The sequence below is a fragment of the Mya arenaria genome, chromosome 16, assembly GCF_026914265.1.
Source record: "Mya arenaria isolate MELC-2E11 chromosome 16, ASM2691426v1".
Taxonomy (NCBI): Eukaryota; Metazoa; Mollusca; class Bivalvia; order Myida; family Myidae; genus Mya; species Mya arenaria.
In genome coordinates, this window is record NC_069137.1 from 16,284,908 (window position 1) to 16,356,996 (window position 72,089).

Sequence of the window (72,089 nt, forward strand, 5' to 3'; positions counted from 1 at the left end):
CAAAATAAATAAATACAAAATGTATCAACATTAAAGTTACGGAAGCCAGAACAGGTTCTCTGGAAACATTATTGGTGGAACTTTTTCAACATCATCATCCATGCAATACAGAGTAAGGCTTCGCCGTAATCATCTGTACGTTGTGACTCAATGTTCGCTAAGATTGTACGAAAACGCTGCAAAATCATCGTAGAAAGCGACAGCGAAAAACTTGAAAACAGTAAAACTTGACAGACCGATGTAGGTCACATAAACCGCGTAAATGCATGTACTCTAGAGTGTGACGTCATCAAATTGGGTACTAATTGTTGTTGTTTTTGTCAAAATTGTTCGTTATTTATGTTGTTGGATATTTTACTATAAATTCTTATATTCGTGACTAGTTAAGCGCTTTTTCAGAATTAAAAATTGATAACTGCTAGTTACTTTTATCATTTTAATTTGGAACTATTTATATGGCGCATCGTTGGCATTCTCCTTCTGAGTACTTCAGCTGTCAAGCAATCGGTTCAGAAAGTGGAACTAAACTGGTAATAAAAACACCATTTAAAGCATGTGATAAATAGATCTGACCCTCGTTGTCATTTTATACAATAATTTTATTATACTCGTCCATGAAAGTTGTAAGTAAGCTCGCCAGAGGCTCGCTTACTAACGAATTTCATAAACTCGTTTAATAAAATCTCATAATAAATTACATTTCGTGTCAGATCCTATATGTATTGCATTTAACAAACTGCCGTCAATAAGGAAAACCCGTCCAAGAGCAACCTACCATATGAGTTATGATGTTTATAAAATAGCTATGAACAATATAACATAATGAAATGGGAATATTAATACTTGTGTTTCAAAGAATTGACTTATATGATACAAACATGTATTGTTTCGTTTAGATCCACATGGATATGCACAAAGAGAAGACCATACACATGTACGGTTTGTGGGGCTAAGTTGTTTTTGAAGGAAATTTTAAAACGTCAAATGAAAATACACACTTGAGATATGTCATACACGTGTTAGATATGTAGTGTTGCTTTCTCTCTGAAAGGTAATTTACAGAGGCATATACGAATACACACAGGAGAGAAGCCATACAAGTGTGAGATATGTGATTCTGCGTTCTCTCAGACTTATACTTTACAGCGACATATACGAATACACACAGGAGAGAAGCCCTACAAGTGTGAGCTGTGTGATGCTGCTTTTTCTCAGAAAGGTAATTTACAGAGTCATAAACGAATACACACAGGAGAAATGCCATACAAATGTGACATGTGTAGTGCTGCTTTCACTCATACACGTAATTTACAGACACACATAAGAATACATACAGGAGAGATATACAAGTGTGAGATATGTCATGCTGCTTTCTCTCAGAAAGGCGTATTTCAGCAACATATACGAATACACACAGGAGAGAAGCTATACAAGTGCGAGATATGTGATGCTGCTTTCTCTCAGAAAGGTGTATTACAGCAAAAGAGACGTGTTTGTATATATCTTTAACGTTGTTTGAGGAAAAATAAATTACAGCAAATTATTGCAGCTTTCTCTCGGAAAGGCGTACTACAGCAACATATTCGAATGCACACAGGAGAGACGCCATAGTTGTGGGAGATATGTGTTGCTGCTTTCTCTCAGAAATGTGTATTACAGCAACATTTAATAATACACACATGAGAGAAGCCATACAAGTGTGAGATATGTGATGTTGTTTTCGCTCGGAAAGGTGAATTAAAGAGACATATCAGAAAACACACATGAGAGAAGCCATACAAGTGTGAGATATGTGATGCTGCGTTCTCTATGAAAGGTGAATTACAGCAACATATACGGATACACACAGGAGAGAAGCCATACAAGTGCGAGACATGTGATACTGCTTTCTCTCAGAAAGGTATATTACAGACAGCAAAAGAGATATGTCCGAGACATGTTTGTATATATCTTTAACGTTGTTTGCGTTTCAAAGAAAAACAATGTAATTGTGGAATATAGCATTGAATATATTTCACTAAAGGACAATATTGTTGATCATAGTAACTTAAATCGCAGATTTACATGCATGTTTGCTTAAATGTCTTTATTAAATGTCTTCTTAAAGCAGAAAAGCATAGGGAACCGTTTATAGCTAGTTTAATGTTCAATGTTTAGATACATTCAAAAAGACGCTGTTTCAAAAGTTTCCTGCCATCACGTGTTAATGAATAGTTAAATTTTAAAGTTGGAAAATTAACGATACAGTGATTTAAGTGTGTGTTCTGAAGTGTTGATTGGCCAAATATCGAGTATATTCCATTTAAATACCACATACAATACTTGACGTTTTATTTACGGACCATTGTAACGAAAGCATACGAAGCTACAACAGCGGTACAAACGAGAATGTACTGATTAGACGGTGGCTGTGCAGCTAGATGGGTTTCTGAGAGAAGAAATATCATTTCCATAGATTTCCTGGCTGAGAAATTGATAACTGTTTCGAATATGGATTAAAAGTTATTTAAAAATTACTGAGTGGTAATTATTTTGATTTGTGTCTTTTTTTAGCAACTCAGTTTCTCCATGCGTTGCAGTTTTTACACTTTGTCTCATTTAAAAAAAGTAGATTTGACTGTCCTTGAATCCTCTAATTGTTTGACGACCATTATAAAATAAATTTAAATTTCTATGGAGAAAGCCATACTGTCATATGTCTAAAGAAATTTAAACAACATCAACTATGTTTATCACACAACCATGTTGAATAACCTCAACAACAATTTAAAACAATGATCGATGGTTTCCGCAATTTTGGGTAAAAATATGTTGATGAAGTTGGTTTTTAAAAGAAATACAAATTATAGTTATACTATTGATTTGGAAAAGCCAGGTTCTCATATTTTGATCAAACGCAATTTCTTTTTATCTTACCAAGATAAAATGTTGAAACACTTTGCAAAACAGTTATCGCGTGGTCTTGCATTTGAATTGTGCATGCTAAATTTGTTAACTTTGTAATTAAATTAGGTTTTTGAATAGAACAATGAGCAAAAGTTGTGAGGTCCAGATTTGGCTTGCCTAGATTTTTTACTTATATTAATTTCCGTTTGTTCTCAAAATTGTACTGATAATTACCATTTATAACTGTATACATTTGAATAATGTTAAAAGAAAATTATTATTATGTTAGTTGTGTTGTTAATTCCGATTTCGTCAAAATGGTTGTTCCCGAAAAGGTTTGTAACTAAAATGTCGTAATGGTACGCCCGTATTAAACTATGTATTTGCACCAAGGTAATGAAATACGAGCAAATGTCTAATATTTTACCCTAAATGGCGGATTATAGCGAATTTACGCCGAAAACATCTGTTCCTCTGCCTACATCATGCATGTGATTACAAAAAGTGCCAATGTAAATTCATGATGTCATGCCAATAACATTATAGTTTCACTGCTCCTCTCACAGATGTGTGTACAGCATTAAAGGTGGTATCATAGTTTCACCGATCAACACACAGATGTGTGTAGCATTAAAGGTGGTATCATAGTTTCACCGCTCCTCTCACAGTTGTGTGTGCAGCATTAAAGGTGGTATCATAGCTTCACCGCTCCTCTCACAGTTGTGTGTGCAGCATTAAAGGTGGTATCATAGTTTCACCGATCCTCTCACAGTTGTGTGTGCAGCATTAAAAGTGGTATCATAGTTTCACCGCTCCTCTCACAGTTGTGTGTGCAGCATTAAAGGTGGTATCATAGTTACACCGATCCTCACACATATGTGTGTGCACCATTATAGGTGGTATCAGAGTTACACCGATCCTCAAACAGTTGTGTGTGCAGCATTAAAGGTGGTATCATAGTCACCGATCCTCACTCAGTTGTGTGTGCTGCATTAAAGGTGGTATCATAGTCACCGATCCTCACTCAGTTGTGTGTGTGCAGCATTTAAGGTGGTATCATATTTACACCGATCCTCACACAGTTGCGTGTGTGCAGCATTAAAGGTGGTTACACCGATCCTCACACAGTTGTGTGCGCAGCATTAAAGGTGGTATCATAGTCATCGATCCTCACACAGTTGTGTGTGCAGCATTAAAGGTGGTATCATAGTCACCGATCCTCACACAGTTGTGTGTGTGCAGCATTTAAGGTGGTATCATAGTAACACTGATCTTCACACAGTTGTGTGTGTGTGTGCAGCATTTAAGGTGGTATCATATTTACACCGATCCTCACACAGTTGCGTGTGTGCAGCATTAAAGGTGGTTACACCGATCCTCACACAGTTGTGTGTGCAGCATTAAAGGTGGTATCATAATCACCGATCCTCACACAGTTGTGTGCGCAGCATTAAAGGTGGTATCATAGTCAACGATCCTCACATAGTTTTTTGTGCTGAATTAAAGGTAGTATCATAGTTTCACCGCTCCTCACAGTTGTGTGTGCAGCATTCAAGTTGGTATCATGTTGTTTTTTTATATATAAATTAGTGATTGTGTATGTATATCTGATAACCAGAGCTTCGTTAACATATAACGATGATTTAAATAAGTTCAACAAAGATTTTGAGGCTTCTAGTTTTCATATGTTTTTGAATTTCTTCCATATGTTCAATATGATTTAGCCAGAACTGTTTTTGGTGAACATTCGCAAACAATAACACTCACCGTCCGACGTCTTTCGGATTAAAAGCTGTTTCGACAGTAATTCCTGTCCTTTACCCAAAATTGAGCGATTGAGAGAAATAAAATATTGTTAAAAATATACGGATGGTTTATGATAAAATGGTCCAATTGCAAATAAGGAATGGATACCAGACAACTGCGTTTATGATTGTAATAGTTGTTGTCGAATTGAGACCTTTTTTGTTGAGACGTTAAGTGTAGGAACGTTATATGACCAGCTATTTGAGATATATAATTTCTAAATTGATAAGTTTTTTAATTGCTTAATTCTGGTTCATACAAATACATAATTGCCCTATACGAAATATATCAATTAAAATCTTAATAATAATTAGGTAATAATACAAGTATATGGCCATGCTTAATGCATAGTTGGGTAACGTAGTTCCGACAATATATCATTAAAACTGTTATGTGAAATGAAATGTCATTATGCTTTCAAGTTTATCCATTTGTTAGAAATCAGTTTATTAGAAGCTAAACATCCTCCGAAACGTTTCTGAGCTTGGGTGAATTTGATTCTTTGTTTCGTTAACCTAGCTATAAAACGTAGCATACTAGGTTGGGCACATATTATTTAATGCCATAACACATTTCAAAAAGTTTGTTATAACGGTATAAGGCATACGTTGTTTTTGTATATTGGTACTTTATTTTTATCAAACATATTTTTAAAATTTATTTTACATTTATCATGTTGGCTGGTCAATTTTGATCACCATTTATCTATTGTCTGCTACATGTTTATGGTGACCTACGTCAACTTCTATTTTCAACTTAAAGTTGTTCTCCTCTTGTTTGAATCGTTTCCTAAATATAAAATAATTACTTTCTTGTTATGTGAGGAGACTAGTTTGTATCTTGTAATGTGTGCAGATCATTGAGTACTAGTACGTACCATTTAAAGGTTACAATGTAACATACTCAGACCACAGGGTTTTTTCTTGATTTTTGGTTGTCCTATAAAATTAATGGTGCCTGCAGCCAGGATATTTCGGACCATGGACATTACGAACCAGACATAACGGACCATATTTTGGGACTTTACGGACCACCTATAGGAAAATACCAAACCATGATTTATATTTTCCATAACGTCAACGTTAAAAACAGTGTATTTTCGGGATGGTACAAAATGTGATAATTTGGCATATGATTGTAATACGTACTTTATTTAATAATAAATCATAAAAATTAAATTAGGTCATAGTGCAATTCCATGTACATGTATTGACGAAACTAGTTCGCACATTTGTTTAAATGCATGAATAGGATCAAAGACAAATATAATCGACAGCAACAGTCATGTCTATTTTAACACGAGAATTATTCTAACACAAAATACATCAGTAAAAACAAGAATGCATAATGAAACAAAGTTTGACTAATTATCTGTGAATCTTGAAAAGCATAGAAAGGTCAAGCGATTGTGACAATGTTATCCAAAGGCAGTAATATGCCAACATATTTGTCTCAGGTGTACCTTGTAGAAATAAAGTAGCAACTCATTAGTCACACTTTTACGGCTTCTTTTATGTATGACTTCTTTTATGTGTTTGTAATTTTCGAGAAAACGCAGCAAAACATAAGTCACACATACATGTATGTCTTCTCTTCTGTATGTCTTCTAATATGTTCATGTAAATCACTTGTCAGACGACAAGTAGTGCCACATTTCGTAAACCTTTATCATGTATGGCTTCTCTCCTGTGTGTCTTCTAATACGTTCATGAAAATCACTTCTTCGACGGCAGACAAAGCCACATTCCTTAAACCTTTATCATGTATCGCTTCTCTCTTGTGTGTCTTTTAAAACGTTCATGTAAATCACTTCTTCGACGGCACATTTCTTAAACCGTTATGTATGGCTTCTTTCTCGTATGTTAAATGTTGTCGTAAATAGCTTTTCCGGGAGAACGCAGCCGCACATACCTTTAATGTGTATGGCTTCACTCCAGTGTGTCTTCTAAAACGTTGTTGTAAATGACTTTTCAGAGAGAAGGCAGCAGCGTGTATCCCATGCGTGTATAGATGTACGTATGTCTCTGTAACTGACCTTTCTGAGAGAAAGCTGCAGTCAATACCTCACATTTGTATGGCTTCTCTGTTGTGTGTGTTTTTATGTTAATTTAAATCTTTACTCGACAAAAAGCATCATCATACACCTTACATAAGATATGGTTTCATTCCCGTGTGTAATCGAAAATGTCTACATTCCCCACACTTTTATGGCTTCTCCCCAGTATGTATTTTAATATGTCTGTGTAAATCACTTTTTTTGATAAAAAGCAGCATCACACAACTCACATGAGTATGGCTTCACCCCCGAGTGTATTCTAAAATGTCTGTGAAAATCATTTTTCTGACATAAAGCAGCAGCACATATGTCACACATGAATGGCTTCTCCCCTGTGTGTCTTCTTACATGTTGTTGTAAATTACTTTTCCGAGAGAAAGTAGCCGCGCATACTTCACATTTGTATGGCTTCTCTCCTGTGTGTATTCTAATGTGTTGTTGTAAATTACTTTTCCGAGAAAAGGTAGCATCGCATACATCACACTTTAATGTACTCTCACCTGTGTGTATTGTTTTATGTTGATGTAAATCACTTTTCTGTGGGAAGGCAGCATCACATACCACACACCTGTATGGCTTATCTTCTGTGTGTATTCGGACATGTATTTTGAATTGATCTTTTCGAGAAAAGGCAGCAGCACATACCTCACACTTGTTAGGCTTCTCTTGGAGTGTATTGTAATTATGTCTATGTAAATCACTTTTTTGACAAAAAGCAGCATCCCACACCGTACATTGGTATGGTTTCTTTAATAATAATATAATTAAATGTTTACTGTCAAGAAGTAGATATGACTTGGCAAGTATTACCTTGAACACCTTGAAAACCTGCTTTTGGAAAGTCATTTTCTCCTTTTCCCCTTCACGTTTAAGCCAGGCATTACATCATCCGTCATAAATCTGTCAAAAAGGAGTACAGAATAATATGAATTTAATAACAATATATACAATTTTGCTGGATGACAGCGAATTCAACAATAACAATTGTAAGTTACAAACTAGTTAAATAACATTGCATTAAACATACAACACAAAATTGCGCATGGGCCTTCCTGATCCTATTTACAGATTTTATTTAATAGAACAAATAACATTTCTCGCTCAAAAAAGTACAAATCGGGGCGATGGCAATTGAGGGCGAATCGGGTTGAATTACATTTATACTAAATTTTCATTGAAACAGCCTTGTAAAACAACAGAAAATTATTGCTATAAACCGTTAAACATGCATTTTATCAACTTACCTTCTTGTATAATTTAAAATATGAACAGTCGAGACACTAGAGGAGTAATTGACATACAAGGGAAGCAACTTGAAAAATAAAATGATCGAGTTTTAGTATTAATTTGCAGCAGTATCACGATTGTTCGAGAAACTTCTTGTTACATCATGTGTATATCATGTATCAACTTGATAAATTACAAACAATAACCAAATCACAACGTCGGTTCGATGTCTAATTGCGACCTCGGACTGACAGCGTGATTTTGACGTTGATACAACGTTGTATTTAAGTCGCCGACGTCGCGACCTAAATCCAACCTATATCCGACGTTGATCCAAAGTCATGTGTTTGCTGGGAAGGTACACACTTTGGGCACATTTTGTTAAAACAAATGATGAATGTACAGCCCACAAACCTGACATGGGTTTTTCACTTGGAACATATAAGTTAATGATATATATTGATCGTAATAGTCTGATTGCAGCTATTCCATAAATTTGCCTATTTTGTTTTAAAGACTTTTTCATTTCATGTATAACGCACTAACACTAACCTACTTCATTAAAACTGAAAATGAATGAAACGAAAGAATAGAGTGAAAACTTGACGGTGGTGTTGTGGTTGTGGAGAATTGATATATATATATATATATATATATATATATATATATATATATATATATATATATATATATATATATATATATATATATATTACCTGTAAGTCGACCTTTCTGTTATATTGCCTATCTTAACCTGTCTATCCGTAAAACTAATGACAGTATCGTACAGTTTATATATTTGATATATACAGTTATTTACGTTGCAGCCGTCTTATGATGATGATGATGATGATGATGATGATGATGATGATGATGATGATGATGATGATGATGATGATGATGATAATGATGATAATGATAATATAAGATGATGATAATATATGATGATGATCATAATGCCCGATAATGATGATGCTGATAATGCCCGATGATGATGATGATGATGATGATGATGATGGTGATGATGATGATAATGCCCGATGATGATGATGATGATGATGATGATGATGATGATGATGATAATGCCCGATGATGATGATGATGATGATGATGATGATGATGCATTGAATGACATTAAGCCGACTGCAATATAAATAACTGTATATATTAAATATATAAACTGTACGATACTGTAATGATGATGATGATGATGATGATGATGATGATATAAGATGATGATGGTAATATAAGATGATGATGATAATGCCCGATGATGGTGATGACAATGATGATAATGCCCGATGATGATGATAATGATGATGATATAAATATATAACTGTAACTATTTTTGGTAATTCCGCATTTCATTTTTTGTTTGCATTTCTTCGACATTTTCATTTTAATTTAGCCAAAACTGTTTTTGGTGAACATTCGCAAAAAATAAATCGCTGTCTTGACAGAATTTGAATTATGAGCAGTTTTAAATTAAATGCTTGTCCTTGCCCAAGATTGAGCGATTTTGTACATCGTAGAAATGCAACATTGTTAGAAGTGTACGGATGGATCATGATAAAATGGCCAAAGTACAAAAAGTCAACTGCATTGAAGATTGTACTGGTTGTTGTCGGACTGAGACGTTTTGTGTTGGATCATTAAGCGAATGGAAGTTATCTGCCCCTGTATTTAAGATATATACTTTCAAAATTGATAAGCTTTTACGTTTACGTACATAAAAATTGCCTTACATGATGTGCTATGGTTGGTGTGTCAAATGGAAAACTTCAGTTTGAAATGATTATTGAACACATGCAACATGTTAAAAAATAGTTAGAAAATAGAAATTTATGTATTTACGAATATAAACATAAGTCATTAACAACAATTACACACGTATTAATATACATTTTTGATAGAGTAAACACCGACATGTTATAGAACAGAACAAAATATATTTAATTACAAGTAAACTTTACATTTTTTTGTGTTAAATTTACATATAATTCTATCAACATTAAAACTATACCATATTTTTTTAACAAAACGAAATAAAATTTATTTCGTATTAAATATTCTTAACAAATACAATCAATGAAATGGATTAAATACCCCATTGACCATTTGTAAACGTAATTCTATGCATAATACAAAGCGATCGGTCATATACACCTATAATTCACAAAAGCTTTAGTTAGATGGAGTATTGATCCCTGGATTAATTTGATTTATACACAAGTGTGTCCACCAGGTTGTGTCTTTTTAAATGATTGTGGTACGGTTAGCAGACATACATTTCTTTTTATGTATATGTGATAATTAAGTAAAATATATATGGAAATGTGTTAATTGTTTTACTCTTTTTTGAGTAAGAGCAAAATGGTCATGTAAATGTATGAACTGATTAATGTACGTACGAATATATTGTATGTAATTATCCTTTTCCCAATTGGCTTAATACTTTCAAAACATTAATGCATTAAAAAGCTATAATGAATTTGGTCACTCTATCAAGAACTAAAACTCTGAAGCACATAAATATCCCAACGACATTAGCAATCCTTTCACCCTAATAAAACCTAGACATCATTTTTTTTAAATACGGAAATCCCGGAATCAGTCTAGCCCGATTAATAAAACAGTCATCATGGACATTATTTTCCAAATACGCAAACTTGTAATCATGTAACTTTCCTAAAAATACAAGCAGTTGTACGATACAAACAGTTTGAAATAAAATATTGCTTATGTGTTTCAGTGATATTTGGTCGATATAATAAGTAAATATAATACCTCCACTTGCTCCAAATACTTTAAGTTTGCTTTCATTTGAAATATTAAAAAAGTGTGAGTATTATTATTATTGTGCTTACTTACTTGTTCATTTTTTTAAAAGTATACTGGTATATAAAATCATGGTATATACACATATGTTTAGTCATTAACTGAAGGCTTTTGTTTAACATAATACGTTGTGACTACGTTGTAGAAACGTTACCGTTTAAGTTGTCTCAATGTTGTGCCATATGAAATAATCACGTCGTTATAACACCTCATAAGTAAAATGAAATGAACAACAATTGCGAATACTTTCCGCGATTCATTGCGTTTCAGTTTAAAATGAAAATTGCTTATCGTTTTCGTTTGTGTCAACAGGCCACGAACAAGTTTAATGAACATGTTGAAGAATGACAATTTATAATTCGTGAAATGTAGTCTAACCTTAAACGTTTTGTATTGTTTGATTTTTTCCATCGTTATCGCGACGTCATTTTATTACCGGCTCGTTCATTGAATTGATTGGTAAGCAATTGTTTTCATAAATAAAATCAAGTTTTTAATATATACGGTAGAATAAGTAGTCATATTTTTATTGTTGAGCCGCATCATTTATGTTATTATCGGGGACATTACCGCAGTTTGGCTGGTGAAACAAAGCATGGAGTCATTCGGCCACAACACACAGCCAGTCCATTTGCGTTTATTTTCCAAAAATGACATAATTCACAAATGCTTGACCCCGCTATGATGCTAACATGTCTAAAAATGTGTTTGAAATGGTATTAGTGACTTGAGATAGAAGAGACAGCAATTTGCAGTCAATTTCAGAAATTGAAAGATTTGAAGAAACAGAGTGGGATACAAGAGATCAGGGTGCGATACCATAACTCTATTCGAAAGGACCCCTTGGTTCTTTAACCAACTAGATGAAAAGTACCGATACAACTTTCCTAGGTTGAAACAGTACTGAGTACACCATTTTCTCAGAACTACCCTTTGAACGCCGATCGCCAGGCAAGGGAGCTTCTGGTACCATACACAGGGGCATGGTGTGTTGTTTTGACCCCCCCCTCACTTGACCACGTCCCTCCCACCATTTAAAAACAATTTTATTTATTGGTGTGTTCCCACTTTGCCAACCGATATTTTTTATATAAATTGTAGGCGGGGTTGGGGATGTATTGTTACAATAGAGTTGATAAGTGATAATTGGTGGAAATGCTGCTAAACTGGCCCAATTTTTTATCTAAAAAGTTTAAAAACAGTTTAGCCGTAATAGCATTTTTGCTAATAGTATCAGAATGCATAATAAATGAGTTAAAATCACAATGTCACAACGAGTGTTCATTCTTTATTCAATAATGACAGTTTACATTAGTATATTACTTTATTGGTATCAATATATAAGCGCATAGCTAAATTGAATATATTATTCATTAAACATTTTAATTTTTATTCTATTTTAAACATTCTGAAGAAACATCACAACATAATAAAACAACAGTATATACATATGTACATGTCAGTAACCCAGCAGGCACACAACGTTGTTTCAACGTTGAAATATAGTTGAATATTGGTCACAACGTCGATCAACAATATTTCAACGTTGAAACAACGTCGAAGCTTCAACGTTGAAAAATTGTCGACATTTCGACGTTGAAACGACGTTGAAATACGGTCGATACCTAAACATTGAGGATGGTTGAAAAATGGTCGTCATATTGATGTTGTCATGACATTCGAATATAGATCGATATTCTGTTCTGATTATATTTCCACATTCAATTTTTTATAGAGAGCCATTCATGCATGACGAGTAGACTTCTTTTTTAAGGCTGAATGGCCATCTACCGCAATACAGAGTTGCCCCGATTGGAAAGTTCGAAACGAGTTGCGCCCCTAGCGTATTGCGTAGTTCCGGTCAGTTTTCAAAAAATATCGATTGTGCAGATCATCAGTAACAGCAGAGCTTTAAAATTATCGTAAATTCCATTAGTTCAAACTAACTACGTGTGGGAAGTGACAGTCGGCTCCATTCGAGTAAGTACGTTTGGTATTTATTTACAAAATGTCAAAAAATTATGTTTTTGAACGAATTATTTGTTGATAATCATGCATTTCGGATACAACGGGATTTCGGATACGATTTCCATTGTTCAAATTATGGTGAAAAATGTTCATATCAAGCGGTGATCTTGCATTGTTATTAACAATACTCTCCTTTGCTCCATTATGTTTATAAAGGATGGTTTATTTACATTTATTGTTTTAATCTTTTACATTTCAGCATGGATGAAGAAGAGGTGGCGCATAGCATTGTTGATGGGGCAGTTTTTACCATTAACATGTACATTCTGTATAAATGTAATCAAAACAAAACTGTGTTCTTTATAGTTTTCACCTTACCTTAACCCTTCTGCGGTTTAACTGCAACGTTTATTCAATGTTGAAACTGCAACTCTGGTTCAACCTCATTTCAACGTTGTTTCAACCTCATATCAACGTTGTTTCAACGTTTAAACCGCAAAGTTGTTTCAACGTTGAAATCACAACGTCAATACAACTTTCAAATACAACCATATTTCAACCTTTTCTCAACGTTGAAGGATGACTGTTGTTTCAACGTTGCTTCAACGTTGTTGTGCCTGCTGGGAAGGAACATAGTGTCCTAGGCATTATTACTAATTAATATTTATACAGTTTTATACATAAAACACATTCAACGTAATTAAACTAAGTGTGAGACAGCATCAACATAGGACATAGTGTCCCTCTCACCCATACCCATACCACCACTTAAGGCGAACGAGCCTGTCTTCACGTTGGCAGTATACTCGCCTTCGTGGGCGCTGTTAACCACCGTAAGCATGCTGAAATATTTAGGCCTCATTTGCTGCCTGTTCCTTATTGATGATGAACTAGGAGGGTGTAGATGTCGGGATGAATGTGTTTCAGTTGATTGTTAATTTTGTGGTGCCACCCTCCACATGGTTTGTCGTCCTAGGGCCGACGTTGTTGAAATGGTTCCAGGCTTGCCTTCACAATCCTCGATTGCCTCGAACCACACATCTTCTACGGACGCCAATGGCATCAGAGGCAGTGCCGAAACACGCATCACTAACTTCTTGACTTTATAATTGTCCCTAAACTCACAAACAAAGCCTAGTGATTGAAGTGGAAGAAACACCCACAAACACTTACATCAAATATACCACTGACCGCACGCCATGCTGCTGTTTCGAAATCTATTATGACAGTGTCTGGCGACAGGGGCATGTTATTCTCAGTAGCGAAGTCTTTATGAAATCATCCCACTCCATGGATCGTGTGTCGGCCAACATATCAGTGACGATAAAGGGAAATGTTGCGCTGACACCCTGACATGCTTTCGGACACCACTCATGATGTCCGCAGTAACAATGACACTGTCATCTCTGGGATGATTGTGTTCTCCAGATACTTTTGTAGGAATGTCATTCCTGGTGTTTATCTTAGCGTTACAGACTACTGCCTACACAGCGCCACAAGCTACACTAATTTTTTTCTGGTTTTCAGGCTGTACATGAAACCATTTCAAACCAGTTTTCGACCTCCTCTGCTTTTCTCAATGAACTTAACATTTACTAATCCGTTTGCCATTTTTGGTTTGACATGACTGCTTAGGTGAAACTCCTTCTTATATACCATGTTAAAGAATGACTTACAGCTAGCCAGCTGTTGACTAGCTGTTTGTCTTAGTTTTCATGTAACAGCATCCGGTATAAGATTGCAAATCCGGTTTACTTGCAAACTTTTTTTATTATCTTAGATAGATCAAAAGAAACACATAAAAAGGTTGCCCATTTAAAGGTGAACTGAACTGTAATTTCTACTTCTCAATTTTATTCATTCTTTCTACTAAACGCGCTCAAGTTTAATATACAAAGCGTAAATTTTGCTTTTACGGTCTACCGTTACCACGGAATCCGGCCGCTGTTCTGTCCATTCGATGGTTGCTAGATGAATTAATGCCCTTGAAATGAGCGGAGACTGTGTTGCATCCCTTTGTTTTAAGTGCGCATGCCCAGCGATTACCACAATGCACTGCACCATTTACCACAATGCATTGCTTTAATTTCCCGGAAAATGTTAGATATTTCTGGGTGTCTGATATCGCCAACATATTGGTATAAGAATTATATCTATAAAATCTACGAAGTCGGTTTGAATAGCGATACAAAGTGTTTTATATGAAGTCAATCTGTATCCTTGCGATAAATATAAACGTGTTACTTCCCTTGGATAAAAATAAACCATTTAAAATGGAGGCCATGACAACACGTATAGCAACGCCAAGGGAGGCAAGTCAGTCGAGTTTTTCGGAAAACGCCGAACAGGGGGTAGTTTGTAACAAAACTGCCAGCTTATGAAAATGATTTGAACTGAATAACATATCGTATCAAACTTGACAATTATCAATCTTTTATATCGTTATGTAATAATTAAAAGTCAAGAATCAGTTCAGTTCTACTTTAATAAGAAATATTGTAAGTAAAATTCAAAAAAACGTTTTAAGAAGTATGAACATTTTAATTCCAAAATTAATTTCTCCCGTTGGCCACCAATTGGATTTTAGATACCCCGCGGGGTTTTGGCAAACACCAATTGGAGAATTTTCCATATCAACCGAAACGAGGGAAAAAATCAGCAATTTGAAAAAAGACAAATATTACAATTTGGAACAGAAAATTACATTTACATTATATTCTATTAATGGTTTGAGTACTAGATTTATTAAAGTTCTTTAATAAAATCGAAATTATTATTTTGTAAAAACGGCTCTCCAATTTGGGGAAATTCCAATAGGAGAATTTCACAGCCAATTTCTATTGATAAAATTCACCAATAGCAGAATATTGAAGTTGGGAAACACAGAAGTTGGAGGAATCACCAGTTGGAGATTTCCACAGTATAACAGCTGCTGGGGAGAAATAAAGTTGGGATATATACATGTCATGATATTATTGCTTATTGATTTAATATTGTAGATTATTCAAGAAAATGACAATGCAAGATGTTACCTGATTTCGAGTATTCCATCGTCATTTTCAACTTGTGTGCAATATAAAGCAGTTTTACTATATACAACTGCGTCAGATGTGTTGTTTTATTATTCCTTTTCAGGAAACTGTTTTAACAAAATGCATATTTCACTAATAAATCTAAACAATCAAACTGATTGCTTAATTTTGCATTTCCAAAGATACTTCCTGGTGGTACTTGGTGTTGAATTTTTAATCGACTTAAAGGTTAGAGGACACTGAATGTATTCCTTTAGACCACTCGTTCAAGGATTATCCGTGAAAGCGCAAGCACTTGTTTCAAACAGGGTCCTTTAATTGTTTTTCAAAGCACCGATGAACGGGTACAACTTTCATTGGTTAAATCAATACTGAATACATCACTTTTCCAAAAACTATATACATAAGCTTTAACTAAAATAAACAAGCTCGATTTTGCTAAAGGTGAATAGCTGATAAAATCACTCTTTAGTCCTTTTCCTCGCCACAAACTGTTACTGTGTCATTTTTGAGAGGCCATCAATGAGATAGAATCCCTGGTGGGGATCGAACCCACATCGTCTTGACTTAGAAGCAGAAGCCTACACCACTAAACCACTCTCATCCTTAAAGTACTGAGAGCTAGGCATCACGCGACAAAGGGATCGAGCTACATGTACCATGGAATGAACCCACGACTATGACTTCCGTAGGCAAACCCCTTAACCAATAGGCTACGGAGACGGTATTAATGCATGAACTCAATTGCAGATTAAGGGGGGGGGGGGCGCCACCCTCCACCCTTTGAATCGTCCGTTTATGATATACATTCTCAGTCAATATCGGAAAAAATACAATATTAAGATAAAAATGCACTATTTCGGACTATAAATTAGAGGAGTACCCCCACCCCGGCCCAACATTTTAAGCCATTTATTTTCTGTTCTGAAGGTAGGGGCGGATGTGGAAAGATTGAGCCCATGAGTTTCTGTAATCAGATTGTTGTTTCATAATGTTATAGTTCCTTTAAACAGTTTAAACGTTTTATGGCATCGAAATAAACAGACGCATGTCAGTTGAAACATACTCTGTATACAACGTTCTCGTACTCCAGAACGATGATGCTATGCATTATATTTATCATCCGACCTCTGGTGAACAGGAATGACAACGTTTAAAAGCTATTATTTATACAAGTATGATCATCTGACTGACTGAGTACCTGCCAAAACTTTTCCGTTTAAAGAGACTCTCTCATATTTTGGCACCAAACATATTTTTTTCTCGTTATTCATCTGAAAACACTTATATTTATTTTACTCCTGATAACACAAACTCGTAGATTATGTCAATCAACTGGTTGTGCAACAGCCTTTTGTTGAATCGTGTTAGTAACGCATTTCAAAATTTTGGACTTCAAAGACTATATTTTAGCACATATCAACATTTATTGAAGGGTTTCAGCCATCAATAGCTTAGCTTTAACACTTTGTTTGATTCACACTACTTAATTTAGTAATAACAATCTATGAAATCCAAGTAAAAGATGCTTTTTCAAAACCCTGAACGCTTCGCTTATATTCACTCAAAAACTCAAGTCCGAAAGATTTAAAAAAAAAAGTATGTCATAAACATATCCTCTTTAGCGACTGAGGAAGCCGGTCCAAACCATTCACATACTTTCAGAGTTTCTTAATATATAAATCTCTAATAAATTTGCCAAATAAAATTCAACATGGGTAAATATAAAAAATAACGTATTTTATGTATTGCAACATATTTATAAAAAGATAAAGTCAATTGAATCAAATGAACATTTTCAATGTACTTTCTTTCCCGCGGAAAGTGGACTTTTCATCTTACTCCATCAAGTGTGGGGTATGGTTGATTCTCTTCGTGACAGAAATAAACTTTTTTAAACACTTGGTGTATTTCAAATTTAGTCCATATAAACTTCCCCTTTAGATTCTTTGACGATTGCAATTCCATGGGTGATCACTGCATAGGATACACATACAAGTGTTGTTTAGCCACACTGTGGTTTCAATAATGTCAGGGGCGTAGCTACCCCTCTATTCATGTGGATTCATAAATGTGCTGGGGGTTCGGGGGCATGCCCCCTCAGAAAATGGTGAAAACCATGGTGCAATCTGGTGCATTCTGGGCGTTCCGATGTGCATTATTTAGTACTGAAAAATAACCAGTTTTTGGATCATGTAGTCAAGTTCGCATATTGCAACTTTGGTTGATTTTTTTTTCAGAACCATGTTTAATCAGCCGCGTATTCACGTATAGGCATGTATGTTGTGCATATGTATGTATAATTTGGTTTAAATGATGCATCCTTAATGTAACACCTCCTTGCTGTTACACCAATAGAAACTTCATTGGATGTTAAAAGTAAAAGAACTAGCACTGACGTTCCCATTTTTGTCTGGGTCATTTACATACTAGAAAACAAATTACAAGACTAGAATGGGCTTTTGAGAAAAGCGCATGTCTCCCCCGAAGGCTTAGTAAACAGACACTTACCATAAAAATGCAAAGGCCTTCAAGTGCTGCTGTTTCTCAGGGAAAAAACGGCAGGTCTTTATGGACAAAAAACAAAATAAACAAAATGCACGAAAGTTGAAATGAGACGCCAGTTATTGATCGGAAACGGTTTTCATCTTCAAGCCCTTGTGGACTTGACCTTTGACCCAGTGACCCCAACTACTGCATGACCCTAACAAGCATGCAAAGTTTGGAGACTCCAGGTAAAGCAGAACTTAAGTTATTGATTGGAAACCGTTTTTCATCATCACTCTCTTTTTGGACCCAGTGACCCCAAAATCAATACGGATCATCTGCCCAAGAAGACCTACCAGCATGCAAAAGTTCAAGACTCAAAGGCAATAGGAACTCCACTTATTGATCGGAAACCTTTTCTTATGTTCAGGTGTCTGTGACCTTCACCTCTGACATAGTGACCTCAAAAACAATGCGGGTCTTGTACACCCGAGTAACATCTCTACAATTTTTGGTAAACATATGTGAAAGATATTACACGCAAATGATTTTTACATGGAAGGTCACCACGACCTTGACTATTGACCTTGTTACCCCCAAAACAATTGGGATCATCTAGACATCATGACCAACCTCACTTCAAAGTTTGGTGAACCTAGATCAAAGCATTCTCCTGATATTGCACGGAAATATTTTTTTACATTAGAGGTCACAGCGACGTTGACCTTTGACATTGTGACCCCCCAAAATATAGGAGTTTTCTAAACCTCATGATCAACCTCCCTACCAAGTTTGGTGAACCTAGGTCAAACCATTCTCAAGATATTGAGCGGAAATGTTTTTTACATTGGGGGTCGCCGCGACCTTGACCTTTGACCTAGTGACCCCAAAAACAATAGGGATCTTCTACACCTCATGACCAACCTCCCTACCAAGTTTGGTGAACCTAGGTCAAACCGTTCTCAAGATTTTGAGCAGAAATGTTTTTTATATTGGGGGTCGCCGCGACCTTGACCTTTGACCTAGTGACCCCAAAAACAATAGGGATCCTCTACACCTCACGACCAACCTCCCTACCAAGTTTGGTGATCCTAGGTCATGCGGTTGTCCAGTTATCGATCGGAAACGAAGTGTGACGTACGGACGGACTGACGGACTGACGGACTACCGGACTGACGGACAGGGCAAAAACAATATGTCTCCCCCAGAGAGGGGGAGACATAATAAACAAATTTGTTTTGACTTCTTTAATGAATTATATTAAAGCATTGTACAAACATATCATGACACTTTTAAACCAAAAGTATGGTTGTCAATTAAACAGTATGCTAGCTTTAAAGATTGAGGCAAACCATTGGAATTTTACAGCGGTCTTAAAAAGGTGTATTTAAAGCTGCAATCTCACCAATTGATCGTATTGACTACAGGTACTCTTTCATTGTTAGTCTATAAATAGACATTTTTTGCAGAAATGTGTAAGTAATATAAAACTGCTGAAAAAAAGATCAGATTGCATTTTGTCATATGTATGGCTAAAATGATGTTTTATGGGTAAAAGCATTACGAACAATTTAATGTATATGAACTTTTCGACAGTTTTACCAAATATTTTTGATTGGTTGTATTGTGAATAATCTAATATGACTGAATTAAGGGAATGATAACCAAATCAGCTGATATTGAGACAATTTTTAAGGGTTTTAAATGACAATCTGTGAAAGTGCAGCTTTGAGTGTTGATCAAAAGCTTCATATACACATTGTTATATTAAGAATAACTGTTTAAAAGTTCTCATGTACAAAATAAGATAATATTTTTGATACAATATCTAAAATTAACATATTTCTTATTAGTGTTGTTTCTCATCTGACAATACCATTCAAAGCCATCATTTCAACTATGAAGTTATTTTTCACGTTCTACCTTTTTATAGCATAGGCAACAAAATATACAAAAAAATACAAGCCATGAACAATATGATTGTTCAACTTGCATTGCCCTGACCTTTTAAATGACCATTTTCCTGCTCTGTCTATTTGTAAGTTGTGCCCTGAGGGATGAAGTATGACTTTTTGAATCACAAAAAGCAATAAAAGCACTACAAAATTCCCCAACCCCTGTAATTTCTAATTTAAATTAAATTTTTAAATTACAGCAGTAAAATCAAGCATTTTTTAAGATTCAGCGATTAACCTACATAAATACGGTATTACTGATATTTGTCTGACAAGATTAATACATACATTCAACCCCTATAATGTTCCGGGTGAAATAAAGAGTTAAAACCCCAACTTGAATAACACCAGATGGATATATATATCAAAAATATTTTATTACATAAAGTGACAAATGCATGAATCTACATGTACATTTAGTCCGCGCAATTTACAACGAAAGGTTTAAAATGCATTTTACCAGAAAAAAACTCAACTACATAATACGATTGGAAACGATAAAACATAAAAAAGAACCGTAGTAACAGTTTGGATTTCATTTGAAATACAACATTGTTTATAACACAAGTAAAACCAGCAAACACGTATATTTAAATATACATGTAGATACATTGTATCACTAGATGTAAAATTGTTTGGGCAAATTCAATCATCAGCGCATTGTTTAGCAATGGTAAAGTATGTAATGCTTGGGTCAATTAAAACTGCTTAAACATTGTAATATATCTAAGTATTTTAAGACACATATATATGTAAGTAAGAAAGGATAAAACATATAAAATAACCACAGTTACAGTTAGGAATAAACCTGAATAACAATATTATGAATCACACAAATATATCCGATCTGCACATATGCGCTGGGTAGGATTCAGTGAATTGCCGCTTCACATGTGTCTCTTATATAATATATCAGAGAGACCTTTGATGGGACGTGGTAGTTTACATAGGAGAAATCATCACAACATCTTTTACACTGAAATATAATATCTACTGTGTGTATTTTTAATGATTCCGTAATCAAATTTTCTCTGAGGAAGCAACATCACATTGGTCACACATGTATGAGGCATCTTAAATGTATATGTTTCTGTAAAATACCTTATTAAGAGGAACAAGCATCACAGATTCAAACATGCATGGCTTCCATTCTGTATGCATTATCGTGTGTAATTTTCATCAGTTGCATAAGTATCAGCAAGACATGTATATCCAAATTTTCTTCGTTCCTGTATGCATTAGCATTTCAGAGACAATTTAGTCCCACATACCTCACATAATTGGCATGAAATAATCTGTATCGGATTCGTTCTTACTTGCATGGCTTCTTGTGTGTAATATCATATGTGTTTGTAACTGATTTTTCCGAGAAAAGTCAGCATCACATATCCCACACTTATATGGCTTCTCTGTTGTGTGTGTAACCATGTGTTTTTGTAAATCACCTTTCTGTGTGAAAGCAGCATCACATGATTCACACTGGTATGGCTTTGCGCCCGTGTGTTTTCTTATATGTACCTGTAACCCACCGTTCTGTGTGAAAGCAGCATCACATAACTCACACTTGTATGGCTTCTCGCCTGTGTGTTTTCTTATATGTACCTGTAACCCACCTTTTTGTGAGAAAGCAGCATCACAAAACTCACATTTGAATGGCTTATCTCCAGTGTGTATTCTTAAATGTGACTGTAACCCATTTCTCTGGGTGAAAGCAGCATCACATATCTCACACTTGTATGGCTTCTCCCCTTTGTGTATTCTTATATGTTCAAGTAAAGTACTTCGATGAGAGAAAGCAGTTTCACATATTCCACATTCGTATGGTTTCTCTCCTGTGTGTTTTCTTATATGTGTTTGTAATTCCCCTTTCTGACAGAAAGCAGCATCACATAACTCACACTTATATGGCTTCTCTCCTGTGTGTTTTCTTAAATGTATCTGTAACCCACTCGACTGGGTGAAAGCAGCATCACATACCTCACACTTGTATGGCTTCTCTCCTTTATGCATTCTTATATGTTGTAGTAAAGTACTTCGATGAGAGAAAGCTGCTTCACATAACCCACATTGGTAAGGCTTCTCTCCTGTGTGTTTTCTTATATGTCTTTGTAATTCCCCTTTCTGACAAAAAGCAGCATCACAAAACACACACTTGTATGGCTTTTCTCCTGTGTGGATTCTAATATGTGCTTTTAAATCCCACTTCCGTGCAAAAGTAGCATCACATATCTTGCACTTGTAGGGCTTCTGTTTTGTGTGCGTTACCATATGGGTATGTAAATTACTTTTTTGTGAAAAAACGGCATCACAAATCTCACACGTGTAAGTCTCCTCTTCTGTATGTCTTATCAGGGGATGCTTTATTTCTGATTTCGGAGACAAATCAACACCACAGTCTTCCCATGTCACATGGGATGTGAATGTTTTTTCTGTTGAGTCCATGTGTATCTGAAAGTATAAGAAAGACATGTATGTAGTAGTAGTACACTAAAAATAGTATTGATAACAAATTGAAATGATAATGTGTTGGAAGAGAATGCTTGTATCTTAAGTAGCATGCATACGACAGGGGTTGTCACTAACATTTTTGGACCCTTGTCCACAATTTGGTGTTGCCTTATAGCTTGTTAGTCAGACACCTTAGTTAACATCAAATGTTTATATCAATTCAATTTGTTATTGAACTCGTTTAAACATTAATGGACATGCCCCGCCTCTTTTTCCATTCTAAGGGGAATTATTCAATACTCAGATTTTTTTATAAATTCTGATGAACACAAATACGTATACAATGCACTCAATATGATGGAAATGCTAGAAATATAACACAATGCTCATAATATGTTGGATTATAAATTAAAGCAATGTGCAAACAAGCAAGATTTCTAGGAATAATTGGATTTAACGCTGTTTTGGGTACTGGATAGAACCCACACATTATGGTGGCATATTACTGTCATTTATAAGTAAAATGTGTAGTATTAAAGGGCGACCAATCCCAAAACATACGACTGGTCATCAAACTCAACCACGATATTATTCCCATACAAATTATGCCCACATTTGGTGATAATTTGAAAGTGGATTCTGAATAATAGAGCGGACAAGACAAATTTCAGGTAAATTCTATAGTTAAAGGGCGGCAATTTTTTAAAAACAAAATCCACCAAAATGGCTGGTTATCGGTATTGTCAAAGCTCGTTTATCCACTCATACTAACTAAATTTGGTGATGAATGAACATTAGCTTCAAGGCTTTTGGTCAAGACCGATTAAAGGTAATTTCTTTAAATCAAGGGCAATAACGCTTGAAAAAAAATTGGTATCGCCCATGTCCGAGACATATTATTTAAGGGAACATTTAATAACTCTCCTGACTGAGAACACCAATTTTGAGCTGTTGAGCAGTGACATTGACCACTATATTATGCTTATACACATTCTGACCAAATTTGGTAAAGATTGAAAAAACCTCCTTCAATTAGTGAGCGGACAAAATACTTGCTGAGAAAACTATAATATGTACACTTTTTAAACCAGCTTATAATTATTACTCACAATCTATTGCATGTTTAACAAAATAATATGAATGTCCAGTTTTCTCTTTGCTAAAATCTTAATGGATGTTAAATGCTGACAATATGGGGTCATGAGACTTTTTCTGTCAATTTTAGAGAGAAGATCCTAGTCAAACTAGAGAAATTTAGTGTCATGAAAATAACCAATAAGGAATGAAAGATTTAAAGAACAAACTACTTGTGCATAATTGTTAAGAAAAACATACTTATTTTATATTTAAAGTTTTGGAATACAAGGAAAAGCTGATTTTTCACTAAGTAGATATTTCAAATTTAATTTGTTAAAGCTGCACTCTCACAGAAGTACCATTTTCGCAACATTTCTATATTTCGTCTTAGAAAGGGCAAATTTTGCATAGTAAGAGCTATCACAGAAGGTGATTAATACCCCCAACGCGTCCCTGATATGAGATTGCAGTCAACTATTTAGAAAGACAACCTATAAATGACAACTTTATTTTATGGATTATTATCATTGTAATTTGCTAAAATAGTGTAATGATGCATGTACACTGAACTCCTTCTCGTTGTGCTATACCACTGTATAAAGTTTTATTACATTCCATCAGGTAGTTTTCAAATTAAGCTCAGGACAAGAAAAAAATAACAAAGGGCAATAACTGTAATTGGCTGTAACAGAATTGCGGTTCTTGTACACTGCACTTCCTCTCATTATGATCTATCACTGAATGAAGTTTTATTAAATTCCAATCCAATAGTTTCCAAGTTATGCTCCGGACAAAAATAAGAAACAAAGGGCAGTAACTCTGTAATTTGCTGAAATAGAATTGCGGTTACTGTACTCTGCACTTCCTCTCATTATGATCTATCACTGTATGAAGCTTTATTAAATTCCATCCAGTAGTTTTTAAGTTATGCTCGGGACAAGAAAAAAAGTATTAAAGGCCATAACTCTGTTATTAGCTTTAACAGAGTTATGGTTCTTGTGCACTGCACTTCCTCTCATTGTGCTTTACCATTGTATGAAGTTTCAATAAATTCCATCTAGTAGTTTGCAAGTTAATGTCTTGAAAAAAATAGACAGCAAAAAAATATAGGGCAATAATTCAGTAATGAGCTAAAGTAGAGTTATGGTTCTTGAACACAGCACTTCCTCTAATTGTGCTGTACCATTGAATGAAGTTTCAATAAATTCCATCTATTACTTTTCAAGTTATACTCCGGACAAAAAGAGTAACAAAGGACCATAACTTAGTAATAAGCAAGAATAGAGTTATGGTTATTGTACACTGCACTTCATCTCATTATGCTCTACCACTGTATGAAGTTTATTCCAATTCCATCCAGTAGTTATGCCACGGACAAGGTAAATTGCAAGAAAAAAATAACAAAGGGCAAATTGCAAGAAAAAAATAACAAAGGGCAATAACTCTGTAATTGGCTGAAATAGAATTGTGGTCCCTGTATACGGTACTTCCTCTTTTTATGATCTATCACTGTATGAAGTTTTATTAAATTCCAATTAATAGTTTTCAAGTTATGCTCCGGACAAGAAACAGAACAAAGGGCAGTAACTCTGTAATTAGCTGAAATAGAATTGCGGTTCCTGTACACTGCACTTCCTTTCATTATGATCTATTACTGTATGAAGCTTTATTAAATTCCATCCAAAAGTTTTCAAGTTATGATCGGGACAAGAAAAAAGTATTAAAGGCCATAACTCGGTGATTAGCTAAAATAGAGTTATGATTCTTGTGCACTGCACTTTCTCTCATTGTACTTTACCATTGTATGAAGTTTCAATAAATTCCATCTAGTAGTTTGCAAGTTTATGTCTGGAAAAAAATTACAGCAAAAAATAAAATAAAGGGCAATAACTCAGTAATAAGCTAAAGTAGAGTTATGGTTCATGAACACTGCACTTCCTCTTATTGTGCTGTACCATTGTATGAATTTTCAATGAATTCCATCCAGTACTTTTCAAGTTATACTCCAGAGAAAAAAGTAACAAAGGGCAATAACTCAGTAATAAGCAAGAATAGAGTTATGTTTATTGTACACTGCACCTCCTCTCATTATGCCCTACCATTGTATGAAGTTTAATCCAATTCCATCCGGTAGTTTTTAAGTTATGCTCCAGACAAGGTAAATTGCAACGGACCAACCGACAAACTGACCAACCGACCACAGGGTGACTCCACTATACCTACTTCAAACTTTGTTTGTTGGGGGTATAAATATCTGCAGACCAATGATGAAAGATTGCTAACAAAAGATTAGATCACAGATTTTCATATTTCCGTTATAAAATAAATGTTGTATGTCTTAAACCCTTTAAGAAAAACTGGTTTTAACTGGTTTTCATGGATTTTCACAAAAATTGGTTCGTTCCAAGACAAAAATTTAAAGTTGTAAAAATGGTATGTCTGTGATAGTGCAACTTAAAAGCTGCACTTTCACAGATTGAACATTTTGACATCTTTTTTGTTTTTATTTGTCTTTGAAATAGCAAATTTTTGCGGTTAAAAAAACATTTATTATTATAAGATATTAAAATGAATAAAACATCAACTTTTGAACTTAAATATAAAAATCTGCTTTCTAAATTATTGTCAGCAGTCTAATATAATTAGTTTCCATGGATTTTTGCAAACAATGGCTTGTTCCAAGACAAAAAAATATCTGAAAATGTTCAATCTTTGGGTGTGCAGATTTAAAGCTGCACTCTCACTGATATACCATTTTGACAACTTTTTTATTTTTTGTCTTGGAATTTTTGCATAAATATCTGCAATCCAATGATAAAAGATTGCTGACAAAAAATCAGATTGTAGATATTCATATATATATATATATTCCCGTTCGAAACTGAATATTTAATGGCTTAAACGGTTACTTACGTTTTAAGGAAAATGCATAAAACATTTTTTTTGGGACTTAAATATAAAATCTGCAATCTGACTTTTGTCAGCAGTCTTATTTAAATGGTTTCCATAGATTTTTTTAAAAATTGGCTTGTTCCAAGACAAAAAATAAGAAAGTTCTCAAAACGTTCAATCTGTGAGAGTGCACCTTTAATACCAAAACATGAATGGAAAAATTTATGCTTTAATATTTTATCAGCAGGCATCGATAAATCCACTTATATATCTGATCCAGTTAAATTGGTTATACAGTATGTTGAAAATGAAGAAATCAAGGTGTTAATTATTGTGAATTGAAAAAAAAAATAATCAAATTTATTATATTAATCAATAATACTGGTTGTTGTTATCTGATTAAATTGATCCATTCTTTCAAACCGGCCAATTAGATTTTCATTTCTGTTAAAATAATGTCACTTTAATTCATTGATCATTCATAAAATTTCAAGGCTGACAACTATCTTCCATACAAGATAATCATTCAAAGAGCCAAAACCAGCCGGAATCCAACAGAGACTGCCACCATTCCAGAGACCTGATTTCAGCGACTTTTTGTAAATGATGGTCTGAATGATCGACATATTTTGAGATGACTATTTCAAATAACAAAAAAGTTAGATGTCTATAATGTAATGTCTGTAAATACTCATCCCAATATGCAGTCGGTCCCACATTGATATTTGACGTCACACAACCAAAAGTCAGCCATTTCAGACATGTATCATGATGTTAAAACCCGGAGATAAACAAGTTAAAAGGATACTAGTTGAGTTTGTAAATCTGAACAGTTTATAAATACCGAACACCTGTTAAATCACATGTTTGTTTACCTCGATCAATAATTTGATGATCCAGATCGATACAAACGCTTGCCTTAGCAACGAATGTGAAATTTCGTCAAGTTTAGGTGAGTATTTTTCTAATAAACCCCTGTCAAACTCCTAATCAGGTTAAATGTAAATATGCAGCTCGGAGCGAATGACGTCACAGATTTTAAATTGCACTGTAATCAATATCATTGGTAAGGAATGTTCTTAGATTTTAGAAGCAAGGGACACAACTTAAATTTTCTAAGATTAGATTCTGGGTTGGGGATAAAAGACTGGCCAGACCGGACCAAATCCGGACCAACGGAAATCTCTGAACTTTATTTATCTTTTGTTGATGCAAAAACTGGCAGCCAGACCAGACCAATTCCGGACCAAATTAAAATATGCATTGCTATATTTCATAGATATCATATTCATTGATCAATATTTTTTATTATGTCAGGTAAGAATAATAATGAGCAACAATTAACAGCTTATTACATAGTTTTTTTTAAATACATACATAATACATGAATTAGTTTTATCCTGGAAAATGATACCGTGGCAACAATAAAGTTACTAAAATGTCCGGTCAGGCCAGTCTTTTTACCTAACCTAGAATCTGTTCGAGTTGATTCCCATTCCCATTGTGTGTTTGATTAGAAATGAAAACAAACTATGACGGAATAGCAATTTTTTTTAGTTGAAATATAATTTTAAAATCGATCGAGATTACATACTCCATTTCACTGTGTGAATGGTGATTTACTGTGCTTGAAATGAACGCTTTGCATTTATGAATCAAAATATTTTGTGAATGTGTACTTCAGCAGAGGCTGAGGTTTGAACCAAACATTATTAATGCCAAGTTTTAAGTTACTAGAACCAAAACTCGCAAAGATATTGTTAAAATACTATCGAAACTGTTCGGATTTACAAACTCAACCAGTAGATCTATATCGATATGTTACAACATTTTATTTCTTCTTGGTTTGCAACAAGGCAGTCAATATCATCATAACTAAATATATATGCTTCTTCTTCAGACCTTTGGTATCAAAAGGCAATGATGTTGATTGTTTTGTGTGATAAAGTTGGTGTATTATAACTAAATGACATGCCTCTGTAGTGTTATATATTAGTCTTTCCGACCAAGAGTTTTCGGACAGGCCTAAACTTCGGTGGACAGGCAGATTGTTTACATATTGTGGAGACAAGCACAAAATAACCAATCAAACAAACAACACAAATTGCTCAAAATATTATACATACCCAAACGTTATCAGCTTACTGATGAATAGCTTTTTATAATGAAGAAATGACACACTCCGCCATTGCATGGTAACAGACAACGATTTAATGAATGCATGAAACAGACAACACTTTTTAGATGTGTGTTGGATAATAATCGTATCGATTACTTCCCCTGGATACATATCATATATTCCAACCACGATTGGGAAACCTTAACAGCATTTATGTCTCAAAATTGTATTTGTTTCACAACTGTTTTCGGTTTAATACCAAAACTTGATATAAAGAGGAATTTTATTCTGGTATTACACCTAAAAGAAAGGGTCACGGACATTACGGACCATGGATATTACGGACCAGACAAAACGGATCTCATAGTTTGTTTTAACTTTATAACTTTTATACATACCATATTCGCAGAAAACGATATATAAATTAACTCACAGTTTGTTTTTACCTTATAATGTGCCATATTTCGGGACATTACGGACCAAGAACTTTACATTACTCACAGTTTGTTTTTGAGCAAAATTCATAAAATGCCATATTAGAGGTCATTACGGACAATGAATTATAATTTTAAATACAACTTATGTATATTTGTGAATGTGAATATTTATATATTCGGTGATCGATTACTTACTGAAATCAACTTTGGATTGTCATATTTGTTTGCTTTCCGTTACATCTGTTTTGATTGAATGGTTCAGCGAAAGTCCGCCATCACCCTGGATTTTCACACTCTCATGATTTCCAACTAAAGGTCAGTATAATTAATGTCTGTTTCTTTTATGATATACCGCCGATAAGCTTTGAAAAAATGAACTTTAATCATTATATAATAATTAACAGCATGGCATAAAGACGACTACATTATATTCTGAAATTAACTTTTTTAATGATACATTTAATAAATTTACACATCTTTGAAAACATGTAACATTCTGGGTTTAATTTCATTGCACATGACAATATATTCGGGGTTCTAAAATTAAAAAAAAATATCAATGAAATGTCGTATTTCGTTTATGAAATAACTACACTCTAACAAATAATTAAATTCATCACCAATACGATTAGAATCACAAAGGTGGCAATTTCTGTAATTTATGTTTATATTCCTCCGACTACCTACTTCAACTGGAAAATCATATTACATAGTTCAATAATTTTGGCGGTGTTTTAACAAGGTAGTTTCCAAATTCAAAATCGTTCTTTAAACAATCTTTTATTTACACATTTACTTGAAGAGCTCACAGTAGTGTACCATTCGTTTAAAAACAAATCAGACAGATTTATTTTTTCACAGTTTGATGGATGACAATTGGCATGTGTCATATCATACTGAGCACTCATATACAAGTATTTATTAAAGAATAAAAGACGGTGGTGTGAATAAATTTAAAAGTTAATAACATTATAAATCATGGTCCGTAAGTTTCTCAAGATGGTCCGTAATGTCCCTAAATATGGTCCGTTATGTCCCCAAATCTGGTCCGTTATGTCTGGTCCGTAATATTCATGGTATGTAATGTCCGTAATTAAAAATATATATATATATAAAACTGTTAAAGAAAATTACTTGTAACGTGCGGGCACACATGTGGAATCTTTTTGGACTGAAAATACATATTGTGTCAGATAAGAGGCTTACTGCATATGTTTTCTGGGATTTTATTCGTTATTGACCTCATTTATCATGTCCTTTTATACAAAAAGTACATATTCTGGCAGGGAACATGCTTATAATGTGTCCTGATATTTTTAGAAAAATAAAATACTTAATTTTATTTGGCCTGAAAATATGCCGTTATCTGTATATATAACGACTTCACCATACTGGGAAGTGTTTACTTAGAGTGCTCATGGTAGAATCATGCGTTGCGATAATGTTACTGTTTTATAAATTAGATAATCAAAAACACTCGCGCCTTACCATGTATACTGTCCGTTTATATCATATTTTGTCCTGTCGTTGAAATATAAAGGTTAATTTATTGAATTGCAAGAACATGGTGAATCGACTATCATAGTAAGTTACAGTATTTGCATTTCATCGCAGCCAGAAATTGTACCAATCCGGCGAATCGATCTGTGTCCTTTTAAAACATTTTGTGAATATGTAGTTCTCATAGTCTTCGTACACTTGCGGTAGTTTTTGTTATTCCAGAAAGGATAAACATAATATGGTGTATTCCAGTGCATTAGTTTAAATCATCGAATAAACACATGAAATATATTACTCTTGAAAAAGTTATCTAATCCGACATGTATATTTAGAAAAAAGTCATCGAGTGCATAAGTTGAATGTAAATAGTACCACCCTTTTTATCGTTGTTGTTTGTATTCGATGTGAGTGTTATTTTCACATTTTATATTTTGAGCATTATTATTACCACATGTTTATATATAGAATATAAAAAGTTCTGACAAACATATAATATTATAACAATTTGCACAACAGTATTTAGTTGCATGAAACATATATAACCATCAACTTAAGGTAAGAATAACCATCTAACACGTGTTTTAAATTTAGTTGTTGCATTTAACAACCTTGACAAAACCTGTACGAAATAAATATTTGGTCAAGTAAGATGTTGTCCGTTATACAGTGTTCGTATCGTTGGGGGTCACAATATTAGTTGTATTGTCATATCAAATGCTACCTATTTACTTCAGTTTTACTAAATGGGCAGCAGCATCAATATATGTCATTATATTATATAGCCAGTTTACAGCTGGTGCTTAAGCCTGATAAGCCTTTACTCCCACATGCTCTTTCTGGACAATATCTATCAGAGTATATACATTAGGGTCGCATGGTTATTTTTTTGGTACCAACCCTCAACATTGTTTGGTGTATTGGCCTTGATTGTCGCAGTGGTTCCGACGTTTTCTGATTTTCAGACTGTTCACGAAGGCCTTTAGAACTAGAGTATGACCTGTTCTGCTATTCTCAATGAACAGTATATTTACTGTTAACGCGTTTGCCATTTCAGGTGAATTATGAATGCGGAAGAAATAAACCCTCTTTTTATGGTTTGTTAAACAATGACTTACAGTTAGGTTCGTTCTACGCATACACTAAATTATATGATTCTATTGTTTGGCCGATTATAAGTTACGGTGCATCTACATGTATCTGGGGTGTAAGATCGTTTTCATGCATCAACGCCGTGCATAATAGAGCCATGCGTTTCTTTCTCGGCGTTGGGAAATATACACCTAATGATGCTGTTTCAGGCGAAATGGCCTGGGTACCACCGATTATCCGTCTTTGGGCAAACGGCAAGGCATGTAATACATACAAATCTTGGTTTTATTATGTAAATGAAAAAATGGTAAGCCTTGACTTGGATATATATACTAATATGAATGACCATGTACCAAAATCCACCGTTGTTGGCCAAATGTATGATAAAATGATGTCAGCGTATATCAATGAGTAGCACGATTCTATTAATAGACCAAAAGGTATACGTGGAAGGGGTGGAAATAAGTTAAGAAACTATTGCAAGTATAAAATTAACTATTCTGTTGAAAATTATTGTAAATTGATTATGCCGCCAAAACATAGGGCAGCGTTAAGTAAATTTAGATGCGGGGTAGCCCCTATTTGAGTGGAAACGGGCCGATATGAAAATCTTGCCCTAAATGATCGTCTTTGCCCTTTTTGCAACTCTGTTGAATCAGAAATTCATGTGTTATTCTATTGTAAGTTGTATAATAATATACGAATGCCATTGTTAGAAACATTTAATCCATTATTTCAAAGTATGTCCGATATAGATAAGTTGTCTTTTATTTTAGCAAATAACATGCTGTCAAGACTTAGTGCCAAAACCTGCAACGATATTCTTAATTATAGGATGTTTTATTTGTGTAAGTAATGTTGTTGTTGTTGTTGTTTTTTAAACTTAAATTATTGTGTTATTTTACGTTAAGCTAGAATTGAGTGCTAATCAGTTCATCTACGGTCTGACCGGGGTGATATTCGATTTTTTACACCCATTTCGTAAGTATGCACGTTTGTGCGCGTTCATGTTTTCAGTATTTTATTTTGTTTAATTTAACTAAATTTTAAAACAAGATTAGCATTGGTTTCTAGTTTCTTACTTTTGTATATATCGATTTTAGATGTTAAATAAGTAATATGAAGTTTTATGTTTTTTGTGTGTGTGCTATAGTCTCTTATAACTCATATACTGAGTGGCAATTCATATTTTAATGTATATTTAATAGGTGATGTATATATGTTGTATTGATGAGACTTTAATAAACTATCAAATATTCTTCTGAGTTTCAATTGTTGATTACGAGGAATGTCATAGTAGCATTATGATTTGTAAGTGTGAACATTTGTGATTGGGAAAGTGGGAACAAACCAATTGAACAGATAAGAACAGTCAGGAAAACCGCATCAGATAACTGAAATGTCATATTTATCATGAAAAAAACATTTTAATACATTTTATAATGATAGCACTTTGTTTAGTCAGAACACATGCTGAAAAGAAAAGATGTGTTATTATTTAGGATATATTGTCTTCATACGGTATGTGATTCTTATAAACTCAGTTGTGTGTGTATTTGTCTTGCTATTCATTGCATATCCATTTCTACCATATTATTAGACTCCCGTTAAGGTGGTTCTGATATTCATGGTAGTTTTGTTTGTGATTCACGGCAATATTATTAGACTCACCTATTTTTGCATTTAAGTGAGTTTGATATTCATGGCATATTCGTTTGTGATTGCAATATTATTAGACTCCCCTATTTTTGTATTTAAGTGATTGTGATATTCATGGTATGTTCGTTTGTGATTGCAATATTATTAGACTCCCCTATTTTTGCATTTAAGTGATTGTGATATTCATGGTATATTCGTTTGTGATTGCAATATTATTAGACTCACCTATTTTTATATTTAAGTGATTGTGATATTCATGGTATATTCGTTTGTGATTGCAATATTATTAGACTCCCCTATTTTTGCATTTAAGAGATTGTGATATTCATGACAAATTCGTTTGTGATTGCAATATTATTAGACTCCCCTAGTTTTGCATTTAAGAGATTGTGATATTCATGACAAATTCGTTTGTGATTGCAATATTATTAGACTCACCTATTTTTGTATTTAAGTGATTGTGATATTCATGGCATATTCGTTTGTGATTGCAATATTATTAGACTCCCCTATTTTTGCATTTAAGAGATTGTGATTATTCATGGCATGAATTCGTTTGTGATTTCAATATAATATGACTCATCTGATATTGCTTTTTCTGATTCATCATATTCCGTTTGTGATTTCGCTGTTCATATTTTGTTTTTAATATGATAATTTTAGCTGAATATTCTTTTTACAGAAAAAATATTCATTCCGATGTTTTCATTTTGATTGTATATTACGAACTATTCTTTTGCAAAATAGTTGCGACCTTTTCGAAAAAAATACACACACTTTTTCAACCTAAACAACGTTCCACAAATCAAACTCTGTTTATAACCAAACACCAACTAAATATATACTCCAAAATTTATATACTCAGTCTGATAATATGACGTTGAAATTTGATCTTTCTATTATATAACTGATCTTTTAGCAAATCTTATTCCAGAACTTAGAAAAATAATTGATATGCGCCCTCCACTTAAACATTTGACTAATAAGATGGATTATCCATAAGCACAGTGATTATACCACTTGTGTGCTTTTCGGACTGGCTGCATAGAAATTACAGTTGGCAATGTCCGACGTGCGTACAATATTATTAAGCAAGCCGTTTATATACCCATTTCAAATATTTTTATCTTACACATTTCTATTGGTTAGACTAATCACACGCAACCTAGAAATCCCTCCACATTTTTGTAAACAAAATGGTTTAAATGCCAACAAATACATACCTCAACAGTGAAGCTGTAAAACGTCTGGGAGACAAATGGCTAACGAATCATAGTGCCAGAAACCAATCATAGTGCCAGAAACCATGTACAAAACCTTTCTGATAACAATGTTTCGTCAACCAGATAATGCAGATCATTAGTCACAGAAATATCCAGTCAGTCAACAAATACAGCCACATTAGTGACAAACACCTCAAGCAGTTGTAAAGAATATTTCAAACATTTCAATCTTGACCAACATAAACAATATGCAATCAATGCCATCTGATTCCCAGTTTAATCTGCTGTCGGTTACCGAAAACACAAATACGAATTCCGCAGCACAGACATCTCCTTACACATCCCATAGCGGCTAGAACATCATGTTCTCTGGTAGCTCAAGAACTTCAGCGAACACGTTATGTATTTATACCTTTGGGACGTGTTATTGTGTAGTAAACATCAAAATAAATAAATACAAAATGTATCAACATTAAAGTTACGGAAGCCAGAACAAGTTCTCTGGAAACATTATTGGTTGAACTTTTTCAACATCAACATCCATGCAATACAGAGTAAGGCTTCGCCGTAATCATCTGTATGTTGTGAATCAATTTTCGCTAAGATTGTACGAAAACGCTGCAAAATTATCGTAGAAAGCGACAGCGAAAACTTAAAAACAGTAAAACTTGACAGACCGATGTAGGTCACATAAACCGCGTAAATGCATGTACTCTAGAGTGTGACGTCATCAAATTGGGTACTTATTGTTATTGTTTTTGTCAAAATTGTTCGTTATTTATGTTGTTGGATATTTTACTATAAATTCTTATATTCGTGACTAGTTAAGCGCTTTTTCAGAATTAAAAATTGATAACTGCTAGTCACTTTTATCATTTTAATTTGGAACTATTTATATGGCGCATCGTTGACATTCTCCTCTGAGTACTTCAGCTGTCAAACAATCGGTTCAGAAAGTGGAACTAAACTAGTAATAAAACACCATTTAAAGCATGTGATAAATAGATCTGACCCTCGTTGTCATTTAATACAATAATTTTATTATACTCGTTCATGAAAGTTGTAAGTAAGCTCGCCAGAGGCTCGCTTACTAACACCAAATTTCATAAACTCGTTTAATAAAATCTCATAATAAATGACATTTCGTGTCAGATCCTATATGTATTGCATTTAACAAACTGCCGTCAATAAGGAAAACCCGTCCAAGAGCAACCTACCATATGAGTTATGATGTTTATAAAATAGCTATGAACAATATAACATAATGAATGAACATGGGAATATTAATACTTGTGTTTCAAAGAATTGACTTATATGATACAAACATGTATTGTTTCGTTTAGATTCACATGGATATGCACAAAGAGAAGACCATACACATGTACGGTTTGTGTGGCTGAGTTGTTTTTAAAGGAAATTTTAAAACGTCACGTGGGATATGTAGTGCTGCTTTCTCTCTGAAAGGTGAGTTACAGAGGCATATACGAAAACACACAGGAGAGAAGCCATACAAGTGTGAGATATGTAGTGCTGCTTTCTCTCTGAAAGGTGAGTTACAGAGGCATATACGAAAACACACAGGAGAGAAGCCATACAAGTGTGAGATATGTAGTGCTGCTTTCTCTCTGAAAGGTGAGTTACAGAGGCATATACGAAAACACACAGGAGAGAAGCCATACAAGTGTGAGATATGTGATTCTGCGTTCACTCACTTATACTTTACAGCGACATAAACGAATACACACAGGAGAGAAGCCCTACAAGTGTGAGCTGTGTGATGCTGCTTTTTCTCAGAAAGGTAATTTACAGACTCATAAACAAACACACACAGGAGAAATGCCATACAAATGTGACATGTGTAGTGCTGCTTTCACTCATACAAGTAATTTACAGACACCTATAAGAATGCATACAGGAGAGAAGCCATACAAGTGTATATGTCATGCTGCTTTCTCTCAGAAAGGCGTATTTCAGCAACATATTCGAATACACACAGGAGAGAAGCCATACAAGTGCGAGATATGTGATGCTGCTTTTTCTCAGAAAAGTAATTTAAAGCGTCATAAACGTATACACACAGGAGAGAAGCCCTACAAGTGTGATATATGTGATGCTGCTTTCGGTCTGAAATGTCACTTACAGAGACATATACGTATACGCAGAGGTGAGAAGCCATACAAGTGTTAACTGTGCGATGCTGCTTTCTCCCAGATAGGTGATTTAAAGAGCCATACAAGAATACATACAGAAAAGAAGCCATACGAGTGTGATATACGAGTAATGATTCTTTCTCTCGGAAAGATAAGCCATACAAGTGCGAAATATGTGATGCTGCTTTCTCTCAGAAAGGCGTATTACAGCAACATATTCGAATACACACAGGAGAGAAGCAATAGCTGTGGAAGATATGTGTAGCTGCTTTCTCTCAGAAAAGTGTATTACTGCAACATTTAATAATACACACAGAAGAGAAGCCATACAAGTGTGAGATATGTGATGTTGTTTTCGCTTGGAAAGGTGAATTAAAGAGGCATATCAGAGAACACACAGGAGAGTGGCCATACAAGTGTGAGATATGTGATGCTGCTTTCTCTCTGAATGGTGAATTACAGCAGCATATACGAATACACACAGGAGAGAAGCCATACAAGTGCGAGACATGTGATACTGCTTTCTCTCAGAAAGGTGTTTTACAGCAAAAGAGATAAGTCCGAGACATGTTTGTATATATCTTTAACGTTGTTTGCGTTTCAAAGAAAAACAATGTAATTGTGGAATATAGCATTGAATATATTTAACCAACAAGGACAATATTGTTGATCATAGTAGCTTAAATCGCAGATTTACATGCATGTTTGCTTAAATGTCTTTATTAAATGTCTTCTTAAAGCAGAAGTAGGGAACAGTTTATAGCTAGTTTAATGTTCAATGTTTAGATACATTCAAAAAGACGCTGTTTCAAAGAATTCCTACCATCACGTGTTAATGAATAGTAAAATTTTGAAGTTTTTTAATGATACAGTGTTTTAATTGTGTGTTCGGAAGTGTTGATTGGCCAAATATCGATAACGAGCAGTTAAACGTGAACATCCTACAGCAAAGTTCAACCGCGTGTCATAAGAAGCAACGAAAGAGAAGAGCGAACGTCGAAACAAGTGTGTGTTTTACATCTTTTAAGATTTCAAGAAACTACGTTGCGAACGTCACATACAAACATTGCAAAAAGATTCAGCTCTAATCAAATTCTGTTTAACGATGCTTGACAAAAATAATCCAGAATTTTGATGGATTTGAACTTTTCTTGCTTTTATATTGAATATGTTAAATAAAAATTTATTTTCATCGTATGTTATTATGTTATAATTATTGAAGAATGAATTACATTAATACTTCGTTCAGTCGTCTTTGAATTGAATGTAGTAAGACTCTTACGTGGTTTCACATTCCAACAAGGGGAATTACTCTGTTATAAACTTTTGCTTGTATTTTATTGTACCAGAAAGAAATAAGTTAACTTCGCTATGCAAAGTATTTGTTTTGTTTAAACTTGCACATAACGCTCTACGAAATGCACATTTACGTTTAAATTACATTACAGTCCGAAAATATAGCCTCAAAAACTGTTGCTTCAATAGTTTTATCTATATTGTACTTAAAATCAGCGTCCGGGTGTTCCTCGATATACCATGATTAAGTTTGGTATACGTTCGTATGCAAACTAATCTTTAATTGTGTTATAGTGTCACTCTTAAAATCGATCGAGTGGTTCCATCGAAAATCAATTTGCAATCATTTGTTGTTACTAGATAAATGCCAAGGCCGTCAAAACTTGGTATATTCCATTTAAATACCACATGCAATACGTTTTATTTACGGGCCTTGGTAACGAAAGCATAAGAAGCTACAACGGCGGTACAAACGAGTATGTACTGATTAGACGGTGGCTGTACAGCTAGATGGGTTTCTGAGAGAAGAAATATCATTTCCATAGACTTCCTGGCTGAGAAATTGATAACTGTTTCGAATATGGATTTAAAGTTTTTTAAAAGTTACTGAGTGGTAATTATTTTGATTTGTCTTTTTTTAGCTATTCACAGTTTATTCATGCGTTGCAGTTTTTACACTTTGTCTCTTTTAAAAAAAGTAGATTTGACTGTCGCTGAATCCTCTAATCCGAAAACATCTGTTATCTGTTCCTCTGCATACATCATGCATTTGATTACAAAAAGTGCCAATGTAAATTTATGATGGCATGCAAATAGCATTATAGTTTCACTGCTCCGATCACAGATGTGTGTGTAGCATTAAAGGTGGTATCATAGTCACCGATCCTCACACAGTTTTTTGTGCTGAAAAAAGGTAGCATCATAGTGTCACCGCTCCTCACACAGTTTTTTGTGCAGCATTAAAGGTGGTATCATAGTCACCGATCCTCGCACAGTTTTTTTGTGCTGCATTAAAGGTAGTATCATAGTTTCACCGCTCCTCACAGTTTTGTGTGCTGCATTTACGGTTGCAGCATAGTTTTACCGCTCTTCACACAGTTTTGTGTGCTACATTTGCGGTTGCAGCATAGTTTTACCGCTCCTCACAGTTTTGTGTACTGCATTTACGGTTGCAGCATAGTTTTACCGCTCCTCACAAGTTTTGTGTGCTGCATTTACGGTTGCAGCATAGTTTCACCGCTCCTCACACAGTTTTGTGTGCTGCATTTACGGTTGCATCATAATTTTACCGCTCCTCACACAGTTTTGTGTGCAGCATTCAAGTTGGTATCATGTTTGTTTTATATATCTTAGTAATTGTGTATGTATATCTGATAACCAGAGCTTCGTTAACATATAAAGATGGTTTAAATAAGTTCAACAAAGAACTTGAGGCTTCTAGTTTTCATATGTTTTTGAATTTCTTCCATATGTTCAATATAATTTAGCCAGAACTGCTTTTGGTGAACATTCGCAAACACTAACACTCACTGTCCGACGTCATTCGGATTAAACGCTGTTTCAACAGTAATTCTTGTCCTTTACCCAAAATTGAGCGATTAAGAGAAATAAAATATTGTTAAAATATACGGATGGTTTATGATAAAATGGTCCAATTGCAAATAAGGATACCAGACAACTGCGTTTATGATTGTAATAGTTGTTGTCGAACTGAGACCCTTTTTGTTGAGACGTTAAGCGTAGGAACGTTATATGCCCCGCTATTTGAGATATATTATTTCAAAATTGGTATGTTTTTCAATTACTTATTTCTGGTTCATACAAATACATAATTGCCCTATACGAAATATATCAATTAAAATCTTCATAATAATTAGGTAATAATACAAGTATATGGCCATGCTTAATGCATAGTTGGGTAACGTAGTTCCGACAATATATCATTAAAACTGTTATGTGAAATGAAATGTCATTATGTTTTCAAGTTTATCCATTTGTTAGAAATCAATTTATTAGAAGCTAAACATCCTCCGAAACGTTTCTGAGCTTGGGTGAATTTGGTTCTTTGTTTCGTAAACCTAGCTATAAAAACGTAACATACTAGGTTGGGCACAATTTATTAAATGCCAATAACACATTTCAAAAAGTTTGTTATAACGGTATAAGGCATACGTTGTTTTTGTATATTGGTACTTTGTTTTTATCAAACATATTTTTAAAATTTATTTTACATTTATCATGTTGGCTGGTCAATTTTGATCACCATTTATCTATTGTCTGCTACATGTTTATGGTGACCTACGTCAACTTCTATTTTCAACTTAAAGTTGTTCTCCTCTTGTTTGAATCGTTTCCTAAATATAAAATAATTACTTTCTTGTTATGTGAGGAGACTAGTTTGTATCTTGTAATGTGTGCAGGTCATTGAGTACTAGTACGTACCATTCAAAGGTTACAATGTAACATACTCAGACCACATGGTTTTTTCTTGATTTTGGGTTGTCCTATAACATTAATGGTGCCTGCCGCCAGGACATTTCGGACCATGGACATTACGAATCAGACATAACGGACCATATTTTGGGACTTTACGGACCACCTATAGGAACATACCGAACCATGATTAATATTTTCCATAACTTCAACGTTAAAAACAGTGTATTTTCGGGATGCTACAAAATGTGATAATTTGGCATACGATTGTGATAATTACTTTATTTAATAATAAATAAAAGAAATTCAATTAGGTCATAGTGCAATTCCATGTACATGTATTGACGAAACTAGTTCGCACATTTGTTTAAATTCATCACGGACCTATAAACCATGGATTGGCAACTCTCATCTGTGTTAATGCGATACTCTCAAACTCACGCGTGCAGCGGGATTTAATTTCGAGATCTTACCGTGTGGTCATTTTCGAGACGTCCGACATCGACCGAATATATACATGTAGGAAAACATTAATTAAAATTGACTCAAATGCGCGGTACTTTAATTTGAGTTGATAATTGAATTTGATTAAAATCACAGTTATTAATTATAATGCAATCTATAACGAACGAGGCATTATTAGCAGAGTTGGCGGAAATAACCGAAGATCGCCGTTAATCACCGATTGAAGATTCGGCGGAATTACGGATATTTGCCGAGCGCGCGCTAAGGATTGTGGGTAAATTATTATTTCTTATCGTTTCACCGATATGGGGCAGTTGCCAATCCATGGTTTATAGGTCCGTGAATGCATGAATAGGTCTAAAGACAAATATAATCGACAGCAACAGTCATGTCTATTTTAACACGAGAATTATTCTAACACAAAATACATCAGTAAAAACAAGAATGCATAATGAAACAAAGTTTGACTAATTATCTGTGAATCTTGAAAAGCATGGAAAGGTCAAGCGATTGTGACAATGTTATCTAAAGGCAGTAATATGCCAACATATTTGTCTCAGGTGTACCTTGTTGAAATAAAGTAGCAACTCATTAGTCACACATTTACGGCTTCTTTTATGTATAACTTCTTTTATGTGTTTGTAATTTTCGAGAAAACGCAGCAAAACATAAGTCACACATACATGTATGGCTTCTCTTCTGTGTGTCTTCTAATATGTTCAGGTAAATCACTTTTCAGACGGCAAGTAGTGCCACATTTCGTAAACCTTTATCATGTATGGCTTCTCTCCTGTGTGTCTTCTAATACGTTCATGAAAATCACTTCTTCGACGGCAGACAAAGCCACATTCCTTAAACCTTTATCATGTATCGCTTCTCTCTTGTGTGTCTTTTAAAACGTTCATGTAAATCACTTCTTCGACGGCAGACAGAGTCACATTTCTTAAACCTTTATCATGTATGGCTTCTTTCTCGTATGTTAAATGTTGTCGTAAATAGCTTTTCCGGGAGAACGCAGCCGCACATACCTTTAATGTGTATGGCTTCACTCCAGTGTGTCTTCTAAAAAGTTGTTGTAAATGACTTTTCAGAGAGAAGGCAGCAGCGTGTATCCCATGCGTGTATACATGTACGTAAGACTCTGTAACTGACCTTTCTGAGAGAAAGCTGCAGAACATACCTCACATTTGTATGGCTTCTCTGTTATGTGTGTTTTATGTTAATTTAAATCTTTACTCGACAAAAAGCATCATCATACACCTTACATGAGATATGGTTTCATTCCCGTGTGTAGTCGAAAATGTCTACATAAATATTTTTTCTAAGTGAAGGCAGTAGCACATTCCCCACACTTTTATGGCTTCTCCCCAGTATGTATTTTAATATGTCTGTGTAAATCACTTTTTTGATAAAAAGCAGCATCACACAACTCACATGAGTATGGCTTCACCCCCGAGTGTATTCTAAAATGTCTGTGAAAATCACTTTTCTGGGAGAAAGCAGCAGCACATACATCACACTGGTATGGTTTCTCCCCCGTGTGTATTCTTAAATGTCGTTGAAAATCATTTTTCTGACAGAAAGCAGCAGCACATATGTCACACATGAATGGCTTCTCCCCTGTGTGTCTTCTTATATGTTGTTGTAAATTACTTTTCCGAGAGAAAGTAGCCGCGCATACTTCACATTTGTATGGCTTCTCTCCTGTGTGTATTCTAATGTGTTGTCGTAAATTACTTTTCCGAGAGAAGGTAGCATCGCATACATCACACTTTAATGTACTCTCACCTGTGTGTACTTTTTTATGTTGATGTAAATCACTTTTCTGTGGGAAGGCAACATCACATACCACACACCTGTATGGCTTCTCTTCTGTGTGTATTCGGACATGTATTTTGAATTGATCTTTTCGAGAAAAGGCAGCAGCACATACCTCACACTTGTTAGGCTTCTCTCTGGAGTGTATTGTAATATGTCTATGTAAATCACTTTTCTGACAAAAAGCAGCATCACACACCGTACATTGGTATGGTTTCTTTCCCATGTGTATTCTAAAATGTCTATTTAAATCACTTTTCTTAGAGAATGCAGCATCACATTCCTCACACTTGTATGGCTTCTCTCCAGTATGTGTTCTTATATGTTGATATAAATGGCCTTGCTGGGAGAAAGCAACAGCACACATCTCACACTGATATGGCTTCTCTCCTGTATGTGTTCTTTTATGTTGTTGTAAATGACTTTTCTGGATGAAAGCAGCATCACATACCTCACACTTGTATGGCTTCTCCCCGGTATGTCCTCTTATATGTGGTTGTAAATTACTTTTCTTGGAGAAAGCAGCATCACATATTTCACACTTGTATGGCTTCTTTCCTGATTTTATTTTCATGTGACCCTTCAAATCAGATTTCCGATGAAACTTAGCCCCATTAACCTTACGTGGCTTATCTGCTGGCGTGTGCATGTCCATGTAAATCTGAAAGTATAGTACATGTTTCAGTGTTTGTTTCATATTTTGGGCAATAGAGGTTAAATAAGTCAGTTATTCTGCATATATTTTATTTCTCTTTTTTGGAAAAAAATACATATATATACAAATCAGGCATACAGTAGGTTCAAAGTTTGTGCTTTTTTGATGGACCTTCATTATTAACGGCAGTTCATTATTGCAATATATAATATGCATTTATATATATATATATATATATATATATATATATGTTGTTTTTTTCAAAACTGCAATGTACCTCCAACTTTATCAATAAACATTGGCCTGTCATGACTATGAATATTGAATTTTCATCGTAGTTGAAGTGTATAACATATGTTTAAAGAACTAAGTTTAAAGTAGGTCATCCACAAAGTCAAATAATACTTCTTATGTTTCACTTTACTGTCTACATCATTTATTATTATCAAACTGAACTCCCTATACTACCGCAAGGCGTGAAGAAAAGAGATTACTCTCAGGTGAAGTACATGCATATAGAACATATATTCTTTTGAAACATGCTGATGATCGTAGTAGAACAATAGTTTAAAGAATTCAGGTTTGATGCATTTAAGAAAAAAAAACTGAGCTGTCACAATATGTTACGAATGCCCCCAATGTGACCTTGTCTTTTTGATCAAATTTAGTATATAAAAAGGGTAGAAAATATCAATTAAAGGTACGTCAGGTCATTTTTAACTGCCTGAACCAATCATCATAATTCCGCCAAGATTTGACAACCTACACTTGTATGACCTTAAATGCAATGTGAGCTTGACTGAAGAGGTAGGGAGACCGGTCTTGCACGCGAAACGTCGTTTATGTATACCAGACACATGCTGCAGGTTATTTTAAAATCAGTCAATACATGAGGACGTTACAGCCCGCACACAGCCACCTGCGTTATGCCCTAATTTGCACCAGTCAATTGTATATACACTAAGTGACAATGGCATTAGAGGTAGCGACACATCGACTTTAAATGCCGAACACATGTGGCCAGATATTCTAAAATCCCTCAAATCATGAAAAAGTTACGGCCCTGACACCACCTTCGCTATGTCCTTATATTCAACATTCCATAGTATTTAAACAATATGTGTGACCTTGACCTTAGAGGTAGGGTCACGGTTCATACACGCGTGCCGTCGTTTTGGTAGGTCAATCATATGTGGCACGTTATTTAAAAACAAGTCCAAACATGAGAAAAAATAAATCCCGGACACAAACATAATACTCTTTGTCCTTATATGCAGCATTCGATAGTGTTCAAACACAAAGTGTGACCTTGACCTTAGTGGTAGGTACACGGGTCTTGAAATCGACACGGCGTCTTGTTAAGCCAAAACACATGTGGCAATTATTATTTTAAATATGTCCATACATGAGAAAGTTACACCTCTGTACTCTATGCCCTCTTAAACAGCATTCTATAGTATTTTAACGCTAAGTATGACCTTGATCTTTGAGGTAGGGACGCAGATCTTGAACACAACACGTCATCTTGGTATGTCTAACACATGTGGCAAGTAATTTTATAATGTGATCATACATACGAAAGCTACAGTCTGCACACAGCCACGTAAATTACTCTTAACTGTATGTCCAAATATACACCATTCCATGGATTTTGTGCAGTTTTAGACTGTTTCCTTTAATTGACGGATGTTCGCAATTAAATGCAGGTGCTTTTCACGACTGGAATAAAACAGTTTTCTGATACATTTTAAAAGGACCTCGGACACAATCTGCAGTACACGGATTTATTTCCATTATAACAATTATTAAAACACTTTCAAAATCATATATGTGTATTATTCTTAATTATATGTTTCATTTCCCGTTCTGCATGGTTGAAATTTTATTTATGTAACCTTTGTATATAACCATCAAGAAGAGTTAACGAACATATGATGTGTATCAAACCCCACATGATAAAGTAGATTATTTTGCTTAATAAGTAACTGAAACATATACATGTAAATTTTGTAGTAGGAATATTAGGCCTAAAAAAAAATTGTTTGGTTAGGGTTACATCCTTAAAAAAAATAGGTAGGGTAGGTAGGCTTTTTATTGGTTTAAACTTAATATTAAAAAGCAATTAAAAAAACACGAAATATTTTTTTTTTTTTTTTAGTTTTTCATTTTTTTTTTTCAAACTGACTATAAAAACGGTAGGGTCGGCGCCTATTCCGTAGGTAGGGTCGGGTAACCCGAACCAAATGTATTTTTTTTTAGGCCTTATTAAGGGTTTAAGAACACGCTCACTCGCATCTACCAAGACTTTACTGTTATTTGAAAAGGCTTCGTTCTTACAATACGCGATTTTGTTCTAAAGAGTGTTATTTAATCCCCAAGGTTTGAATATTTGACAAAATTTCATCACGGATGTTGTTATAACCAGATACAACCGTTTTGCACAAAATAATAAGGATTTTCTAAATTTATTTTTGCACAAAACGGTAAAAACAGTCAGATATAATTAACTCTTAAAGATATACATGTATTTGTTATTTCTAATTTTAAGTTAAAGTGATATTAAAGAGACATCATTACAAATCACCTAAGCATACTATTGACATCAGCCCTTGTAATGACAATCATTATGTAACCAGTAATTAACCCCAGCATATTTCGCTAGTGAATACCAGAATAAATTCCATCTAATTTGACTCTCAACAATATATTTACACCAGCATGATTCTTTCTCTTTAGCTCATGAAAATGGACTGATGTGCATCTAATCTTAAAGATCCATAAACTCCAGCATGATTTCCATCTCCTAAGCTCATGAATATGGATTGATTTCCATCTAATCTTAAAATCCATAAACGCCAACATAATTCCATCTCATTAGATCATGAATATCGACTGATTTCCATCAAATCTTAAAGATCCATAAACTCCGGCATGATTTCCATCTCCTTAGCTCATGAATATGGACTGATTCCCATCTAATCTTAAAGATCCATTAACTCCAGCATGATTTCCATCTCCTTAGCTCATGAATATGGACTGATTCCCATCTAATCTTGAAGATCCATAAACTCCAGCAAGATTTCCATCTCGTACGCTCATGAATTTGGACTGATTTCCATCTAATCTTAAAGAGCCATAAACTCCAGCATGATTTCCATCTCCTTAGCTCATGAATATGGACTGATTCCCATCTAATCTTAAAGATTCATAAACTCCAGCATGATTTCCATCTCCTTAGCTCATGAATTTGGACTGACTTCCATTTAATCTTAAAATCCATAAACTCCAACATGATTCCATCTCATTAGCTCATGAATATGGACTGATTTCCATCCAATCTTAAAATCCATAAACTCCAGCATGATTTCTATCTACTTAGCTCATGAATATGGACGGATTTCCATCTAAACTTAAAGATCCATCATCACCAGCATGATTTCCATCTCCTTAGCTCATGAATATGGACTGCTTTCCATCTAATTCTAAAGATCCATAAACGCCAGCATGATTTTCATATCCTTAGCTCATGAATATGAACTGAAATCCAACTTATCTTAAAGATCCATAAACTCCAGTATGATTCCATCTCCAAAGCTCAATAATATGGACTGATTTCCATCTTTTCTTAAAGATCCATTTAAACTACAGCATAATTTCCATCTCATTAGCTCATGAATATGGACTGATTTCGTTCTAATCTTAGAGATCCATAAATTCCTGCATAATTCCACTTCGATTCTACTTCGACCATGACTTTCACTATGGCTTCCTTTTACTATAAACAAATAATCAATACCAGTATTGATTCTATATGCTCTCTTAAATATCAGATTGATTATCATTGGTCATAAACATCAGAATGACAACTAAATTACAGAAAAATTTCCTCCACCTCAGATAAGTAGATCCAATAATTTAACAATGCTAGAAATTCGTATCTTGCCCACGGGCGAATATAAAATGCCAGTATGGAACTCCTTTTTAATGATCACCAGATTGTAATTACCTTGTGGCAATATTTAGATCGCTATTTAATTATTTCCTGCTTCAAATCTCACTATAAAAAAGTTTTTACGCACCTTTCAAGAAATAATGCTTTACTCTCCTCAGAACTATTTGAAGACTGATTTGACTTTTAACATAATCTGAATCACTGTACGCATATCCATGACAACCACGAAATGCCATAAATCTATACGCATTCATTTTGACTGCGCACAAGAGTTCCAGCGAAATATACATTTCTTCTTAATTTTGTTTCACTGAGGTGTGAGAAAAAGCATCTACCATAGCCGATCGTGTAAGATAGGTTCATCCCGACCCTCGCACAGGGTGTTTTGCGGAAACTCGGTAAACCTGGTTTCCACAAAACACCCCACACTTCGGTCGGAATGAACCTATCTTACACTCTCGGCCATGGAAGATACTTATACAGTTATAATCTACATCTTAATAATCACATGAATATCAGAATGGTTTCAATCGTTTCCCTATCAAGTAGTTATTTAGTACAAAGCATGTCAGCCATGGCAATTATGACATCATCTACTTACATATAATGACTTAACAAACTATTCATACTACCTAGCCAGTCACAACAAGAGCTGTAACAGAGACAGCGCGCTTGACTATTCCGCCGCTTTTCAGTGTAAGGATTGAAAAGTTTTGGCGAAACATGCATGGATTTCTATTAGATAAGATTTCAATGTAATACATGATGTGCGGAAATATTAACATAAATGTGGTTACATGCAAAATTTTAACCAGATTTTTTAAGTGTAATAATAAAGGGCCATTATTTGCAAAACACAGTTATCTAACTTGATTATTCAATTAGGTTGGGTGGTTGAATTCCATTGTATAAAGTCTCAATGCAATACATCAAGTAGTTGCCGAGATATTATCCTATGTGTGCTAACATGCAAGACCTTAACCAGAATTTCTAAGTCACATAATAAAGGGGCAAAAATTATATAATCTGAAAGATAGAGTTATCTTACTTGATTAAATAAGAAGGTTAAATGGTTGGGAGCCTGTGTGTAAAGTTTCAATGCAATACATGATGTATTTCATAATTTGCTGAAGCATTGACTTAAAAGTGGTTACATGCAAAACCTTAACCAGAATTTCTATGTTGAATATAAAGGGGGCCATTATTTAAATTTAATGCAAACTAGAGTTACCTAACTTGATTATTTAAGTAGATTGGATGGTTGAGTACCATTTTGTAAAGTATCAATGCAATTCATCCAGTAGTTGCTGAGATATTAACCTATGTGTGCTTACATGCAAAAACTTAACCAGAATTTCTGAGTCAAATAATAAAGGGCAATTATTTGCATTAAATGCAAACTAGAGTTATCTAACTTGGTAAATTAAGTAGGTTAGTTGGTTAAGTACCATTGTATCAAGTCTCAATGCAATACCTCAAGCAATTGCTGAGATATTAACCTATGTGTGCTTGCACACAAAACCTTAACCAGAATTTCTAAGTCAAATAATAAAGGCCTTTTATTTTAATTAAATGCAAAGAAGAGTTATCTAACTTGGTTAATTGAGTAGGTTGGATGGTTGAGTACCATTGTATCAAGTTTCAATGCAAAACCTCAAGTAGTTGCTAAGATATTAACCTATGTGTGCTTGCACGCAAAACCTTAACCAAGGGGTGACGCCGACGCCGACGCTTGGGTGAGTAGTATAGCTCTCCTTATTCTTCGAATAGTCGAGCTAAAAACCAGTATGGCTTAACTGACATAGCTTTGGTTTCAATCTTTTTCCTATCAAGTAGTTACTTATTACAAAGCATGTCAACCATGGCAATTATGACATCATCTACTTACATTTAATGACTTAACAAACTATTCATACTACTTAGCCAGTCACCAACACCAGCATGGCTTAAGTGACACGGCTTTGGTTTCAATATTTTTCCTTTCAAGTAGTTACTTAGTACAAAGCATGTCAACCATGGCAATTATGACATCATCTACTTACATTTAATGACTTAACAAACTATTCATACTACTTAGCCAGTCACCAACACCAGCATGGCTTAAGTGGCATAGCTTTGGTTTCAATAGTTTTCCTTTCAAGTAGTTACATAGTACAAAGCATGTCAACCATGGCAATTATGACATCATCTACTTACATTTAATGACTTAACAAACTATTCATACTACTTAGCCAGTCACAAACACCAGCATGGCTTAACTGACATAGCTTTGGTTTCAATATTTTTCCTTTCAAGTAGTTACTTAGTACAAAGCATGTCAACCATGACAATTATGACATCATCTACTTACATTTAATGACTTAACAAACTATTCATTCTACTTAGCCAGTCACAAACACCAGCATGGCTTAACTGACATAGCTTTGGTTTCAATCTTTTTCCTATCAAGTAGTTACTTAGTACAAAGCATGTCAACCATGGCAATTATGACATCATCTACTTACATTTAATGACTTAACAAATTATTCATACTACTTAGCCAGTCACAAACACCAGCATGGCTTAACTGACATGGCTTTGGTTTCAATATTTTTCCTTTCAAGTAGTTACTTAGTACAAAGCATGTCAACCATGGCAATTATGACATCATCTACTTACATTTAATGACTTAACAAACTATTCATACTACCTAGCCAGTCACAAACACCAGCATGGATTAACTGACATAGCTTTGGTTTCAATCTTTTTCCTATCAAGTAGTTACTTAGTACAACGCATGTCAACCATGGCAATTATGACATCACCTACTTACATATAATGACTTAACAAACTATCCATACTACCTAGCCAGTCACAAACACCAGCATGGCTTAACTGACATAGCTTTGGTTTCAATCCTTTTCCTATGAAGTAGTATGACATCATCTCGCACTCTCATAAAATTGAATGTTTTGACAACTGTTTTATTTCTTGTCTTGGAATGAGCCAATTTTTATGGCGACAATCCATGGAAACAAGTTATATAAGAATGCTGACAAAAAATTAGAAAACAGATTTTTATATTTAAGCTCAAACATTGATGTTTTATGTATTTTTCTTAAACCGTAAGTAAAGGTTTAAGCCATACAACATTAATTTTCTTACAGAAATATGAAAATCTACAATCTGATTTTTGTCAGCAATCTTACATCATTGGGTTGCAGATATTTACGTAATAATTTGCTCTTTCCAAGACAAAAATTAAAAAAGTTGTAAAAATGGTATATTTGTGAGAGTGCAGCTTTAAGGAATGTTTAGCATGACAATCCCCTGCTGTTCATCTTCTGCTAATTGCACTGATGTCACAGTAGGGGCCAACTTCCTGTGTATTTTTTTTTTGGCTCTGAGGGCCATTTAGGGTCCATTTCCATAATAAAACGTCTAAAACTACACAGCAGCATACTCAGATCGGAGATCTGATAAGACAATTAGGCAATAATATAAAGATCAATTCACAGAGGTTGTTTAATAGACACAGTTTCTTTTTTTTTTTTTTTTTTTGTTGGGGGGGGGGGGGGGGGGTCACTTATAAAAAGATTAAACTAGGCCTTTAAATAGAATTACTTCTGTGGTAGTCATAAACATTCAGGCATGATTGCAAACTAAATAGCTCATGAATATTAGAATGACTTCTCATATATACTTCTTAGAATTTAATGAACACCATCATGACTTTAACTACAAAGTTCATGAATATATCCAAATGACCAAAAGCTTTACTGTACTTCTTGGCTAGTCAAAATCATCAGAACTCCAGAGTTCATAAATACCAAAATGACTTTAACTGGATCTACTTCGTCATAAACACTATATTGCTCATGAATATCAGAATGTCTTCCATATGATTAAGTTCCCACCAGAACAACTTTGAACTTGAGACCTCAAAAATGTTGAAAAGAACCTTCTTCTTTGCTATTGAAAATCACTCAATCAAGTGAAAACTTATGAATATCACATAAACAAAATGAAAGGGGGAATTTATTCTTGACTAAATATCCAGAAATGCGAATAAACCAGTTGGAAAATGCTTGCCACTCGATATATGCTGTAAAACTTGTCGCCTAAATAATGCAAACTTACTTCGACATAAACACGCCGGGTATTCATTGGAGCCATAACGTTTTGTTATGAAATGAAACTGCTCCAACGCTTTGGAGTATTTCAACACATAACAAAATGTTATGTCTCCAATGATTACCCGGCGTGATAAAGAAACCATAAAATATAGACAAAAAAATAATAATATTCCAAATGATAACTTCAAAGAGAAACAAAATTCTTAAAGAAAAGTCCATTGTTTTCCTGTTTTCTACTTTTGTCTCAAAAACATGTTAAATAATAATGATGTCATCAATGATGCCATAAAATATTGGAGTTACAACCCATCTCAATGTTATATTGACAAAAAGTTTTCTGTGCAGTGTTTCGTCCTGAACGGTATGCAACTCTATCAGTGTAACAGGCAGACATTTCCAGTAGATAGAAAGTTAAAGTTGATGTGTAGGGTTCGGGAATAATGTCCTGGTGGAATTAGGTTGATGTTGATAAGACACCAACTACAATAAGGCTTATCCATAAGCTGACCAATAACCTAATCAAATAGTTCAGATCATCGGCCATAAAAACCTGAACAATTATAGCAGATTAAAAACCAACCACCAGGCCATGGTAACTTCCGACATCATGAAAATCTACACTGAATTCAACAAATACATGTACATGTATCCCCTATATCTTAATCATAGTTATAGATTAGCAATTTAGCCTGTTTCAAGCCTTGTATAAGTGACCCCCCATCAGTGTATAGTACACAACCGTTCAGTCTGTGTATTAACTTTAATCTACTTTCCTTGATCCCTCTTAAATCAGGTCTGCGATCTGAGTATCCTGCTGTGCAGTTTGAGAGGTTTTATTAAAGAAATGGACCCTAAATGGCCCTGAGCCAATAAACGAATACACAGGCAATTTGCCCCTACTGTGACACCAGTGCAATTAGCAGAAGATGCACAGCAGATGATTATCATGCCAAATGTTCCTTAAACTAGGTCTTTAAGATTGACGTTTACAAAAATTGTGATAATATTATAATATATTGTGTATAAAAAGGAATTTCTGAAAATCCTGAATTAATATTTTCATATCAGTTTATCAATGGCTTGTAGCTAAAACAAATACTTCTTAATTATTCAGATGTTTAAATCCAACACATTTATATAATATAACACTATTTAGAAATTTCCATTTTAATATTTTGGCTAACAAATACATTTACTATATTTAATTAAGTATAATTAATGTTTTTATTACTTTTTCCATTAACATTAAATTAAGAAATAGACAAATATGACCAGTAAAAAATTAATGACTAGTAGAAAGCCAATGTCTTTGTCAAATAGCCCAGTAAAATCACTTTACATCAAAAAGTCGTCAAAAAAATATCAATTGTTTTATCACAAGTTAAAGGGGCTATACACCGTATGATAAAATCGCAAAATAAAAAAAATAAAAATCGTTGAAAACTGACATTAACTTGGTATCGATGTGTACAATGCATTGAAACTAGAAGTTTACTAATTGCAGTGCCACATAGTTTACAATTGATTTATTTTTCGCAGTTTTTTTGGTATTTTTCCATAAAAAAAGATTACTAGGTAAACTATGTCTATCTAGTAGAATTCATTCTTATGAGTGATTGGCTAGTCGATGTTATCACGTGATATTACCAAATTAGGTATAGCTTAAATATTCCAACAGCTTAGGGAAAGCCTTCGTAGCACAGTGAATACAACACTGGACTGCAATTTTGGCGACACTGATTCGAACCCCATCTCCGACTCAATTTTTTTTTACACTTTGGTATTATTTTTTTTTAATTATGATATTAAAGAGCAAACATTTTATTTAGTAATTGTCATGAGATTAGTTACAGAAAAAATATTTTTTGGTGCCAATCTGGTGTATAGTCTCTTTAAACAATGAAATAGGATAGAAAATGCTAATATATAGAGGATCTGACACTCGTTGTCATTTAATACCAATTTTTATTAAACGAGTTCAGGAAAACTGTTAGTAAGCGAGCCTTTGGCGAGCTTACTAACAGTTTTCCTGGACGAGTTTAATAAAAATTGGTATTAAATGACAACGAGTGTCAGATTCTTTTTATCACATGCTTTTTCCGGTATAAAATGGCAAACAAAACCCTACCTGTTTCACCTGCGAGGCTTATGAGCCGAATATCACCAAGTGTTGTCATTTCCCGCGCTACATACATTGCAGGAATGTAGTACCAGGATTTATTTAAAACAGCATATATACCCGATCGTTTTAATTCCGTTTATTTAAGAATGCATTCTCAGATGATATCCAGTAAAAATCACACTGTAAACACTTTAATTTTAACGAAATCTTTCTTTCTGTTATACCGGAAGTGAACATAAACATCATGACGTCATCTAGTAGATGTGACGTCATAAAGTTTATGTTCATTTTCGGTTAAAATAAACTAAATTTTGGACGCTTTTAAATTTGCTTTTTCAAGATATCAAGACGACATACTTTGTTATCCTCTTAATATTTAGAAAGAAATTCAACTACTCTAACAAAACAAATATTTATTATAGAAATAAAATAAGAATTGAAGGTTTGGTACACAGGAATATTACCAATAAGCAGTTCCTTTTTGCCAATTAACTTTTTATATAAATGCGGAGCGATATATTTTTTGACCAATAGAAGAAGAGCAATGTTATATTACACATGTGTAATATAAAAAAATATGTGATGGTTATATTAAACCGGAAACAAGGTGTAGCATGTGATAAAATGATATAAGTGATAATAAACTTATATTAAAGCAAGGGCAATCTGAGTTGAAGGCTACACACTTTGTGTGTGTGTTTTTTTTTCAGCATTAGGCTTAAAAACAAATGTTTGTTTCTGGTTATATGCCCAAAAAGTATCGGGTCGGTACGTAGTGTTTTTTTTCATTGGTTTTAGTCAGCAGACAGGGCTGCAACTTCCACATCTTCTTTTCAGCCATGTTTTCATAGAAAAGGTATTTTATAGGTTGTCCTAGTTCTACACACTATTTGTTTGAATCCCAATGCAAAATGAGTGCAGGGGTATACATTTTCTGCAGTCAGGCATGTTAATTTCAAAGCCATTCCGGTCTACTCAAGGGAAATTTTGTTGTCAGGAAAAAAGGACTAATGCACTGGTTGGTGCTGAAAAAATATCTAGTTGTGAAATTTAGCAAATGGCATATTTTTGGACAATTTTTTTGGCTACCGGATTTTTTTGGGGCAAGTGATTTTTTTTGGCAATAAAATGTTTCGGTAGGGTAACCAGAAACAAACCTATTTTTTGTTTAGGACTTAGTTGCACCTGGCATAAGGCCACCAGGATCGCATACTGAAACCAAATTGGAAAAAAATTACAGAGTGTCCTGCACATTTAAAAAATATTTATTTTTATTATTTGACCTAACATTAATATGCAATTTATCAGGGTTTTTTTTAATGCCTTTTGCGTCAATGTGCTTTGGCTTTGAAACATCGCTCCTGAATTGCCACATACATAATAGAAAAAATGAAAATAATTATCAATGAATTAGTGACACAATACATATTGTGAAAATGTGTGACTGCAATCTTGGGTCATACTAAAATATATACAATCTATTATAGGATGCATTTGTTTTTATATATTTTAACAATAAAATGTAGTATGAGTGGCCCAAAACGGCATCAAAACTATTTGTACTTGTAGGATTCGCAATATATAAAATCTTAAAAATATATCTGTTCGTGAAAGTGATACACGTCAACTTACTCTACAGGACACATTGAGTTACACGACAAATAAAATGGGGGATAAATTTAATATCTTGAAATGAATAGAATTATGATTAGTAGTACAATAAGTTGTACTACACTTCTTGTGTACACAGTAGTATAAAACATTGATTTTTTAAAGCTGCACTCTCACAGATTTAACGTTTTGACAACCTTTTTATTTTTTGTCTTGGAACGAGCCAATTTTGCAAAAATGTATGGACACCAGTTTCATAAGACTGCTGACAAAAAAAATGGACCACAGATTTTTATATTCAAGTTCAAAAATTTAAGTTTTAGCCATAAAACATTTTCAAACAGAAATATGAAAAGCTGCGATCTGTTCTTTAGTCAGCAATCTTTTATCATTGGTTTGCAGATATTTACACAAAAATTTGCTCTTTCCAAGACAAACAAATAAAAAGAGTTGTAAAAACAGTATATCTGTGAGAGTGCAGCTTTAAGAGATGTTTGAAATAGTTTAAAATTGACCAAAAAAGAGATATTTATATGATATATTTTTTTAAATATGATTAACAAGATTAATGCACCCACTATGTTTAAGACAAATTTAAGTTAATACTGACTATTACAATTTTTCTTTCTATCCTCACTCGGTTGTACAGTGGAAACTCACTAAACCGGATCTCCACAAAACCGGAATCCTCGGTATACCGGACTTTTTCAGAGTACCGGTTTTCCCCTTCTATTTTCAATGTAAAAAAATCTCTACAAAACTGGAACCCCGGAATTCCGGATACCGGACAAAAAATCGAGAAAATTTGTTAGTTGTCAACATAATTTTACCTCACAAAACCGGACGTTTATTTATTCAAATATGTCAAAATAATTTTGTGAATTAGGAATTCGCGAATCGCGTGTCACTTTGTTTTGACAGCCGGTGCGTCGTTAAATATTACACCTGTGATGTTGTGTTAACTCAATAATCGATAATGATGATTGCGCTGTGGATTGACTGTCGCGCGATAATCAAACTTGTGAAAAGAAAATTGATTGAAACAATAATTTGTTTGTTGCAAAAAATAAAGAACAAGAAACGGTTATTTAGTGATCATTTTGCAGGGTTGTTTTATCTAAAGACTTCTATGATTAAATCAAATTAGAGCGGTGCATTAAATAAACTATCAAACATACTAAACAAGCATTAAATAACGCGAGTTGTTTTATTTCAAGACTTTGAAAAGAGATGATTATAAAAACGCAGAAATGTTTAATTTAATCATGTCTCAACCTCCGTCTAAACGTCGGAGAATTGAACTGTCCCTAGAGGACAAAAGCCTTTAAATGTTAACTCAGTTAATATTTTGAGTAAACTTACTCCGTACATAGAATCCTCACTAAACCGGAATCCTCACTAAACCGGAAATTTTGCTCAGTCCGGACCTTGTCCGGTTTAGTGAGTTTCCACTGTACTTTGGAACAGTTGGCAAAATCAATTTGTCACTATCCCCACCCCTGACACATTGAAGGTGGCTGTGGTAACTAGAGCATTCGATAAGCCAGCAATTTTTGGATCTTTGTTTTATCCTTCTACCTGTTCTCCTAGTCTAAAATAATAGACATGTTATACGGGATTCTTCCAATCCCTAACGTCTAAACGGGTTTGTGCAAAAAACGGAAATGTTTGAAAAGTATTGAAATTGTATTAAATGAAGTATTTTATGGTTGAAATGGATAATAAAGGCTTATATTCATATTTTACCATGGAAGTGCAAAGCTATTTTGCACAAAACAAGCATTTAATGCATTAAAACACATTATTTACCTTTCCAATAAAAACGAAAGTTGGCTGACACAGTCAACAATTATGCCAAGCGGAACAACTTGCCCCAATCGTAATAACTTGGCCAACCCCGACAAGCTTCATTAACCTCGTTAATACAATCGTAACAATTCGGCCATGGCCGAAATGTTCCAATTGTTATAAAATGGTGTACTCAGCCTTGCAGGTGCCCTTCATGTACATATCGTTATGTTTTGACAGAATGAAATGAAGAAAAACCCATCAAACTCATAATTATTCGTTGGATATTTTTTTTTTTTGTACGGAACTAACATAAAATAACAATATCTGGTAATATATCTTGTTTTTATGATATTTTGTTTTTATGATATTTTATAGACGCAATATGCTTTAATCTGGAATCCCGATCGGAATAACTACCCACTTTTGGTACAAAACAATTTGTACATGAAGGATTTGCCATATCAAAAATCGAAAAAAAAAATCCGTCAACATACATTTATTTGGACTGCCTGTTCCCCAATCTCTCTTTATAATGTTACTTCAATTGCGTTTTCTTTAATACTCCCTGATGTTGGTTCTCAGTGGACCACTTAACATATGGCGTTTAATACTTACATGTACAGAAAACTGTTAGGATATATCGATGAAACGGTTCAAACAACGTTTAGGTTGAGGAATAAAATTGGCGCAGTCCACCATTACTCGGTAACAGACAACAATAAAATGTTTGTATGGAGCGGTCAACACTCTATGAGTTGTGTCTATGGAGTTCCTCGCAGCGGTTACGTCCCATGTTGAAAATGGTTTAAAAGGCCCATTTACAAACACAATGAAATATAAATAAATAAATAAAACATGCTGACATAAATGTTTGAATGCCTAAGTTTGGAGCCTTGAGTAGTCTAAAATAATAGACGTGTTATACGGGATTCTTCCAATCCCTAACGTCTAAACGGGAATGTGCAAAAAACGGGGGTGTTTTAAAAATATTGAAATTGTTTTAAGTGAAGTATTTTATGGTTGAAATTAATCATAAAGAGTTAAATTCATATTTTACCATGTAAGTGAAATGTTATTTTGCACTAAACAAGCATTTAATGCATTAAAACAAGTTGTTTACCTTTCCAATAAAACGAAAGTTGACTGACACAGATAACAATTATGCGAAGGGGAACAACTCGATACAATCGTAATAACTCGGCCTCCGACGACAAAGCTTCGAGATAGACCTCGTTATACAATCGTAACAACTCGGTCATGGCCGAAATGTTCTGAGCGATTTAAAACTGTGCCCTGAAGCCTTGCAGGTGCCCTTCATGTATATATCGTTATGTTTTGACAGAATGAAATGAAGAAAAGCCGTCAAACTCATAATTATAAGTTGGGGATATTTTTTGTGTGCGTACGGAACTAATATAAAATAACATTATCTGGTAATATTTCTTGTTTTTATGATATTTTATAGACGCTATATGCTTTAACCCGGAATCCTGATCGGAACAACTACCCACTTTTGATACTAATCAATTTGTACGTGAAGGATTTGCCATATCAAAAATCTAAAAAAAATCCGTCAACGTACAATTATTTGGACTAGAGCCTTGAGTAACCGGACATGAACCGATCGAATATGGCCATATGTTTTAAGTTTTACATAACTGATAAAAGGTCATATTAAAGAAAAAAACCTACTATCTTCGAATGTACGCGCTAAAGTATATGGCTTTTGAAACCTTTTTCAGGTCATTTCATTCTGTACAACCAACAAAAAAGTTTACTGCCCGTATGCATAAAATAAGAAATGTAATATAAGTAATTGATAATTACCTAGAAAAAACAAGCACAAAAACGAAGTACATTTTGAACGGTCCAAACGATGGAAACAATACATATATGTGATAACGAAACATCACAATGATCACCTCCGTGTAAACAAAAAAGGCATCCTCTGAAAGTTTCGCTTATTTTACAGACGACACAAACAACCAAATTTGGGAAGATAAAGATTCTGCGAAAACAAAAACGATGCACTTAGTCAGCGGTGAATGCGTTTCAGGACTCCCTACGAAGCAAGAATTTCACAGCAGTATTTTAAAATCTTCTATGAGATGATTAATAAATACATTTGATTTACATTTTATTTTTTTATTTTGAAGCAAGGAATAAACATAAAACAATGCATCGAAGTCAGTGTCAAAGGAACTACAGACAGGGTAAATCAGCCGTGGAGCATAAGCAGCTCATCTCAGACGACGATTTACAGAGGATGTATGATTTTGTTATTAAACAAGATTAAAAGCTATGTAAAACAGCTTTGTCAATATTGAGATTCTGAATAGCATTTTGACAATTTAAAAGAGTCTTCCACAATGCTAAATTTAAGTAGCTTTGAGGAACCCTCATTAAAGGATCTATCGCAAACATCCATTGTGGCACGTTTTGTGATAATGAGGAGTCGACAAAACATATATGTGTTTCGTGTTAAAATGCCAAAGTCTTAACTATATAACAAAAGCTTGAGTTATTGATGTTTTTTTTAAATAATGAAGATATTCTATAAAATATTGAAAAAATAGCTGATTTGGTCTTTCAAACAACTTAAGCACTTTTGAGTTTTTAGACCGCATTTTATATGCCAGGATCTTACACTCAAGTTTGTTACGTTGATTTTAGGTGGTGCCTAATATAGCTTTTTGACAATGTTCTGCAACGTTTCTATAAACGAGGTGGCTATACTTGCAAAATTATAAGTATGTATGCAATTTGCTGTTTGTGGAGTTTTGTGCTGTTCTTCTATGTTTCTTGTTTGTAATATTTTGTTTTTATGTTCTATGTCTTTGGCGTTTACCAAGTGCCATTAAACCGGATGATTAATGTTTAAACATTTTGCAAATAAAATTTCATTCGTTGCTACTTATTTTATCTGTAAAGCTATTTTAAACTTGATCCTCGATTGTGTACATGCATTTTCATCGTCTTTCTAAACTTCCAAAAATGTTTATCGCAGTTTCAAGTGTCTTTAATATTGATTTAAGGGCAAGTGGAAAAGGAAAGATAGAAATGTCAGTGAATGATCTACTTATTAACATTATCTTCGCGGAATGCTACCTATGTGGTTGGGCTGTGAATTTCTGTCCGTTTAAATAGCTGGTAAACTTCGAGGACAATAACTTGTATGCTAGGTTTTGATATATTGCTAGGGCAGTTTCAAGCGTCTTTTAGGTCAAGCGGAAAAGGAAAGATAGAAAACAATGACTGGTAAACATTATCCAATTAAGTGCTACCAATGTGTGTGGTCTGTCAAATTTTGTCTGCCTAAATGACTGGTGAACATCGAATGTCGATAACTTGTTTGCTAGGTTTTGATAGTTTGTCATTGCCGATTGGCTTTATATTGTGGCCCGACAGTAGTGACGAAATCAACACTTAAACTGTGTTAAACGACATGAGATAAAAGAGACTTAAATTTAGGTCGAACTTAGTTATAAGTATATCAAAAGAACTAAAGAATGGTAGATATGAATGCATGAAGAGATACCCTAGATCTTGACTCCCTGATTTTACATTTAGCATACTCGGTGTGTTGATACATCTTCCGACATGAATGCCGCACACAGCACATACAGTGTTGATTGCTTCAAGTACCCATTCAATTGCTCTTTGATCCATGGTGACCAGAGCACAATTTATTACTTATTTACCGTTAAAAAGGTCTCATATAAATTTACACGAACCGTTAAATACAAGTACAATTTTAATATTAAATGGCTTTTGCGGTATTAATAAAAGATTTATGATACAAAAATCGAGTGGTCCAAATCAAAATCGTGACGCCGGCGCGGACGTCGCTGGACAAAGCACTCCATGTCTGCAATGCTTCGCAATTGATAAGAAAAACAGTTTTACCCAGAGAGTTGTCGTTTTTATTTACATGGTTAGACTTTATTTATGAATACAATATTGTTCATGTGAAGAGAAATGATAAGTGCTTTTTTCATCAACATGGTTTCAATTTTAAACAATATTAACATTCAACATAACGTCCGCTTAACTATTTTATTCATAGTAAATTTACAAAACGTAACAAGCATTGTGCACATTACACAAAACAAATACCGGGGAGCATAATTTCATTATATAAGTATATAGCGGTTTTATTTCCGGTATGCACTAGTTCTATTTATGTTATATGGAGATATTTAATGATTATTGAAAAAAAATAACAAAAATATTGGCAATGTTATAACAACATTATCAGAACAAAAAAGCTCGCCGTAATTGTATCGGTGAGCTTGGACAGCAACTGAAAACAACCTTCAGTGGATCCCATCTCTTAAAACACAAGAAATGACACCGATTGTAACTCTTTATCTTAGAAACATTAAGAAATCGCAAAACCACAATGAAATGCAAGTACAAATATATATTGGTGTCTTCAACGTTAATTCATAATCGACTAATGTGGTTAAGAAATGCCTTTGTAGATACGTAACACCAAAAATTATACATTTAGTTTTCTTTGAGGTTGGCCAAATCCCAGTGTACTACCATTACTTTTCTTATAAGGCAAACATGAAGGTGAATAAAAACCAATAACTATGGATAGCCACAATTTAGACATAGACTAACGGAACTTTGTAACATTCAATATTTCGAGGTATGGCTGAAGTCTAAAACTACACATTTACATAAAATCTAGCTGTAGTCGATGCATGAAGTCTTCCATGTCAATCCAGAATAATTATCTTACAGCCGCTGTTTTACTAATGACAAAAATAATTAAAGATTACCTATTTCTTGATAAAGCAATGCATCTAATAAGCCTAAACTACAATGAAGGTCTTAAGTAAGTGAACACCAATTCGGTTTGTCCACGTCATTTTTAGGCATAATATAAACCTTTTTATGCACTTATTATTATCTATATACAATAGTTTTAACAAATATTCAATTTTATTTATATATATAATAGTTAAAAAAGCTTAATCTTCCTATTAAATTCTTTGAAAATGAAGTCAATCTGTATGTCTTTTGGACGCCGAGTAGACGTTTGCAGAATTGAAGATGAACTCATTCAACTGCATTACCTTGGACAAAACCCCAAACCACTCCTGTATTATTCAAAATTGGAGCAATAAGTTTGTCGAATATATCAAGTCTATGCTTTACTGATACACAAGTAAACTTATATTGATATTGATTCATTTGAAAAATGCTAATGGCCAGCTATGTAGTTTGGACTACACTTGTAGCAGGAGCACACACCTCACACTTTTATGATTTATCTCATGTATGTTTTCTCATATGTTTTTGTAATTCACCATTCCGAGTGTAAGCAGCAGCACACACCTTACACTTGTATGGCTTCTCTCCTGTGTGTGTTCTCATGTGTTGTTGTAAATGACCTTTCCGGGAGAAAGCAGTATCACATACCTCACACTGATATGGCTTATCCCCTGTATGTTTGCTTAAATGTTGTTGTAAACAACCATTACGAGAGAAAGCGGCAGCGCATATCTTACACTTGAATGGCTTCTCTCCTGTGTGTATTCTTATATGTTTATGTAAATCAGTTTTCTGGGAGAAAGCAGCATTACACACCTCACACGAGTATGGCTTTTCTCCAGTGTGTATGCTTACATGTCTCCGTAATGCAGAATTCCGAGGGAAAGCAGCATCACACAACTCACACGAGTATGGCTTCTCTCCAGTGTGTATCCGTATATGCGATTGTAAATTACCTTTCTGAGAGAATGCAGCATCACACTCATCACACTTGTACGCCTTCTCTCCTGTGTGTATTCTAAGATGTTCCATTAAAACACATTTTAGAGAAAAAGCAGCATCACACATACCACATTTATATGGTTTCTCTACTAAATGTTCTTTCATGTGACGCTTTAAATCAAAGTTCCGGCATAAATGAGCCCCACAGACCTCGCATTTGTATGGCTCTTCTCCTGTGTGCAGTTCCATATGAATCTGAAAATACAAACATATGTGTAACTCCAATTAGAAGTAGTGTTTTAACAAGCCAAATCAATTATTCGGAACGTATACAGTAACTTCATTCCCGTAAATATTATACAGTTTTTCAAATAATCATAAAACTGAAAATGGTTTACAGTGAATTGTTTGTATAGAATTAAACACACTAGTTAATAGCGGTGTTCTATATATTAACAAGACGCCAATGCGGAAACGCCGCATTAAAGCCGTATTTTTTATTTGACGATGCAATTTTGCAAACCTAGGATTTAAGCCAGTGACTTAGTATTTTTAACCAAAAAGACCGTGCCAGTGTGAAAGCATGTGTGTGTGTATGTATGTAAAGTAACCAAATGTCATGAAAATTAGAAAAAAATAATTCAATATCCTGCAGGAAAAATCTGTAATTTTTGCTAAAATTCTATTATACTTGAATATGACTAAGATATCCTGGAGAAAAAAAAACTGTTAAAGTTTCATGAAAATTTGATTTTTTAGGACATCGGGAAAATATTTTCTAAGATTTGACCTAGTGACCCTTTGATCTGAGGTGACCCATATTCACAAATGTTTAAAACAACATGTAGACAAATATTCTGACCAAGTTTCATAAAGATTTGACAAATAATCATGAATTTTTATGACCGGGGAATTCTTTCCCATAAGATTTGAGTTTGTGACCTAGATTTTGACCGGGGATGACCCATATTGAAGCCTTTCAAGAAAATATGCAGACAAATATTCTGATCAAGTTTCACAAAGATTTGACAAAATAAATAATTTATGACGTGAAAAGATTTGTCCTCAGATTTGACCTAGTGACCTAGAATTTAACCCGGGATGACCGAAATAAAAAATAAGCAAGATAATATGCAGATAAATATTCTGACCAAGTTTCATCAAGATATGAAAAATATTTCCTAAGATTTGACCTAATGACCTAGATTTTGAGCCGGGTATATCCATATTAAAAAATATGCAAGATATAATGCAGACAAGCATTCTGACCATGTTTCATGAAGATTTGATAAAAAATGTTGAATTTATTACCGTCAAATATTTCTTCTAAAGATTTGACCTAGTGACACAGTTTTTGACCCGAGATGACCCATATTCATATATATTCAAGATAACATGCTGACAAATTATTTGAAATAGTTTGATAACCATTGGATAACAACTCTTGATTTTATTACATAAAATGAAAACTTTAACCGAGAATTGTTAATAATGAATGCAAAGAAAAGTCATATACATGTGTGCAATTTACATAAATTCCCATAATTATTGTAGAGAAATGAGGCCTCGGAGATTGTGCTGATTAAGGTGGTCGTTATTTGATAACGGGTGTTCGTAATTGAAATGCATGATGAACTTTTCACAACTGCAAAGTAATTTACTGGTTTGCTGATAAATATCGAAAGGACCTCGGACTTATCTACATTACGTACATTGACATCATTTATCATAATGGTGAATAATGAAATTCCATAATCATTTTCGTGTATTATTATTATTATTACTATCACAAGACATATTCTGTACAAATTAGTTTGTTGCTGCGCGGTGAGGAACAACACTTAAATCCAAAATATATATATACTCATGTATTAGGTTTATACAACTGAGAAGGTACATATTTAAAACCCCGCTCAACCTTATCCAACCAAACTAATCTAATCTGTCTTAGCTGGCTGGCTTAATGCCTTATCAAATGCTATTACTTATAAATAAAGTCATTGTGTTTATTCGAATTAAGAATGGTCTTTCTCCTTTGCATATGGCAGAGCATTTGTTAACATCGAAAAGGCTTCATAATTACAGTACTAGATTAGGGTCTTAATAGTTTGCAAATAACGGATGTTGTTTATAAGTAACCAGTTAACGTTAACATTATAGACATACTTAATGATTTTAAAATTGCAGTTAAAATATTATTTTGGTTATCAATTTTAGCATATTTATAGACATTATCTATCTTGAACTTACGTGTGTTTATGCTTGTATTTTTTTTGGTTTAAGGATATTAAGAAGAAGAAAAAATGGATTATCTTTGTTATGATCTTTTGTTTGAAATTATTTTATTTTTTATTTATTTAAATGCAAAATTTTGATTTGTTACAATTAAACGATAGGGCCATGATGGCCCTAAATCTCCCACCTGAGTTAAAGTATTTGACTTTTGTAATACAGATAGCTTGACATTTTTTCTCAAAGCTGTAAATATGTACCAAATTTCAAAACTGTATTTTCAAAAATAAGAAAACATGCCAAAAGGTCACCGGAATATTGATATTTGTTTTCATAACTGTAAACATCCCGTGCCAAAAATAAGCACAGCTTCCTGAAAAGCGCAGCTTTAGCTTAGCTAAAGCTATGCTATTCAAAAAGCTGAGCTTTTTTAGCTATGCTTTTTTTAAAAGCTTAGCAAAAGCTGCGCTTTTTAAGACAGGTTAGCAAAAGCTGTGCTTTTTTTGAAAAGCTTCGCTAAAGCTGTCTTTTTCTCTAAAAAGCTGCGCTTTTCTTTCCAAAGCTGCGCTTTTTGTTTACGAAGGTGCGTTTTTTTTTAATGAAAGCTTCGCTAAAGCTGCGTTTTTTTATAGCTTAGCTAAAGCTGTGTCTTTTGTATATGATAAAAGATTGCCTCTAAGAAAACCTGCGTCTTTTTCATCAAAGCTGCGTCTTTTGCATCAAAGCTTCGTCTTTTTCATCAAATGCTTTGTCTTTTCCAAACTTTCAATAGACTAAGTATTTCTTCAAAGACTAAGCTTTTCAAATAAAAGACTAAGCTTCTGGAGAAAAGACAAAGTTTTTTTGTGAATTTTTATTTCACTAATCCAGCTTTTGATTATTAATAACTCACTCAGCTAAATTGAAAATAAACATAAGATATGTATTTTTTTCAGAAAAGCATGTGTCTAAAATATATGTTTGTTTGATTAAATAATTGTTTTCCTTTTGAAAGTCTTTAAAATGTGTTCCATTTCTCATTATTTAAATTTGGTCTTTTAATTCTTAATATCCGAAGAATGACTTCATTGAGATTAATCAATTAATTAATCAATCAGTCAACCAGCCAGCCAGCGAGCAAGTCATTCAATCAATCAATCAATCAATCAATCAATCAATCAATCAATCAATCAATAGATAATAATAATAATAATAATAATAATAATAATAATAATAATAATAATAATAATTTGTGAATCAACCAATCAATTAAATCATAATTTCAATTTTATAATATTATACAACCAAAATAATGTACAGAATTGATATCACTTTGATTTCCTTTTAATCAGCAGAAAACTGAATTCTTTTTTAATGAGGCAGATTGTTATCAGAGATTAACCAATCAAATTTCAGCACCAAAATTCAAACAATGTTGATGTATTTTAATGAAGTAATGAGTTTACACAAATAAAAACCATTGATAATTAAATGGATTAATGAAATTCATTATTTTACCATCATTAGATCAGGTGAACATAAACTATGATTTGGAACATGATAATTCCAAAAATTGATGTTTTGTGATAAGTTGAAGATAATCCTCAAGTCACCAGGTATGTTTCTTTTTTTTATAAGTTGTTCATTTAAGATAACAATCACTAATTGTCAATAATGTGCAATATTTGGCATAATAAAGAAATTCTATATTAAAAACATGTTGTAAATAGTTACCTCTGTGTAATACAGAGCTGTTTAAAGAATCTCTAAGAACTTTTAGCAAAAAAGGCTGCTAAAAAGAACACAAAGAAAAATGTTGGGAAAGTCATTTTCCTATTTGTAGATAAAAGTTTAATATATTATATTCACAATAAAGCAAACTTACTAAAATGTTGTTATAATTGCCCCTAAAAACGCCTGAACAAAAGTTGTTTTTGTATTTTAGATAAAGAAGATTTAAACAAAATAATACAATATAATTAAAGTATAATGTTTAAACCATTTATTTTATGGTTTCCTGACTGGTTTATAGAAATCAAATTTTATCAGTGAAATAAAAATATTACACAGTTTCACATTACACAACAACATCAGGGTATCATTATCATTTTTTAATTAGAAGACTTTGCTATATTATATTGCTTTATATAATTATGTGATCTATTTTTATTAAAAAAAAATTGACAAAAAGCACATGTCAGTTGCACTTTTTCAGCCAAAAAGCTAAGCTTTTAGATGCGCTTTTGCATAAAAAAGCTATGCTTTTAGCCAAAATAGTTTAGCTATTTTGGGCCAATACCACCATTAGTTGCGCTTTTTTTATGAAGAGCTGCGCTTTTACAGAAAAAAGCTATGCTTTTTGACAAAATAACTTAGCTTTTTGGAGCCAATACCACCATTAGCTGCGCTTTTTAATGAAGAGCTGCGCTTTTACAGAAAAAAAGCTATGCTTTTTGACAAAATAGCTTAGCTACTTTTGTCTGAAAAAGCTAAGATTTTTGGCCAATACCAAAAAAAGCTGGGCTTTTTCAACAAAAAAAGCTAAGCTATTTTAGAAAAAAAGCTAAGCTTTTTGCCAAAATAGCTTAGCTTTTATGACCAAAAGCTGAGCTACAATGTACTTTGAAAAAAGCTAAGCTATTTTTTTGGAAAAGCCTAGCTATTGTATTTTATTTTCAAAAGCTGTGTTTTTTTTATCCCTAAAAGCTGCGCTTTTTTGGGCCAATACCGCTATGCTTTTAGCTTAAGCTTTTAGCTGAACTTTAGCGAACCTTTTTTGGCACGGGATGCTCGAAATTTCATAACAGAGACTTCAAAAATAAGAAAGTAGGTCAAAAAGTTAAGGTCATAGAAACACAGCATTGATATTTGTTTTCAAAACTGTACGCATGGTCAATATTTTATTGTGTTAGCCTTTAAAATAAGAAAGTAGGTTAAAAGATCACTGACAAGGTCATCATAGGACAACATTGATATTAATTTCCAAAACTGTACATAAAGTTCAAATTTCATTGCTCAAGCTTCAAGAATAAGTAAGTACGTCATAAGGTCACAGTTCAGGTAATCCGAGGAAACCATTGATATTTATTTTAAAAACTCTACAAATGGACCAAAGTTCATTGCTGTAGCTCCAAAAATAAGAAAGTAGGTCAAAATGTCATAGTCAAGGTCATCCGAGGACAATATTGATTTTTGTTTACAAAACTCTACACATGGTCCAAATGTCATTGCTGTAGCTTCAAAATCAGAAAGTAGGTCACATTCAAGGTCATCAAAGCACAAAATTGTTATTTGTTTACATAATTGTGAACATGGTCACTGTCCCTTCAAAAATAAGACAGTAGATCGAAAGGGGTTGGAACGGCTTTGACCCAAGGGCCATAATTTGGTAAACTATAAGATGCTAGTAACACGTTTTTAAGGGCTGGGGCTAGCGGTTTCAGACAAGAAGATTCTCAAGAATATCCTATTTAAGTCCACAGAAAACCTCAGGGCGTGGCCAGTTTTGACCACAGGGGCATAATTTGATGTTCACAAGCAATTGTGTTAAGTACAGACACACGAACGACGGACAGTGCACCATCCAATAAAATTACTAAAGAAATTGCCTTAAACTCTAAGGATTTGATAATACTACACAATTTTCAGTTTCAAATAACAATGTCTTTTCTTCCATCTTACACGACATAGCTTTCCTTCTCTACACCAAAATTTAATTATTGTGTATTTACTATACACGCAAAAGATACGAGTGTAGCTTACAAACAATGGTCTTCATGTAGTTCAATGTAAAAGTCTTTTTAAAAATTCAATTCATCATTGAGTAAAATTTAAAAAAAAAACCTTCTAGAAAATAAAGAGATATAATAATTAGTTTAACCTACAAACCTATAAAAAACACACACTAATTACCTTAGAAGTGACTATTTTGAAGAAATATTAAAATTCAAAATATATTCCCTTGTTACAAAAAATAGACAATAATGCAATATCCAACAGAAAGGGAGACCATATAGCAAGACTTGCTGCCCTTGCTTCCAGAGTAAAATTCATGATTTATATATGAAATAGTGATAAATATATGATATAAATAAATATTGTATTGTTTTTTTTTAATACACAATGACGAATGTTTACACATTTATTTATTATGTTATGAAAAAAAGACCATGTTTGTCAATTTATATGTATCATATGAAACATGTTTTGCTCATATATTTATTATGATTTAAAAAGTAATTACCATGTTAATCAATTCATATGTATCAAATGAAGTATGTTTTGCACATTTACTCATTATGTTATGTAAATATTTACCATGTTTATCAATTCATTTGTATCATATGACGAAATCCATCCATCACTGAGCCTTGTTTAAAGCTTTGTCAATACAGTAATAAACAAATATCATTTTTTATCAAACTAACCAGTTTTCCCTTCTTAAATAAGTTTCACTGTAATTTTTTAAATGTGATGATTAACATTGTATTTTCACTTAGATTTCCCCAAATGGTCATATGATAGACCACAAATAATAGAATTAAATCATAAAAAGGTGTAACAGTGCATATTTTGACACTGTTAAAGTGTTCAAAGTTACCATTTTTAACAGCTAGCTGTTTTGGCAGCCCGGCCCGTAATGCTGAAGTTTAAACAAGCCCTAAAATAGGAAATCTTGAGTAAATTAAGAAACAAAACAGTTAATCTTTCAGTAACAGAACTGTAGCAATGTCATGTCAATTCAATTATAATAGATGCATATATATAAATTAAAGTCATTGAAATTAGACTTTTGACTGAACAATACTAAATTCTTCAACTATTGCTTGGCATCAAATTTTTTAACAATCCCTGCTTTAGAAAATTTATAATTTGAGCAAGCCAGGAAGACAGGGCTTGCTTGAAATTTAAGTTTAACTACTGGTAACATAACAATGAGTTGCCGCTTTAAACATTACTCAAATAAGGATTCAAAAATCAATTATAATGAACAAAGCATGGTTATCATTTTGTAAAATAGCAAATTGCAAACCAAAATTTTCCCAATGAGTAATATGGATCACACTTTACTATTTTTTAAAGCAGATATTAAAACCATTTAGGGAATATACTCCAGAAGAACCACTACTATGATCATTCCCTGGAAAACATTCGGTGAGATTCAAATATGCAAGGAGCCTCATACGTGAATTTTGTAAACTGGCGACTGACATGTAAAATTGGAAATAAATTCTCAGCTAAGTCTACAACCCTGTTGGTCAGGTTTACTTGAAAATGAGCATGTTTCTATGTAGCTCCAGTTCCTTTAACTTCAGGTTATCCGATACAATTTTCAACTAGCTACAATAATGAGCGATCAGAGATACTTTTTTTTAATTATTTTGACATTTCTTATGTATCCCTGTAACGCTACAACTTTCTACCATTTAACACTGGATGAAAGAATATATAGTAATATTATGCATTGGTGTTGAATAATAAGGACAAAGTTATTCAATATATACCCGACAATGATCTAATCTGGATTTAATTTGTCATAAGAGTCGTTATTTTCACATAAATATATTCTTGGTCACGAATACAGTTAAACATGTACAGCAGTCAGATTTGTCCCAGATTTACAGATATCAGGATACTTCATAAACAATTGACACATCAGTGATTTTTTAACTAACAATTTGACGCCGAATATCGGCCTTTTCACAATCGCCAAAAAACGCTAAATTCACAAAAATATGAAGAAAAACTCACAATTCCCAAGAGCTACTTGTGAACAAAGTGTTTTTCTATAAAATCGGCGTAAAAACTCGTAAAAGTTGTGTAAAACTTTGAAGATTTTGGTGGAAATATTTACCGATCGTCGATTGCGAATTCGCATACACATAGAATACCGAATGACGGCTTTTATCGATACCCGATCAAGTAGACGCACGCTCCTAAGTAAAGCGCTGGCTGTAAAGCGTTCGGTCACGTGGAGCAAAATGACACAGCAAAATTTGTAAACAATTTGACATTTATCGGTAAAATGTCAAGAAATGGCAAGTATTATCAGAAAAAAATATTTAAGATCCAAGCTGCCGGTACAACAACAATATTTTCCGCCTTTAAACAGATGACATTTATCTGTAACTCTTTGCATTTAATAAATATGCAATTCTCTAAGTTTCATTGTTGTCCATTTTCCTTTTAATGTCTAGTATACTGTACAGACACTAAATCAGGCTGTATGTAAAAGTATAACACTATTGTATTGCAGAATTAAGATTTTAATGTTTTGTTAATTTTTCACAATTTTGAACTTTAACGCTGTTGCGTTGGGTTATGGTGCGTTGAAGTACAATTCGAAAACAGTTTAACTTTTAATCAACTACATATTTTAGGTTCCAGACAACATACATCCATAATCATGCAGACAACAGTTTTACATCAAGTCTATAGTGCCATGAATTATATCCCTTGCTAGATACTACAACTCCTCCCTTCTTTAGACTAATACAAACTTGTATTACAACTCATGAAGTTCTAATAATCCTTAAAATCAAATGTTTACTTTAACAATTGACGATGATTATAATTCTTTAACAATCATTAAAGATCTCACTAATGCAATAATAAACTCTTATAGCAAATGTCTGCATAATGTATCTTAAACATCTTTAAACAATTAAATGTAACTATAATATTCAGAATGAGACAAAATCATACATAATCTCATAAAACAATTATGAATAGCACAAGAATTTCAAATAATTTTTCAATGGCCCTTACTTAAGGCAATTTAAACAATTATAACAATGAACAGTCTCTATGTCTTGCACAATGACCAATTAACTTTATCAGCCCATGTCATAGTCTTTGAATTTAACCGGTACACGTCGATCCCGCTGTGGTCTAGTTGGTAGAGTATCCGACAGCGTAGATGGAACATCCGTGAAAGCATCAGCGTCTCCATGTGGTAGACTTAACGCAGGTGGATCATCATTGGTTACCTCTGACGTCTCAACTTTTGGTTCCCGGAATTCCTTCACATGTGTGGAGTTTCTG

General features: G+C 33.8%; 4 protein-coding genes across 4 annotated transcripts in view; 1 reads left to right on the forward strand and 3 right to left on the reverse strand.

Annotated features, from left to right (window-relative positions):
• Positions 1-19,555: 19,555 nt before the first annotated feature.
• Positions 19,556-28,861, reverse strand: LOC128221979 (zinc finger protein 239-like). Its single transcript, XM_052930708.1, has 2 exons — positions 28,799-28,861; positions 19,556-22,703 (listed from the first exon to the last, which is right to left on the reverse strand). Exon 2 carries the CDS (start codon positions 22,695-22,697, stop codon positions 21,528-21,530), a length of 1,170 nt encoding a protein of 389 aa, XP_052786668.1. The 5' UTR covers positions 22,698-22,703; positions 28,799-28,861; the 3' UTR covers positions 19,556-21,527.
• Positions 28,862-32,031: 3,170 nt separating this feature from the next.
• Positions 32,032-37,407, forward strand: LOC128221440 (zinc finger protein 782-like). The gene is given in 4 exon segments (XM_052930048.1): positions 32,032-32,080; positions 36,164-36,411; positions 36,413-36,863; positions 37,166-37,407. Coding segments are annotated over 4 exon segments (990 nt in total).
• Positions 37,408-41,418: 4,011 nt separating this feature from the next.
• On the reverse strand, positions 41,419-57,813 carry LOC128221222 (zinc finger protein 271-like). The gene is made up of 2 exons (XM_052929737.1): positions 57,723-57,813; positions 41,419-43,522 (listed from the first exon to the last, which is right to left on the reverse strand). The coding sequence occupies exon 2, from the start codon at positions 43,514-43,516 to the stop codon at positions 42,398-42,400; it is 1,119 nt and encodes a 372-aa protein (XP_052785697.1). The 5' UTR covers positions 43,517-43,522; positions 57,723-57,813; the 3' UTR covers positions 41,419-42,397.
• A 3,336-nt stretch (positions 57,814-61,149) lies between these two features.
• LOC128221094 (zinc finger protein 816-like) overlaps positions 61,150-72,089 on the reverse strand; it is a 15,389-nt gene continuing 4,449 nt past the window's right edge. Inside the window, exon 2 of the mRNA XM_052929544.1 lies at positions 61,150-63,089. Within this exon, the coding sequence (XP_052785504.1) occupies positions 62,394-63,083 (690 nt within the window). The 5' untranslated portion in view covers positions 63,084-63,089 and the 3' untranslated portion in view covers positions 61,150-62,393. The remainder of the gene's footprint in view (positions 63,090-72,089) is intronic.

Coding starts and splice junctions, on each gene's coding strand:
- LOC128221222 (XM_052929737.1), bottom strand. CDS start 43,516: ATGGACATGCACACGCCAGCAGATAAGCCACGTAAGGTTAATGGGGCT.
- LOC128221979 (XM_052930708.1), bottom strand. CDS start 22,697: ATGGACTCAACAGAAAAAACATTCACATCCCATGTGACATGGGAAGAC.